General features: G+C 35.9%; 2 protein-coding genes across 4 annotated transcripts; both read left to right on the top strand.

The window, feature by feature from the left end:
- The first annotated feature begins 313 nt into the window (after positions 1-313).
- On the top strand, positions 314-27040 carry LOC138691537 (uncharacterized protein C13G5.2-like). 3 transcript variants are annotated; one of them, XM_069813579.1, is made up of 2 exons: positions 314-468; positions 22333-27040. In XM_069813579.1, the coding sequence occupies exons 1-2, from the start codon at positions 411-413 to the stop codon at positions 22938-22940; spliced, it is 666 nt and encodes a 221-aa protein (XP_069669680.1). In that variant the 5' UTR covers positions 314-410; the 3' UTR covers positions 22941-27040. The 3 variants fall into 3 exon arrangements, with proteins under 3 accessions (XP_069669680.1, XP_069669678.1, XP_069669681.1); XM_069813577.1 differs by lacking the exon at positions 314-468 and adding an exon at positions 7342-7505; XM_069813580.1 differs by lacking the exon at positions 314-468 and adding an exon at positions 12950-13649.
- An 11280-nt stretch (positions 27041-38320) lies between these two features.
- Positions 38321-54012, top strand: Dera (deoxyribose-phosphate aldolase). Its single transcript, XM_069849190.1, has 6 exons — positions 38321-38485; positions 40942-41132; positions 44590-44752; positions 46765-47058; positions 50344-50429; positions 52382-54012. The coding sequence occupies exons 1-6, from the start codon at positions 38455-38457 to the stop codon at positions 52586-52588; spliced, it is 972 nt and encodes a 323-aa protein (XP_069705291.1). The 5' UTR covers positions 38321-38454; the 3' UTR covers positions 52589-54012.
- Positions 54013-54404: the final 392 nt, after the last annotated feature.

The following is a 54404-nucleotide window of genomic DNA, read 5'->3' as shown; positions in this document are numbered from 1 at the left end:
CTTTCGGTGCAAGAACATAGGCTACAGCATTGTACTCTGAGTACCGGTATTCTATTCTATTGCATGAGTGTGAATATTTTCTTCTATTCATTGATGTATGTATAATCACATTTACTAATTTTTATGTTGCGGTTTTTCCAAATACAAATTTTAAAATGTAGGGTGGGGGGGAGGAGATTGTCTGAATTTTAGGGAGATTTTAATATGGTATAGGGGATTTTCTTGTTCCTTGGTTGGCAAACCTATATGGAATTTCCTTCCTTAGCAGTTACCGATTTTATGATGCAATCATGCTGCTCGACAAGTTGCAACAAGCTTGCCTGCAGACATTGATCAGCTTTCTGGTGGAGCAGTTGTGCATTGTCTGAGACTTGAGAAACGATACAATAGAGAAGTGCAAAAGCTTCAGAATGTCAAGAATTTTGATGATTTTGTTCAGTTGCTTTCTTTTGGTACCTGCTACAATGGGTAAGCATCTTTATTGGCAGTCTTGAATTGTGGAAATTTCAAATGAATATAAATTATTTTACTTCAATTTTAAGTTCTCTGTGTTATGTGTAACTTTTAAAAAGTGACCGAGTTCTCTGAAGTATGATTGCGTGAAACGCCTTTATTCTTGATATGTGATTTTTATGTTAGGTTAAAATGAACATAAGGATTAAATAGATAAATAGTACCACAGGGAGGATGACCACACCCTATTCAATAATTGAATCGACTTTTGCAAAAAGGACATTTGTTACATGTTTGTCAAAATAGGTTTTTTCATGGAAACTGTAACTTAATTGATAGCCACTGTAATAATAATATGAGTAAATTATAACAATATACCAGTCATATTTGTAGCTAACTTCATGTAACAAGAATATCAAGTTCCAATTTTAAGTTTCCTACTTGCTATTGTGTTTTTCTTCAATATCTCAAAACATTAAATTTGTAACATATGTCCTTTCAGCAAAAGTCGATTCAATTAGATAATTGAGGGAAACGGGCTTCGTGGAAAACTACGAAAACTTTGATTTCTGTTTTCATGGTACCGTTACCATGGTACCGTTCATGACTATATGCAGTCATTGGTGCAAAAAAAAAAAAAAAAAAAAAGTAAACCTAAAGCCTTCTTTGGTGCACGATGGCCTTTTCTTTTTAGGCTTTCATGGAGAATGTGATCATATTTACACTTTTGGGTATGTAGTTACAAAGCGTTGGAAATGTTAAGTTCAAGGACACATTGGAAAACTTAAAAGTCTAATTCTGATCTAAATTTTGTCAAAACGTTACAGTTTTCTCTCCTTTAGTTCGAATAGAGACATTTCACGTCAAAATTGAACTGATTAGCACTATACAGAACTAATAAATCGCCTATACTCTGCGTCCCCATTCATGCGTTAACGCTTATGGGATAATGCTTTCCATAGAAAAAAATTGTCACATTGAAACACATTTGAGTTTGCCCTATTTTTTTGGTACCCTCTGAATAAACGTTTTAAATCTGTCCCGTTTTTTCATTAAGATTATCAAGGGAGAACCCGGATTCTTCCCAAATCAATAGTGGGCTTGCATTATAGTTTACTAATCACACAATCAGTTAATCACAATAGTCTATTCGTAGCTGCCGTTGGTGCCTCTTCTGTACAAGGAATGACGGAAAGTTCATTCAGTAGGTATTGTGATAAAGTTTCGCAGTACCGGTATGGCATTATTAGGCCGGTTACACACTATACCGAGAGATGTGTAATGTGAAATGTGTGCCGAGAAATGCGCGAGCGAGGCGAGACAGCATTGTCCACACACAGCGCCGAGAAATGTGTAATCGAACCAAGAGTGCAGAATAGAACATAGTTGCCAGTGTCGCGCGGTAGCCAGCTTAATTTTGTGGCTGCAAACCAAAAACATGTTTTTATCATATTATACAACTCGTAGAAGCTAGTGAAACGAAAGAAATTTGTGCCTTTCTTTGGTGTAATTTTTCTGGAGAAATACCGTTATTCCCTCACTATATTAAACGGCATGTAGGAAATTGTATTTCACTTTATCGCGAAACGGAATGGTACTGTTCACTTTTTCATGACCAGGAATAGCATTCTCTTCAGTCCAATAATGCAACCCTTTCATCACGAGTAGGCCTACAATGATGAAAACTGAATCCTTAATAAATTATCGTGTTGACTAGCAATGGGATTGCCAGTGGGCAGTACCCATAAACAAGTGTCAGGTTATTTTATTTTCTTTTTTCGGTTTGTTATTCCCAACTATAATGTATTTATTTATGTACAATAAAGTTTACTTCAATTGTTTAAAAAAAATCATATCTTTTCATTGTTAAGTATTATGTGATCATGAAGTCATAATTTCATTCGTAGCCAATATTATGTTGATTGGAATTGCAAATTAGAAACCTAACCTAATTAATGTCTGATTAAATCGGTTATCTTCTTCCATATTTATTTTCTTCTTTTATTTGAAAACCTCCCCCGAATTTGGACATAACGAACAAAACTGTAAATTGATGTTTCAATAGAGAGGAAAATTATTTCAGGAGCATATTTTATTAGTGCTTTATTCACTATCACAATCATTTCACTAAAAAGGGATAAACATTTATTCAGCCATTGAGTTCAATAATTTGTTATAAATAAATGCTTTAAAATTTCTTTTCCTATCTACGATGTTACATTCCTTTTTCCGACGACGTCTTCAATTTAGTATTATTATAGTTATCGTCTCGTGCATCATACTTATTTGTATGACACCGATAAATTTCAATGGCCGTTCTGACATATTAGAACAATTTTGCTATTTTATGAATTTGAAACAGCTGAAAAATGTTTTAGCGATATCTGTGTGTAATCATAATCGTTGACAGAGGTCGAATGTGTCTTGAAAAATTCGCTGGGCTAGCGATCAGAACGAGAAATGTGTTTACCTCGCGCGAAGTGAGCGAGAAACTCGTTGTAGTGTGTGATGTTCCATTTAAAACAATGCTTTCGATCTGACACATTTCTCGGCGCACATTTCACATTACACATCTCTCGGTATAGTGTGTAACCGGCCTTAATATTGTGCGTTTGTGATAATTTTTTATTTACTAAAATTCCATAATTTTGTATTTGAAAGTTGGCAACACTCCCCATACCAGACACACTATAAGACTTCTTTTATAAGTATGACTGCTCCCTCCCCTACTGCAGCAAATAACCTTGAACCCTGGACTTGAACCAACGAGTTGCCTTGAATAAACAATCGAGCTATCGTTTGCTCTTGTTTGTTGCGAGCAACGAGTTTAGAAAGAGAGATGGCGTGATGTTTGGACTCTCCGTACAGTAGACGAAAAAGTACAAGCTTTCAACAACTTTGTTATTACATTATATGACAAACATGCCCCAATAAAAACTAGACGCATTACGAGACCTCCAGCTCCCTGGATGACTACAGAAATCCGATCATTGATGAGAGACAGAGACGAAGCTTTTCGGAAATTCAAGAGACTAAAAAGTGACATAGATTTCTTGCGGTACAAGCGACTAAGAAATATGACCACACAGACGATTAGAAATGCTAAGCTTAGACATGCTTACAGCCTCATTGAACCTGATATTAGAGCATCCGATATGTGGAGAAATGTTAGGTCAATGGGACTGGGACAATCTAAATCACAAATTGACAATACTATTTGTCTAGATGATTTAAACAATTACTTCACATCCACCACTACCCACGCACCTGACGCCGCAACGAAACAACAGACTATTAATGAATTAATCTCTACACCCGCCCCAGCACGAGACAAGTTCTTCTTTTCCTACATAACACCTTCTGACGTAAAATCAGCACTAAAGCGCATCAAGTCAAAATCACAAGGAGTAGACAGTATAAATATAGAACTTCTGAACAAAATTATGGACATAATTCTTCCGATACTAACCCATATATTCAATGCATCTATAATGACTTCACATTACCCAGACATATGGAAAAAAGGCTATTGTTCGTCCCCTTCCTAAAATTAAGTTACCTGTAACACCTAATGACTATAGGCCAATTAGTATTCTTCCTGTTCTCTCAAAAGCTTTGGAAAGAATTGTGCACAAACAACTGACAGATTACCTCAATACTCACAATATTCTTGACCCTTACCAATCAGGCTTCAGAACGGGACACAGCACATCGACTGCACTGCTTAAAGTGACTGAGGATATACGTGAAGCTTTAGACAAAGGACAGATCACAATACTAACACTTTTAGACTACTCCAAAGCCTTCGACACTGTAGATGTTGACTTACTAATTGCAAAATTAAGAGTACTGCATTTTTCTGATAATGCGTTAGCGTGGATGGACTCCTATCTTCGTGAACGCCAACAGTGCGTGTCTATTATTAATCGTTATTCCACTTGGCGTACCACGAAGACTGGCGTACCACAAGGCTCTGTCCTAGGACCTTTACTATTTTCTATTTATATTAATGATATTTCTTCTAATCTAACATCCTGCCGACACCATATTTATGCTGACGACATATAAATCTATCTGCATACTCGACCTAACTACATAAATGACGCCATAACTAAAGTTAATGATGACTTGAATTCTATATCCATATGGTCGAAAACGCACGGACTTAATTAAAATGCAAGTAAATCGCAGGCAATCTTAATAGAACATCAAAGATCGAAGTGTGACAAACAAAATTTGCCACCGATAATTGTAAATAATACTACTATTCCATACAGTACGACTGTGAAGAACCTTGGTATTTATATGGATTGTTACCTGGAATGGAATGAACAAGTGAATCACACTTCCAAAAAAATATTTTCCATTATTCGCTCATTAAAGCGACTGAAGAACTTTCTTCCTGTTAAATTAAAATTAATCCTTGTACAAACACTCGTGATGCCACACTTTGACTACTGCGATATTATATTAAGTAACCTAAATGCAAATTTGAGCAACAGGCTACAACGTGTGCATAATGCGTGCGTCCGTTATATTTGTAATATTCGTAAGTATGATCATGTTTCCCCGTCTTTCCAAACTCTGTCTTGGCTAAAGCTAAGCGATCGACGAGCCCTGCATTCTCTTGTTCTCTTATTTCAAATTCTGCGCACCGCTACCCCAATATATTTGGCTTCTCGTTTTCAAAATTTATCCGCATATCATCAGCTAAGTACAAGATCTCATTATAACAATTTACTCATTATACCCTACCACAAGACATCTTTATATTCTTCATCCTATACAGTTTCAGTTGCTAGAAATTGGAACTCGCTTCCGAGTGATATAAGGGGTTGTTGGACAATAGCTTCATTTAGGTCAAAATTACATAAATTCTTACTTAACAGATGAATTGCTGATTAATATTTGTTACTTATAATGAAACTAACATCTGTCCATTCTTATTATTATTATCTTTAATTTCTTTAAATAGATTTACAAAACCTCTAATGGCAATTACATTAATATTCTCATTATAGAAATAGAAATATATATATTCTCCCTGTAACATAGTCCTAGTAAGCTTATATTAAATTAATTTTCATCATTTTACTAACTATCTCAAATATTAAATTAATTATAATTGATTGAATTAAATTAGCTCATAAATTAAGTTACTACTTTACCTTATAGATTTATCTAAATTTAAATAAATGTGTAGTGAAGATTATTGCTGGAGAACCTTTTAAGTGTAGTGAAAATATTTGTAATGTAAATTTATGTATTGTAATGATTAAGGCTGGTTGAGTGGAAGAGAAGGCCTTATGGCCTTAACTCTGCCAGCGAAAATAAAACATTATTATTATTATTATTATTATCGTTGGATGCGAGGCGGAAGTTCGAGTTCGTTATTTCTTCGACGCTTGGTTCGAAGTCATTATCGTTATCATCATGTCCTGAACTGTCTTTTGGTTTTCAATCACAAAACTTAAAGAATTGCTCTCAGAATCAGACTTCTTCACTCTTTCACTGCCCTTTGAGAGCATTCACTACCAAACTGAGAGATCGATCAAATTATAAGTTGATTCCATGGATGAATAATTCTCTCTCCCTCCCTCCCCATCCCCTTCGTTCACCCACCCTCTCTCTCTCTCTCTTTTTTTTTTTTTTTTCAATTTGCATCTATAATGATATCTTTTATCTAATCATTGCAGTACTTTTAAGACCATGCTCAAATTTTTTATAGGCTAGTCTACTATGATTAACGATTCTCATGAAGTAAAACCTTATAGCGCGTAAATCTTCTACATCACAAATTCTGAAGTTAAGCATACTATGAAGCAAATTGTTTCGCAGTCAGGTTTTCAGGAAGTGACGTACAGAGTCTTCACCAACCGAGGCATTGGCAATAGCAGACAGTATTAGACGAAATGTAAGACAGTAATCCAAAATATGTCATTTTTATGTATTTTTATTTGAGCAATGTGATCTAAATACATTTTCATTTAAAATGAGATTTAAAGACAAACCGCGAAATATTTAATTTTATGTATTTTTGTCAAAATATGCGGTTTATGATGCAACACTCAAAATATGTATTTTTATGTGGCATAAAACTTCGGAATTACGTTCATAAACATGTGATAAATTGTCATACGAAGTTTCAGCGATGTCCAATACAGCAAAAAAAAAAAACCATGTGAAAACATAAAAATCCGGACCCTAATCAGTCTTGGTCAAGTTTGACCTTGAGTCAGCTTGTGCACGTCACGTGATCAGTATGGAAATTACCACCTTCTGCAGTTCACGATTTTATGATGCAATCCTAACCCCAGTGCGGTTAGCGTATCTATACATAGGCACTTAGGCAGACGTGGCACGTTTCTTCTTCCGAACAGGTGTGGTCGGTGTATTAGTCAATCGATACACTAGTGGATTAAGCGTAACAGCTTCAGAATGCCAAGAATTTTGATAATTTTGTTTAGTTTTTTTGTTTTGGTACGGTACATTTAGCAATTGGTATGCATCTTTATTGGCAGTCTTATTTGAAATTCCCGAAATTTCAAATTAATTTAAAATGGGCCTGTTTTAAATCATATATCCTATGTGTAACTTTAAAAAAGTGACAAGAGATATTTTATGAAGTCCCTCGGATTCCAGGAAACGTCATTACGTCGAAGTCAAGACTGATTCACTCACTCCTTTCTTTTCCACAATTTTCACCGTCCATTGAGCATTCACAATATGATATATTGTACGTATTCTATTACAGTTGCCCCTTTCATCATTTGTCAAGCTTGACCTTGAGTCAGGTCATGCTGTCATGCGCATGTGACCTGCATGGAATTCCCCTCCACTTACAGATAACGATTTTATGACGCAATCACAATGCAGTTGTTGCAACACAGCAACAAGCTTAACTTGCAGACGTGGAACATACTTCTTTCCGAGCAGGTGTGATCGGTGGACTTGTGAAACTGTACAGTAGTGGAAGAAGTTGAAAATCTTCAGAATGTCAGGAATTTTTATAATTTTATTTAGTTCATTTCTTTTGGTACCTGCAACAACGGGTAAGCATATTTATTGGCAATTTTGGGAAAATAGCATGTAAATGTTAATTATTTCATTTAAATTTTGAGTTCTCCGTGTTCTAACTTCAAATAAGTGACAGGCTCTTTATGGAGCCCCTTGAATTGCTTGAAAGTCTTTATTCTTGGTATGTAGTTTTTAGGTTAGGTCAGAATAGACATACGGTAACTAAATATAGGTACCGTAGGGTACGAACACGTTGACGATGGTAGACTAGCTGGTAGAGTAGCTGGTAGCGGTAGTGGGGGAAATGAATCGCTAGAATCATATGACACCGCACACGTTGACTCATGGATGGTCGCTTTACTGCTAGCTTTCCAGCACCCTGTAAGCTCCAAGAATGGTTTCAGTCATTCTTTCAAGCTTGCAGCGCAAGTCTCGGCGTGGAGCAGAGAGGCATTGGAGAGGTGATCTGTGGACCAGATGTCAATGATGACTTGTGTAATTAGTAGAGACGACTTTTATAAATTATTTGTGTAATTCGTGCTTTTTAATTTACACAAATTTGTATTCTATTTTAAACTACGCGCGTGTGATTTACTTTTGACGTTAATTGGCCGTAACTCGGTAACCAGTAAAGATTTTGAGGAGCGGTAACTTTTAAAACGAATTTCCATTCTTACTCAACATTTTTCTCGCTTTGACCCCCCATCTAACGTGAAAAACAAAAAAGTTTACCGCTTACCGCAAATTTTTTTCTGTGAGCAGATCACTTCAAAGTTAGTATTTTTTTTCTCACTTTTAAAAACAATATTTTGACTTCGAATTGTTTTCTATGCTTCCCTTGGACATTGACCTATCAATACAAAAAATTGCAGCGCGATTGTTTGAATATCATAGATGCTACGACGTGATAAGTTAAACGGAGCGGGAAATATCATTCTTGATTACTCCGACTATCAGCCAGCGGCCTGTCAAGCTCCGCCTTGAGCATACCGCTTGCTTCACTCGTGGCGGGAACCCTGTGTCAGTGGTTGTAAAGTTTTAAAACACTGCACGCATTGGATGTAGAAAAACGTATTGCTCGTGTGTTCGAAAGACCTGCCACGACATTAACTTTTCGTATAGATTCAAAACTGGAGGTAGAATTTAATTAATTTTTTAATTACAAACTACTAATGAATTCGGATGAAAGGACATCGTCGTTCACCAATAGGCCTGATTTGCAGTCTTCGACCTCATTTCAAGAGTTTAATCGCTTTCTTCTGTATGTGCCTTAATACCACGAAAAATAAAAAAATAAACAAATAAATAATAACTAATATCAATAAAATTATTGAGAATGTTCACTAGGCACTATTTTGTAAGAATTGTACTGTTTACCTCAGTGTGAGTATAAGCCGTTCTTCCAGCAAAATAGGATTCCCTGGCAATTTTTCCAAGTCTTCTGTATGAAATCTTTGGTTAAATAGAGAAGATAATCGAAAGTTTCGATTTCCACTCTCGGGTAGCTAATGCATTTTTCTGGAAAGTTCCGCAGATATTTAAAAAGATAATATTCACCAAACGCAACCCTTTATTATTTATAGGATGAAGGGAACACTCGAGAGAAAAGAATTCTTGTAATAATAATTACTTTGATTCTGCACTGTGTAATAAATCAAATTCGTCCTCACTACTTGAATCCCTTGAGATATCAAGTCTACACAGAGATTCCAAGGAGATGACCTAATCAGCTGTGAGTCAGCTGAGAGATTAAAGCGACCTGCAAACAAGCTCCAATTTGTGCGCACCAAGCTTCCTTGTCTTTCATAAACACTGCTAGCGGAGCCTGCTAGCTTTAAAGCTAGGCGCCAACGTGTTCGTACCCTGCATCCTATCCAATAATCAGATAATGGAACAAGACAAATCGCGTGGAAAATACGAAACACTATGGTCATCTTAGATTCCGTACGTACCATGAGTGACGTCCCTAAATCTTTCATGTTTTTTTTTTTCTCTCTCCTCCCCACGGAGAATGTGATCAGAATACATTTTTAGGTTCGGTACAGTATGTAGTTACGAAAGGTTGGAAATGGCAAGTTCCAGGATACAGTGAAAAACCCAAAAGTTTGATTCTGATCTAAATAATTTATATCGCAACGTAACAGTTCTTTATCTCCTGTAGGTCGAATATAGACGTTTCACGTCAAAAATGGAACTGGTTAGCACTATGCAGAGACTAAAATGTATTTAAGACTTTTTTTTTTAGTATGGCTACCAGTACTGCAGTAAATAACCTTGACGAAATCCAGCTTTTGTTTGCATCTTACGAGACAGTAGTTCGTAATAGGCCTAGACATCGACGCTTGAGGCGTATTAGGGATGGGAGGTTATTCCAAAATAACCGGTTATTTTCGGCTTATTATTATTATTGTTTGGAATTTTAAAGTCAGAAAATTAGGGGAAAAAAACTGATAGGTTATTTACAATGGAAATCAAATAACAATTAGCAATTAACTGTAAACCAACCGGAAGATAGTTGAAAGAATGTCATTAGACGTTGAAGATCATCAATGACGTCCGAGTACAAATATATGAGTACAAATAATAAGAGGTTATGAAATTGAATTTAGTTAATTAACTTACTTCACTTACATTAGTCATAGTAAGATAAATAAAAATATCAAAATTGCATAATAATAATAATAATAATAATAATAATAATAATAACCTTGATTAGAAACATTTTGACGGGCAATTTATTCTCCTATAACCAATAAATATTGACGTCAAAATTTCTCGCCGTTTGAAATGCTTCAATACCCGCAGATTAGTGTAAGTCAATCAGAGATGGATAGGCATACGGTCTTACTAATAAAAACTCTATATACAGACGTTTAACTGTCTTATACTTATACAATGAGTAGCTCGTTTATAAGTCTTGTGTAAATTCCTTACTAATAATCACTACATACGTCGTGTATTAACAGTATAACTGTTACACAGCTATGTCATAGTTTTGTCATTACTTGTTACGAAAGGTAATAGAATATCTGAGGTTCTCTATTGCATCCGGTAGAGCGCTCTAGTGTGGCGTGTTAAATATCGATAGTACAACTGGCTCTAATCGATTACCACACTACATTTTGGTCAAAGAGTACAAGCTACAGCAATTTTATTCTAATAATTCTATAATCTTTGGTTTGTTCTTCTATGGTTACAAGGTAACCATCACAGTCTAAGACATACAGTCACGAAACTTCAACACTTTTTCTGCCAACATTCGCGACACTAGCGCCCAAGCGGCAGGCAAGGCACTGGCCATAGTCTCGTTCAGCCGGCACGTGCTTTAAAGGGATGCGAGATGTTATAATAACGTTTTAATCATGCATCGGAATAAAGGCAATGTGTGCAATGACGAAAATTGCAGTAACAACAAGTTTAAATCTCCGAATTTGTCGTTCTTCAGATTCCCTAAAGACCATGAGAAAATCATAACTCAGGAATAACCAATAATCCACGTTGTAGGTAGCCTACGTATTGTGTTCTATAAAACATTATTATTACTTATCAGTTACCTATTTGTATGTCAGGAAGGAGAGTTTAAATAAAAACAAAGTAAATACCTGTTACAATATATTATTTTTTTGTAGAAATCATATGTGTAAATGTGTAACCATTCCGATTTTGGATAATGTATCTACAGTTTTTAATGCAAGTAATTCCGTACTTTTTGTATTCGTGTTTTTTTTTCTATATATTTTTCAAAAGTTGAACGTTATATTGCATTCAAGTAGGGATCATGGTGTTAATTTTTCAAGAATTCATGGAGTATTGTAATCCTTTTGCAAAATATTCATTTCTTGAATAAATCCAGACTGTGTCGATAGATTTCTGATGTGTTGGTGTAGATTCATGTGGCAGACGTATTAAGTTCTCAAGAGCCTTTTTAAATTTAATATAAAAAGCAATCTTTTCTGTAATAATTTGTATGACTGCTATTGGTGTTGATTTTACATTCCCAGTGATTATTTGAGCTGTTCAGAGCAGAAGTGGTGTAAGTCAAAATTAGGTAATGATGTTTAAAGTAAATATTCTGTAAAATACAGCGCAAAGTAGCAATTAATATATCCTTCGTGCTATTCACTGACAACTAATAGTTTAAATAAATTCAATATTAACTGCTACTTTGCGCTGTATTTTAAAGAATGTTTACTTTAACCCTCATTACCCATTTTGACTTACACCACTTCTGCTCTGAAAATAAAATTAGGCCTACATTTTCTGAGTTAATTGAAGTCACAATTTTTTCAACAAAATTGTGTGTTCATTTATTTGTTTTCACCTACGTCATATTAACAGTAAGGGCATGTAAATTACTTATTATATAGGTAGGATAAGTTAAAATTAGGCATTATGTGTGAAAACTGGAAATGTAATGTAAAATGCGGTAAACTTGCCATAAACATTTAAACCATAATATCAGCACTATTTGTCACTCAAAATAATAAAGGAAATACCGGTTCTTAAGAAATGAAAAATAATAAACTTCATAAATCAATGTCTGTCATATTAAGGTTTAAATCTTCCCCTTTTTTATTTTCAAGTTTACCTCAGCGGCCGAGTTTACCCCAATTTGCGGTATGGAAAATAGTTAATTTCTCAGGAAATAGGGAGAGGAGTTCACCACGCAATGTAACCTACAATTTTGAAGCTACTAATTTTGACTCTTCTCACAGGAAATATAGAGTTCTAATGATTCATAAATATATTCAGGAATGAATTTAATTAACCATCCACGTACGAACAATTATATTATTTCAAACCATGATACGTGAACAGTTCCATGATTCAGTTGTAAGGAGCAGAAAGAATTACGTTTATTCTCAGCTTCTGAAACTTGTAGATTAACTGCGTGTGAAATTCTTCTAGGATTCTAAATTAAAATTAATAAGAATCATATACACTTACTGTATAGCATAAAATATAAAACAAATTACGCAAAACCAGTTTTCTGATATGTTATCATATGTCGTGTGCACACTTTTAACTTGCCTGCCGCTAGAGGGCTACTGTCGCGCCAGCTGTCAAATGTTGGCATATTTTATACGTATGAGTTGCGTGACTGTATGTCTTAGACTGTGGTAACCATCATCAGAAAATGACAGTCGATACGAACAGCTGTTAGAGGAGCGGCCATTTTTTCGCTATATACAACACTTAAACAGGGGGTTTCGGGTATATAACTACTGCAAAGCAGTTCCCATTGTATAGTTACAGCCTGTTTATACGTCCATAGCTTATTCACGGTTTATTAGTAACGTTTTCTGTCTCAACTCTGCATAAGTCTCGTATAAAAACTATACACGGTTTATTAGTAAGACTGATAGATTATTGGTATTAAATCGAAATCTCATTTCATTTTGCCATCTATGGACAGATGAAGTAAGTAAAGCAGTAACCCATAATCATCTAGGAATGGCCTACGAGACAATTTGCATAGAGTACGAAATAATAAATGTAAACGATGTTCGACTGACATTAAATTTGAGATAGACTTAAAATATATTTGATTTAATGAATATTTTAAAAAATAATCGGTCGTCCGGTTATTGAGGAAAATAACCGGTTATTAGGTTAAACCGGCAAGCAAAAATAATCGGTAATTAACCGGTTAACCGTATAAAAATAACCAGATATTTTTGCCCATCCCTAAGGCGTATAGTAGTCATGAACATGAATCATCGTGTCCTGTAACTCTTTCTTTCTCCAAAAATTGTCCCTTCCGTTGAACATTCATAATGTGACGTAAATTATGAGTAGCCTTTCTTATTATCTGTAAATCAATACCTGAACTGAGATATGGATCAAATTAAATTGCCCCTCTTTCTTCCCTCCCGTCGTCATCCGGTCTGTTGGTCAAGCTTGACCTTCAGTCAGCTCGAGCTCATGCACTATGTCATGTGACCTGTATGGAATTCCCGGCCTTTTGCAGTTAACGATTTTATGACGCAATCATGTTGCAACAAGCTTTGCTTACAGACGTGGCACATAGGTATATACTTCCGTTCGAGTAGGTGCGGTCGACTTTTGAAATTATACACTACTATTTTTTTTACAGTGAATGAAGTGCAGGAGCTACAGAATGTCAGGAATTTTGATAATGTTGTTTAGTTCCTTTCTTGTGGTGCCTGCAACAGCAGGTAAGCATCTATATTGGCATTTTTGCTGAGGTAGTTCTCTTCGTGTTGTATACCTTGCACATACGAATCCGTGACCGGTTAGGTTAGGTTAGTTCAGGTTTTTGTTATGCCTTGCATATATGATCAATTGCATGTCCACAAAAATACCTTATAAATTCAGCTTTCACTCACGAAATCACTAGAACTACCTCGATGCTAGTTTCGCCAAAAAAAAAAAAAAAAAAAAAAAAGGGACATGAGATTTATGAAGTCCCTTGGATTACTTGAATCATCTCTATTCTTGGTATGTAGGCCCAATTTTTAAATTGGATAAGGTTCGATTTAAGGATTAAATAAATACTACCGCAGGTACGATGAATGATTAAGCCTACTCAGTATCCAATAATTACAGTATAGATAATGGAGCAAAACGGGATAATTAATGGACGAATTAAAAAAGGGAGCGAAAGGGAAGAGAGACAGTATTAAAAGGTAGGGGAGACTGTTGTTCCTTTAGCATAGTGTACCTTTGAACATTTTTTGTTTTTTTAATTTTTACTACTACCTAGAGGACTCAAACTGAAGTAGATTGTAGGAAAAGCCGCTAAATAGCTCTGGTCGTAGTTTTGGTTTGATTTATTGCAAAGTGTGAGTTCTGTAAACGAAAGAATCTTTTTTAGTACCAAAAGTAAATATTTCGTTCATTGGTATATGTTATCTAACATAAAACCAGATTATATTTACGATGAAAGAGTAATTAAAAAAAATAAATAAAAAAAATATATAAAAAAATAATAAAAAAATAATAAAAAAAATAATATATACAGATTGTATTTGTTACCATCCATTAAGTACAATGTGTTTCGTATTATCTGGTGAGTAATAACATATTTTAATTTCCATGATTTATTTGAATCTATAGTTTTGGTAGCCACATTTGTTTAAACGTGCACCCTCTTGTACCTTTGAACACAGAACATCTTGTACCACGGAACATGTTCCAAGGTACATAATACTATTGGTTTTTGTTTTTATTTTATTTTAAGGTCATGCCACGAACTAAATTTGGAATTAAGAGGTCTCCCAATTGATCCGGATGCCTTGAAGAACGTTGTTGAAGCAGTTATTGCTCCTCCAGGAAATAAAATCTCAATCAGAGCAGCCTGCTCTGGTTTATGATTGCAAATACATTTTAAATATGATTGTCAGTTCTTACAACTATATTTCCACCTATATTACATGTGTTCCAACTTACAAGAGGGTATGTTCTAAGCAGGGGCGTATTTTGCGGGCTACCGGGGCTACCGGCGGTAGCCCAAGGAAATTACAAAAGACAAAGTTTATAATATAACATAATGTAATAATTTTGTATTATTAGTTTTACCATAGTAATTAAAATTAAAGTAATTGTTAGATATATTTTGTGTAATAATAGGGTCAGCGGTAGCCCAAACCCTTTAACCAGTATACGCCACTGGTTCTAAGGTACATGAACCTGTTGTACCTTTGAACATATTACATTTTATTTTTTCCATCCTTAATAGATGTGTAGAACAATAAAATATATGCACGAAGTTGTAAAGGAATCTTTAATAATTATTTAAAGTATTTTTTAATTTAAAAAATATGATTTCCCAAAAAAAATAAATAAATAAAATGTGAAAAGTGTTTAAAGGTACAACAGTCTCCCCTACACGATCGCGCGTCCTTGGAAGACAATTTGGGGCTATGAGGGAGAATTTATGTGAGCTACAACCAAGCCTATTTGTCTTTAGAAAATTTGGAAGAGCAAAAGCTGAAAAATGAGTAACCTAACAGCTGCCCACATGAGGGAAGGATTGTTGCAAGATGAATGGAAGTAGGGCAGGGTATGCCAAAGATGTTATCTTGAGTAGAGCGGATGATCACTTGGGTCCCCTAGCTCGTGTCATGCGGGTGGCTTGCCCAAAAATATCCAAGGCGACATGCGAAATTCAAGGCTCTGTGTTGTGAAGTCTTTAACTTCGAAAATGTCGAAATTTATGTGGGGAGATGCACGTAGGCATGCTGAGAAGGGTACCAAATAATTTTTATTAGTAGAATTGTTTTGTCTCCCGTAAGGTAATGTGACCAGAGCAATGACATACAGACAATTTTCCACCCATCCCTCACTGCCTGCCGCTTGCAATACCAAGATGTGCTTGCCCCTCAATGTTAGTGTCTTCAGGATGCAATTGTAAGTTCCATCATCCTACCCTTTCTTCACAACATCATGAAAATGGAATTACGTCTCGCCTAAATACGCGATTCTCCAGCCCTTGGAACACAACTTACAGAGACGTTTCATGAATCTGTAATGCCAGACGACTATCCATGCAGATCCCATTACAGTTTGTTTCCTCTTTAAAGCGGAAACAAAATACGAGTTTTATTAGAAGCCGTCGCAGCGTATTTTTTTCATAAGGAAAATCACACACGTCTTGAAACTTTAGTTCTGCAGCAGTTGGTGGCATGCCTTTAAAAAAAAAACTTGTACATCTCACGCCTGATCAAGTCACAGCAGAAATCATACATTTTACTGAATTTAACCTTCTTGTTGCCAGGCTTTTTCGGCATCACAGAGCCTCTTTGCACGATTTTTCTAACAGTTTTCTTATCAGGTTTCATTATTTTAGCTGTCTCCGAAATATGACCCTTTCCTATATTGTTACTGGTAACATACTCATAGGCGTTACACACCAGCTCCTGGCTTTGTTTGTTCAAAGTTTTACTCACCTTCCTTTTATTCACGGAACCACTGGTGCATGATTGAAAATAACTTGCGGACACTGAACCACTGGTGCTCGGTTCAGTATCACTTGCGGACACTGAACATTGGTGCTCGGTTCAGTATCAATTGCGGACACTGAATCACTGGTCCTTGGTTCAGTATCAATTGCGGACACTGAATCGCTGGTGCTCGGTTCAGTATCACTTGCAGACACTGAATACTGGTGCTCGTTTCAGTATCACTTGCGGACACTGAACACTGGTGCTCCGTTCAGTATCACTTGCGGACACTGAACATTGGTGCTCGGTTCAGTATCATTTTCGGACACTGAACCACTGGTTGCTTGGTTCAGTATCAATTGTGGACACTGAATCACTGGTGCTCGGTTCAGTATCACGTGTGGACACTGAACACTGGTGCTCGGTTCAGTATCACTTGCGGACACTGAACACTGGTGCTCGTTTCAGTATCACTTGCGGACACTGAATCATTGGTGCTCGGTTCAGTATCACTTGCGGACACTGAATCACTGGTCCTTGGTTCAGTATCTATTGCGGACACTGAATCACTGGTGCTCGGTTCAGTATCACTTGCGGACATGAATCACTGGTCCTTGGTTCAGTATCACTTGCGGACACTGAATCATTGGTGCTCGGTTCAATATCACTTGCGGACAGTGAATCACTGGTCCTTGGTTCAGTATCACTTGCGGACACTGAATCACTGGTGCTCGGTTCAGTATCACTTGCGGATACTGAACACTGGTGCTCGGTTCAGTATCACTTGCGGACACTGAACCACTGGTGCTCGGTTCAGTATCACTTGCGGACACTGAACACTGGTGCTCGGTTCAGTATCACTTGCGGACACTGAACCACTGGTGCTCGGTTCAGTATCACTTGCGGACACTGAATCACTGGTGCTCGGTTCAGTATCACTTGCGGACACTGAATCATTGGTGCTCGGTTCAGTATCACTTGCGGATACTGAACACTGGTGCTCGGTTCAGTATCACTTGCGGACACTGAACCACTGGTGCTCGGTTCAGTATCACTTGCGGACACTGAACACTGGTGCTCGGTTCAGTATCACTTGCGGACACTGAACCACTGGTGCTCAGTTCAGTATCACTTGCGGACACTGAATCACTGGCGCTCGGTTCAGTATCAGTTGCGGACACAACCACTGGTGCTCGGTTCAGTATCACTTGCGGACACTGAACACTGGTGCTAAGTTCAGTATCACTTGCGGACACTGAACACTGGTGCTCGGTTCAGAATCACTTGCGGACACTGAACCACTGGTGCTCGGTTCAGTATCACTTGCGGACACTGAACACTGGTGCTCGGTTCAGTATCACTTGCGGACACTGAACACTGGTGCTCGGTTCAGTATCATTTTCGGACACTGAACCACTGGTGCTCGGTTCGATATCAATTGCGGACACTGAATCACTGGTGCTCGGTTCAGTATCACTTGCGGACACTGAATCACTGGTGCTCGGTTCAGTATCACTTGCGGACACTGAACACTGATGCTCGTTTCAGTATCACTTGCGGACACTGAAACACTGGTGCTCGGTTCAGTATCACTTGCGGACACTGAATCACTGGTGTTCGGTTGATTGAGGATCACTTGCGGACACCGAAGCATTTAACTCGGGGATTTCCTGCTATATGAACTTCTACGTTTAATTTCCATAGCCTCCACATTATTAAAATGGAGTTGTAAAAAAAAACTAAGTAATTTACACTATCCTACACAAAATAATGTAATAATAATTACAGCAGACTTTCAAATAGCGATGTTGGTGTTCCCTTTTATATCCACTTACCTCAAGTGGGTTGGCAAGACATAAGAGACCCAATATTGAATGCACACTTCTTCTGTGTGACATAAATTGTGGTTTTCTGTTAACGAGCAGTGACATGTATTATATAAATCGGATTTTTCAGAAGTAGCTCCCTGTAAAGCTGACTTGAATAATTTCAAGGGAAAAATTGTTCCGGGATTGGGTATCGAAACCCAGGACCTTTGAGAGTGCCAATGTTCTACCGACTGAGCTACCCTGGAACTCTACCAGACCTCAGGAAATAATTGAGCCGGGGACTGGTAGAGTTCCCAGATAGCTCAGTTGGTAGAGGATTGGCACGCTCACCAAAGATTCCAGGTTCGATACCTGACCCTGGAACAGTTTTTCCCTTTAAATTATTCAAAATATTAGTAGTAAGGAGAAGGTTATACAGGGACATCATTTTATTTTTTCTAACATTTTTAATATTAACTTGCCTATACCTCTGGATCAACGCCGTTTGCTACCCCTTTCCACGACTGGAATTCGATGATACTGGCGTAATATACAAACATCACTTTACTTGGGTATAGGAGGGAAGAAAAGTAGTTAATCCATTTACGTATACTAGGAAATATTGCACTTTTGAGTTTGATCATTTTCATTAGATTTTTAATTAAAATACAGTACAGTATTAACAATGAGTATTTTTACTCACGAACTGAGCTGTCCATGTGGACGTATTCATTATGTAGGGTATATTATACTGTCTACAGCACATTACCGTACAATATAGAGAATGAAGTTAAATGGAAAAATAATCATAATATGGATATTTAAACACATTTTTTTATGGTGGCCGTTCATTTCAGTTCTAATGTGCATATTATCGCATTATAGACTATTGTACCTGATCCCAATTACCAGTTTCGTTCTTCGTACTAGTAACTCATGTTGAAATAATTCTGTACCTACTCTATAAAAGAGTACTTTACGTACTGTAAATTCAATCTTCACTTCTGCCCAATCCGAAAAGATAAAATTACTCAGACATACTATCTACTCTCCGTCCAAGTGGTTATGTCGCAGGGTCGTAGAAAGGGAGGAAATCACGTGACAATTAATTACTTAACGAAGTCCTTTTATTTAAGTTATTTTAAACAGTTGTATAATATTACGTGGACGTCCAATTCCTAACAGAAATTAATGTTTTCAGAAAAGAGCTAAGACAGCCCAGCCACTAGCTGGCGAATAAAAGCTGAAGGGGGAAATCGGGATACAACGTAGGCAAATGGACGACAGTACCTGTGCGAAAATGATTCAATATTGAAAGCTTTTTCGTCACTGGAAAACGCGAACATATTTTTGGAACGTACTGTTTACTATGACCGTAAAGCTACTATGACTGTATATATCTGTGTGGAGGACGGTTGAACTTCATTAGTAGAAGGGGTGGGAGTGAAGTACATTCAAAAACTCAGTTACAATAAAAATTGAAGTAAAAATAAAATGATGTCCCTGTACTATAGTCCCGTCGCTCTAATTTCCGGCAGCCAATCATGTTGCAGATCGGCTACATTTAAATGTGTGCGTCTTGTGATTCGCTGATGAAGAAGTTAAGCATTTCCTAAGGTTGGATAAATACTTAATATAATCGCCCGCCATTTTGGCTCTTACGTTGGCGTTCGCAGAAAGCACACGAGGACGTTATTTGCCGCTCAATTATTTGCTGAATTACAGTGCGTTTGATTTATTATCATAGGAGCTACGAAATGATAATGTTTAACGGTGTGGCAAATAGATTCCTCATGTGGTAACTCGGCAACGAAAGAACAAAAATGGCGAACGAACGATACTACCTACCTAGATTTTATAGAGCCTTCACTTCCTAAGACGTAAGCAAAGAGGAGGAGTCACGCCGGAAATAACAGTGTCGCGACTATAAATAGTGATATGCAAATGCATATTTGTATCGGAGCTCATATCTTAATGAAACTTAGTAATTACATTTTTCATTAGGATGATTGACACATGGTTGATCGTGCACATTTATAATTTTTTTTTTTAGGTTTGTGCATATTTCGACATTAAAAGCTTATTATTTCATGGTATTTTTCATTTTTTGTAGCGAAAACTGTTTTCTGGACTTTGGTAAAACATATAATTGTTTACTTTAGCTAACAGTGCATTTTCTCGACAAAATTTTATTCAGAACTCCATGATTTGACTTGGGGAATATTAGAAAGTAAAACTGGGCGGAAAACAATAATTTTCATTTTGTCTAGTTAGTTGGTACTTACGACTTTAAGGTAAACCTACATATTTTTGGATTTGACTTCATTGTACGGTATAGTTAACAGGAAGCAATTGAAGTTAATGCGTTTGTTTTGATGTTACTTGTATAGAGGACGTTGTGATGTATTAATGACCTGGTCTGCCATTTTGCCTTGTATAAATTAATTTCCGTAGTTTATAAGTATTCCGGAAATCAAGTTGGGGAGTTCTGAATAAATATTCATGAAAGAAAATGAACTGTTTGTATCAAATTGGTTTTAATTAAATTACCTACAGCCAATAAGGCAGTAACTAAGAAATTAAAGTGATTGTGTTTATCTTTATGCCTAATAATTTGAATATTTCCCACTATATGGCTGGTATTTTGTTTTTCGTTAGATCCTATCCCTACCATGATAAGTTTGCCGGCGTTTCTGCTTTTAGTACATATTTCGACATTTTAAGTGCATATTTTAGGTTTTTTTTATAGTGCACATAATTCTCAACATTTTAATAAGCAGGGAAAGGGATTTGGAGTATTATAAAGAATGGTGAAACGTAGTATAGATATTCGTAGCTCAGTGACTGTCAAGCGAGCTGCGTCACGGCGCATGGAAGAGTACAGTCCACTTCATACAAATTTACACGCAACGTCTGTAAATATATTTCAGAATAAACAAATGGAATAGTTTAATGACATATAGTGACCTACATACATAATCTGCATTTCTTTTTGAACTACATGTGCTTTTCTTCGCAACGCACAAGACACCAATAAACAACATTACAAATATACATAATTAAATATGAGCCTCCGTATCTTCGCGTGTCAGTGGACATATTGATGTTAATAGACAGTTGTCTTCTGTATGGAACTCGCCCCTGAATATGTAGATCCAAACGAAATGGCATTTTCAATTAATGCTATGCCTTGTTATAATAAATTGTAAATATTATTTTCAAATTTTCAAAATACAACTTTGCTCTGTTGCAAGGAAGGAAATTTTGTAACATGGAAAAACTCCGCTCTACATCTGCAGAGACAATTAGAGAGTACTTGAAACAAGATACGTCAATTAAATTCACATGTTGAATGACGTCATTGGGACACGTCTTTGTTAGTACATCTGAAATCCGACTAAGAATATCGTATCCATCATTTTTAATCAAAACTTTGTTCATTTTTTCACCAACACGTTTTCCTATTTCACCTTCTACTGCACTCAGTTTATTTACAATAGTCCTCATAATATTTATTTGCTCAACTAGTTCTACTCCTGACTTTCCTAATTGAATAATGGCATCCGGTAAATATCCCAAATTTGACTTAATATCCGTGACTTCTTTCTCGATTGTTTAATCATTTAGCAGTTCCTGGCGTATTTGAATCGCAGCCGCGTCATCGGTATCGAAAGACTGGACCACTTTCTTCACAGATTGGAGGTGACGTGCGTAACAATTGCAAGCTTCTAACCATGACCCCCATCTCGTAGGAACTGGACATGGGGGAAGCGACAATTTAGGGAATTGTTTCCTGAATTTTGATACTTGATCTGGAGGTTTTACAAAATATAGTCTTTCAATACTGTATTGTTAGTTGGTTTCACTTTCGGCATTGTACCTGCACTTCACTACTCTGAACTGTAAACCTGCACGTTGAAGTTCTTATGCGACAACTGTCCCGTTCACCTGTTGTTGACGTGTAGAGACCTGCGAGTATGTCATGGAGGGGAGGACTTGGTATAAAGGGTTGTAAACAAATGACTGTGTAGATGCCAGTACTAGCTTTTACTACTCCAATTCCGTTCCCTATTAATAAGCAATTGGTTTTTTTCTTTTGGAATGAAGAATACATCGCACTGTATTGATTTTATGAATTCTTTACACAGGTTCCAGAGACACGTTGGATGAAGCAGGAACTTTGTTGCATGGTATATCTGCTTCACGACATGGAGAATACAAATTTTTGTCTGGAAAACAACTGAGTCGTTCAACACAGGCTGGAATAGGAAACAGTGCAGGAGAATGGGTAATGCGTTTTGATAAACCACATGAAAAAGTGGATTTTTCTCACATCAATTTTAATAAAAAATTCACAGGCGTGAAAGACCCTCATATTCCTGTCCCAGATTCCGTTATTACAGCTGCCTCCTCCGTGTCCAGTGCAGTACAGACAGTTGGTACTGGTCTATATTATGTCTCTGTTGTAACTGATGGGGTACGTTTAGTATCTGCTATTAATGATGACATGAGCGGTAACAAACAGAAACAAACACCAAAGGTAGTTGGCTCTATCGCTGGTAGTACTGCTGGAGGATATGCAGGAGTTGTTGCAGGAAATACCGTGGGTGCATGGGTTGGAGGAACAATCGGCTCCATCTTTGGAGGAGTTGGTGCTGCCCCTGGTGCAGTAATTGGCTCTATGATTGGAGGCTTCTTCGGGGGCATTGGAGGAAGTAGCGTAGGAAGTGCTGTTGGAGAAGAAATTATGTCTTAAATAAATTTTGTGTTAATGTTTTCACAGGCTCCAGATTTAACTCTTGTTTCGTGTGAGTTGTGTAATAATACATCTCCTATGTTTTTATACAAACATAATGTTGCATTAAGGTGAGAACCAATGTTAAATTAATCATCTTTAAAGACTTTTATTTCAGAAAATATAGATAACACGATGAAAATTTTACTACTGATTCTTTATTAAATGAGAAGTGCTGAACTCTTGTTTTTTTAATTTAAGCGAGGAAGAGCTTTAACAGCCCTCCTAGCTTTGCGACCTAACAGATCTATTGATGTTCTTAATGAACTGAATCGAACTACGGACTGGGATAGTTGATAGCTCATCAAGCTTCGGAAAATGTTTTCCAAAGATGAGAGCTCTTTTATGAGCGAGTGCATTGCATTTGCATAATAGATGAGTTATAGACTCATTTCCCTGAGAACAATGAGTACAGGCTGGATTGATATTATGTCCCATCGTATACATGTTCTTCTTGAGGACGCAATGTCCTGTAAGGAATCCATCTGGCCAGTGGAGCTGTTTCTTTTGCTCAATTTCGACAGGTCATTTGACCTGTTATTATTAAAATCTCTTAGAGGGTCTTTTAGCGTCTACAGCCCTCACTTGAGTTCCAGTGGGTATGGTGTTTTTTGAGAGCCCAGTCCCTGGAACTCTTGTTTAGAATGTGTATTTCGCGAAAATAATAAGTTATGATTTTCTTTTTAAACCAATTTTTTAAGACTACCAGTAATAAAATTACGTTAATATGCTTGCACAATAAAGTGTAAAGTTTTTGTCCAAATTACTTGAAACTAGAGGTCAGCAATCAATGTAATACTGTAGATGAGGTGTAAAAATTTCATGCTTCTAGCTATCTTAGTTTCTGAGGAAAAGGTACATATTATGTTCTGTATTTTTAACTTCCGAGGAAATGGGCGACAGAGTAAACATTAGAGAAAACTTACAATATGAGAAACACAGAATACTAAACTTATTTTGAAAATTCACAACAAATTCAACCATTACAGTCTTCAACAATTCCGCCATCTTATGAAACAAACATTCAGCTACAAAACACTCCAAACTAAAACATTTTTTGCCAACTAATATCAGAGATATTTATATATTTATGTAGTAATGCGGGATGAGAAAAAAAATAGTTTGACACGTAAAATGTATTACGTAATTAAAAACACTTGCAATTAGGATTTTTCAATAAATTACATAGTACCAAATTACGCAGAAAATTCCAAAAATTATTTGGGACAAAAAAATTTTTAATTTTTTTCTTTCAAAGTTTGACTTCAAAGAATCTCAAGTAGAGCCAATCATAGGGTTATGTAGGCCATTTTATTGTAATAAAGTGCTGTTACTCGTAAATTTTAAACTATCAGGTTACGGTATGAACTCTGTGTATTGTATTATAGTACTTACACGATTGACAAATATTTTGCATTGTAAGGCTGGTTTTCTTTAATGACAACTATATGCACTTTGTACACAAAACAGCAATAGATGAAACAATAAAAATAACTGTGACTGTTTTTGTGCAACAATTTTTTATTTTTCGTTTCAGCTTGCCTAAAACAAGTATTCCGAAGATTATTTTATGTGAAAATTTACAATAATATGACTTAGCAAATTTTAATGATACTGATTTGAAAAGAAGGGATCTTTATTTTATTCTTGCACTTGGTTATTAGATGATGAACATTCTTGCTCTTCCATTCTGTTGGGTGTATAGTCCAACACATAACTTGAACTTATGGTCCCATTTCCTCAGTTGGTTTCATTTCGTTTACTGCTTATCTCAGTCACAAACTTGTCCATTATTTCTTGCCCATTGCAAAAAAATATATAAATCATTAGCACTACTAACCCTTTCTATGATTAACTTAGAACTTAATGCAACAATCACTTGAGAAAAAAAATAGATACATCTGATAGTTGTAAACTATATGAGGTCATTGTGTATATACGCTAATATCCCAAGTCGAATTGAAATGAAATAAAATTTTTGTTTTAATATGGAGTATATTTTCATTATTTTTTGTAGCACAACCACAGTTCCATATACTGTATAGGCCAATGATAGGTTATACTTCTACTGTACTGATACTATTAATTACTGGTATTGGTCTTTTCTAAGGAACATAACAGCTAAGAGTCTATTAGAAAGAATGATATTGTTGCTATATAAGGCTAATTAATGTTTTAGAATTATATCATTGTCCGACTCAGAACATTCCAGTGCAAATGGGTAGATAAATGAAGCATCATTTTAATGTGAAAACACGACTTTAAATTTGAGTTTATTTAACCAATGTTTTATGAACTTGGGTAGGTTACATTCAGTTGAATTTCGAAGACATTAACGATTATATAGGCCTACATACATTTGTTTTTAAGTACCAACTGTGGAAGTTATTAATTAAGAACAGAAATTAGGTATCCTCTTTTCCCCATGAATTACTGAAGAAAAGAATCCGATATAGTTTATATGGTAATTAACTATCTTAGAAATATCATCTTACAAACAATCAGAATTCTTGTGTTTATAGATATCATAATCATTGTTGTTCACAAGTATACTCTTCAACGAATTTTGTTCGTCACTGTGCTGAATACGTAGTGTACGGTATGAAATCTGAAAGAATGGTAAGAACATGATGCCATTAACATTACAAAGACTTGGGCCCATTTTATTTCTGTTGTAAATTTAATATACCCTACGGTAAGTTTAGAGGTAGCCTATCAGTCGTTTGCAGTCATAAAATTGTCATAGTCTCACTGTGTAATGTAACATAATAATTACTTATTCAAATGTATTTGCATTAAGAATTACACTTAAGTTTTGTAGAGCAATGTTGTGCATTTTTTTAATATCTACAAAGACAGGTTTTTTTTTGTATAGTAGCTATATTTCTACGGAATAAATTTATGTGATGGTATATATTGTTATGAAATCTTTGCAGCCAGTCCTAACGATTTCTGTAGATCTGGTATGGTACCTGCATTAAGATAGATCTAAGTAAAAGTGGTATGATATTCACTCACATATTTGGCAAGCCACTTTTGCGAATAAATAAATTAGTATCACTTAATCCTAATAGGATGATGTAGAAATATTGCTACATAATAATATCTGTGTAAATAGGGACACAATTTTATCGCATCATCATCATTATTATTATTATTATTATTATTATTATTATTATTATTATTATTATTATTATTATTATTATTATTATTATTATTATTATTATTATTATTATTATTATTATTACAAACTTGTTACTGGTTAAATTGCAACTGCAATTTGTTCACTTTACACATTAACACCATTTTTCCTTTTAAATGTGTTTTTAAAGCAACAGCAATAATAATAATAATAATAATAATAATAATAATAATAATAATAATAATAATAGTATTAATAATAATAACACTAACAATAATTATATCGTCGATTAAATACGACAGTGGTTTAATATAAATAAACATCGACAGCAGCTTCATTCTGTGTAAAACTATAGCCTTAAAACTATGGTTCTTTTCCTTTCATACATGATCCATTCTCATTGATAACTGGATCTTGTTTTTGAAAATTCTTACCGATATGACAAAATTGGATTGCTGTGTATTGGGGAAAGCAAGACAACTTGCTATGGATTTGAAAAAGCAAGACACCATACCAAATTGTAAGTATAAAAATTTTAATTTGACATCAGTTGGAATTTCCAAAGTTAAGTAATTATCACGAAAATAAATACCTAAGTCAGTTTTGGTTTGAAGATGCTGTTCTCGTAAAAATTTGGGAGATTGTAACAAAAATAATGTATGCGAAAATTTGTGTTTCTATAAATGTTCAAAACACAGCTTTTCAATTGCCGTATTTTAAGAACTTAATTTTACGTAGTTAATAGTTAATCGGTTGTTAATTTTAAAAACCGACTTTAAATGTGCTTGAGAATTCATTGCTATCGTATAAGACCTGTGTGTTACGAGTCATATAATATGTCTGCTGTAAATTTGTACTGTGCTGATAATTGGGAATGTGTACTGTTTTTGCAGAAGTAATAAACCCAGCATACTATAAAGTTGTGATTTATTTCCCCGACATCCGGTAGTTGAGAGCGAGCCAAATGCAAGTTGTGCCTGATTTTTTTTTTTGACACATTGGGTTTCCCCCCCCTTTTTTGCTTAAACCCTGCTAAGAACATAAGACATAATGAATGAGCAATTTCATTTTTGTTTTGGTTTTCCGATAAGCTCACTATAATGTAATAAGTTTCGATTTGACCATCTATGCTTATCTTATGTTGCAATTGTGAATTTTACATTTATTGATTTTTCACATTAACATTTTCGGTACGTTGGTGTACCATCTTCAGTTGTGTATACATGATACTGGTTAAGAACCAAGCCAATAGGCATATGTATTGTGGATTTAAGTGATCTGTGTTTGTGTGCTTAATGTACATTATCCATGATGTATTACAGTGATTACGAAATAACCTTACAACACTTAATATGCTATTAGATAGTAACAAACTTTTAAATTTAAAACTAATTTGTTTAAAACAAATATTTAAAATCAATATTTAAAAACACATTGGTCGTTGCTACTGCGTCGTGTCCTTGATTACATGATATTGTTGGATGTTATGATGTTTAAATCCACAATACATATGCCTATTGGCTTGGTTCTTAACCAGTATCATGTATACACGTCTGAAGATGGTACACCAACGTACCGAAAACGTTAATGTGAAAAATCAATAAATGTAAAATTCAGAATTGCAACATAAGATAAGCACAGATGGTCAAATCGAAACTTATTACATTATAATGAATGAGGTTTTCTTATTGCTTGTTTCAATAAGTCTAGCCGTCCACTGGCACCGTGAATGGCCGAATATTTGTTAGGCCATATACGGCCGAATACCGGACGACTGGCAGAAGAGCCGAGCGATCGTCCACTGGAGCCGACGCTTCGGCCGTCAATTACCAGTTTTATGTCCTCATGCTACATGCTTATATTTAATACATACACACATACATACATACATACATACAAATGGCTTTTAAGGAATGACGAAAATTTAGGATATATCCGATGCTTAGAGAAAGGTGTCGCCTAGGTAATTTTCATCATCTACGCCTACACAGTAAACTTCTAGAGGATAGTGCTATGTTTTTCGATTACTATCGGATGAATGTTGATACATTTCAATAGCTATATTTTAAATGTAATTCGTCCATCAATCTCAAAATGGTCAAATTTCAGAGAAGTTGTACCACGTGAGAAACGTTTGTCAGTGATCTTAAGATAAGTAGTACATGAATAATAATTTGTTAAGCTTTAATTTTTTTTGTTTCACTTGTTTAACGAAAAAAAAAAAAAAAAAAAAAAAAAGAAACACACAAGAACTAATTAATTTTTCGGCGTTCATGGCGAAATTTATGGAAACAGTCATCACATGTTGCCCTGTTCGGCCGAATGAGACCGGAAAATCCCATCTGAATTGGATCGAATCGGCATTCGGCTGTCTTCGGCCGCAAACGGCTGAATAGGACGAGTGTAATGGACGCGCGCCAATGCATTCTCTTGTTGTGGGATCATTCGGTCGTGTACAACCGTAAACGGCCGAGTTGTTATTTGGCCAAATTCGGTTCCAGTGGACGGCCAGCCTAAATCTGTGCCACAATTCTGATAATGTTTTATATTGTCAATCTCAGTCAGTTGTCTGAACTGTATTGTGAAACATACATTTTTAACCATTGTTAGATACACAATACATTGAAATCTTCCTACTTAAGACGAAGAAAAAAGAAGAAGAAGAACTACGAGTTATGTTTGTGCGAGTTCGGCGGCATAAGTCCACTGTTGTCAAGTAATGTTTCAAATCCTGGTTGGGACAAGTTAACTGGTTGAGGGTTTTCCCTCAACCCATTAAGAGGAAATGCAGCACTTTCGGTCCTGGATTCATTTCATTGGCATTATCACGTTAATTGCAATGAGATGCTAGACGACCATAGCAGTTGATATAATATTCATTCATTCATAGTGTTTTGCCCAAAAGCAGGTCTTTCACTGCAAACTCAGCATTCTCCAATCTTTCCTATTTTCTGCCTTCCTCTTAGTTTCCTCATGTGGTCCATATATCTTAATGTCGTCTACATGTGGTATTCTTCTGTCCCGAACTTTTTTTTTCCCATTTACCGTTCCTTCCAATGCATCTTTCGGTAGGCAGTTTCTTCTCAGTTAGTGACCCAGCCAAATACTTTTTCTCTTTCTGACCAGTACTAGCATCATTCTTTCTTCACCCACTCTTTCCAACACAGCATCGTTTCTTATTCTGTCTGTCCATGTCACACGTTCCATTAGCAGTTGATAAAGCGTCGTAAAATCAATAAGATAAATAGGTTTTAAAAATGAGTGTAGAGTGGACGCAAAATTTCTCTGAGCCCAGACTGCGCCAGAGAGAAAGGAGGCGAGGTAAGGAGAAATAAATTATGCTTTAGTGTGTATTGTTATGCATGTATGTTAAACTAAAAACATTGATACACACTGCTATGTGGTCCCCCCCCCCCTCGTAATTGAGTCTGATTTGTAGTGAGCAGATGTTTTTAATTTCAACAGTGCGAAGAATTTTGTTTAATATTTCTAATGTCTCCACACCCACCCCTTTCTCCCACAGGTCAGCTTCCAGGAATCGAAATCATCATAATGGTCCTCAGCTCGGAGATATTCTGTGACACTGTAAGGAATTGATATATATTTTGTCTCCTCAAGCTTTCTTAATAATTGTAAATAGTAGTTTTTAGACTAGGGTAATAAAAACATGAAATAAAAGTTGCAGTAATGTTTTTTTTTATAAACATTTTACTGCATGTGCCTTTATTATATATGGTATGAAGCCCTCAATGACACGACGTTCCTAATATCTTACAGGCCTAAGCAAAACATTTTTCAGTATGTTATTTAATAATAATAATAATAATAATAATAATAATAATAATAATAATAATAATAGTAGTAGTAGTAGTAATACCGGTAGTAGTAGTAGTAATAATAATAATAATAGTAATAGTAGTAATACCGGTAATAATAATAATAATAATAATAATAATAATAATAATAGTAGTAGTAGTAGTAGTAATACCGGTAGTAGTAGTAGTAGTAATAATAATAATAATAGTAATAGTAGTAATACCGGTAATAATAATAATAATAATAATAATAATAATAATAATAATAATAATAATAATAATGAAAAGTCATACTCGTCATTAATTAGAAAAAATTAATAACAATAATAACGATAATGTATGCCTGAGAAAAGATTGCCATAATAAACTTCATTCATTGTTATCAACTGGTAATGTTCCAGCTCCCTTAAAAATGAATGCATATATAGTAGTATTTATTAGTTGTCGTTATAGCAAAAGCTAATGACATTTTCAAAGTACAAATGTGAAATTATCGTACCGGAACTAAAATGAAAAATGTTCTATTATATACTGTAGCCTTCTTACTGGCTTTTAAGGAACCCGGAGGTTCATTGCCGCCCTCACATAAGCCCGCCATTGATCCCTATCCTGAGTAAGATTAATCCAGTCTCTACCATCATATCCCACCTCCCTCAAATCCATTTTAATATTATCTTCCCATCTACGTCTCGGCCTCCCCAAAGGTCTTTTTCCCGCCGGCCTCCCAACTAACACTCTATATGCATTTCTGGATTCGCCCATACGTGCTACATGCCCTGCCCATCTCAAACGTCTGGATTTAATGTTTCTAATTATGTCAGGTGAAGAATACAAATACTGTAGCCTACACCATTAAAGATAAAAACAAACTGATCCAAAATATTCCTTAGAGTTTACAGTTGAGATTCAAGATAATAAAAAATTAAAAAATGATGCTGGTACTGGTCAGAAAGAGAAAAAGTATTTGGGTGGTTCACTAGCTGAGAAGAAACTGCCTACTGAAGGATGCACTGGAAGGAACGGTAAATGGGAAAAAAAGTTCGGGACAGAAGAATACCTCATGTAGAAAACATTGGATGAAAATTGTAACACACTGATCCCAAATAATATTCGAGACCATATTCTTTGTTTATATACAATAAAACAAGAATTAATAATTTATGAGAATTTCCTAATATATTGTGACAGCGACGTGAGATTCGAACTCACGACCAGCGTCCCGCAAGAGAGCAGATCGCGCGGGCTCCACGGAGCACTGAGGGACGGCGCGCGGCGGAGAGAAGAGAGGGGAAAGGGCCTACGCGGCGAGGGAGTGCGCGCGCGCAACTGCTGCGTGCGGAGTGAAGGGGGGGACGGACCCTCCCGACTCTTCCAGAAGCCCATCGAAGTGGAAAAATCGCGAATTCGAAGTTTCTCGGTTACGTCGCTGTGGTTATAAATTACGGACGCGAAGGAGTGTGAGTGTGATTCATGTTTAGTTCAGTGAGTAAGCCAGTGAACAGAGCAAGCCAGTCTTGTGTACCGGAGTTCGACTTGAGTGTGCGTCCGCAACTGTGTCAGCATCCGAAGGCCTGAGTTCGAGTGCAGTGGACCGCAGTTGGAGGGACCTGAGTTCGAGTACAGTGGACTGTCTCTGTGGTTCGAGATACTGTGAACTCTAGTGACTGAGCTAGAAGAACTGTGAACTGAGAACTGACAGTTCTGATTTGTAAATAGTGCTTTGTAAATATTAGTTAAGATTAACAGTTCATTGTTATTAGTAATAAAACGTCACAGTATTACAAAAATAATAATGAAACTGAGAAAGAAACCTAAAAAATCATGTATGGAGAAGGAAGGAATTCTCAATAATGAACAAAAATAAATCAACTTTATTCCATAATTCAATACAACACTAACATTGAACAAAACTTATAAAATTAAATTGGATTAAATGTTTATTGTACATGTGTGCACGAAATTCTAGATTCCACAGAGCATTCCCTCGGATCCTGTGCAGATGCCCTGCAGCAAGTGATACTGCCACAGAACTTGCAACATCCAGTTGACGTTTTGCGATAAACTTTCTAGTTGAGATGATTTAAAGTGCTTCCAAAGTGAAACACGACATTGAGATATGAGTTTTTAGGCTTTCATGTGACTGTGATTAGAATTATGCTCTTAGGTAATTCACTGTGTCCTGGAACTTGACATTTCCAACGTTCTGGAACTACATAGAGCAGGGCCGGGCATGAGAGCGTCTCCATTTAGTCTGCCAGAGCTGCTCTCGCTCCGCAAGGCACTTCAATTCCAAGCCAGAGCAGAACGCTCACGCAGTGGCGGACTCGCATTACAGCTACCTTCCCTGCATTAATATAACAAGAGCCACGGTTCTAGACATTCAGTCTGTCAGTACAGAATAGTTTATAAGGATATTACATCAATCCATTGTACATTACAGAATTTATAACACTCTTATTAATTTAATGAAATAAACTTCGCTCTATGCACACACACAAATCATTAGGCTTATTTACATAACGCATACGCACATACTGCAATCTCTTCACCACGGTTCTACGAGAAGGCGTATGGCTTCCACTTCCCTTGCTGTGGACAGAGTTCATCTGCCAATATAATTAATCATCACTTGATGAAATTATGTTCGTTGAATGTTTGCAATTCCTTTGCAATTTCGTGGCAAATTTTGTAGCTAATTCTCATAGCCGATTCACTAAGTGCATTATTGTCATTCTGTTAATATATAATATAATATAATATAATATAATATAATATAATGTAATATATATGATATGATGTGATATGATATGACCATAAATTAATACAACTTAAAGAAAATGTTTCTCAGGTACATTATATTAGAGTATTTATTCGATATTTATATTGCATTATAAGTTATTATAGCACATTTAGTAATATATAATTTTAAATTAAATAAATATGATATAGTATAGTATATTACAGTTCATGATAAAATAATATGATTATCATGAACTGTAATATACTATACTATGATATTATACTATGCTATATCATAATACTTGTATAATTTAAATGAATTAAATACTATTATAGTCACAATCATGCCATGGTATGAAAGAAAAATTTCACAACCTCGAGCGGGAATCGAACCTGCGACTTCCTGTTTTCCGGTCAGGCGCTCTACCACTGAGCTATCGAGTGCGTCTCACGCCAAAGGCTCGGAATTATCCTTTCATACTGGCGACTCTGTATTTAATTCATTAATATGTCACATCAACGGACGTATATACGCCACCCAAACATCGTAAGATGAAGATTACATTTATAATTTAAAATTATATATTACTAAATGTATAATAACCTATAATGCAATGTAAATATCGAATAGATACTCTAATATAATGTATCTGAGAAACATTTTCTTTAAGTTGTATTAATTTGTGGCGTTCATTACCAACATATTTGTCATATTCAGTAGCATGTTGTAAAGAATAATGTCGTTGGATATTGAACCTTTTAATCAGTTGGGGTGTTTTATGCCAAATTAAACACTTTGCTAATCCACTGCTCTCTACCAAAAAGAACTCCTCCTCCCATGATACATTAAATGCATTGGGAATAGCAGGACAGTTTAGTGTATGAGCGGAAGCTCCGTCTTCAAAGTTCATCATACTGCAGAGTCACCACTGCACCGACACTGAATGACGTACAGTATGCATACGTCAGAGCGCTCGCAAGACGCGCTCTTTAAAGCACACAGCGCTCATTTCTCAGAATCACGTAATGTGCCCAGCCCTGACATACAGGTTCCACCATCAGGATAAGACCAGAAAGATCGCTTACTCTGTTGGGCTAGTTACACCAGGCTAATCTGGATATAGTAGCTAGTTTGCGATGGGGGGGAAGGAACTAGACAACCTATCCAATTATCTCCTGTCTGAGTTGCCTCATAATTGGTGCCTTGGTACCACTTGTGAGGTTCAGACCTGTCTTTGGATAATTGACTGAACAACACAACAATCCGGATGACTGGGCCATCCAGATTAGCCTGGTATAACAAGCCCAATAGACTCCTGGATTAATCTGGCATAACATGCCCAGCAAAGTAGGCGACCTCTTTGATGGAACCTGTAAATATTGGATATGTCAAGTTCCAACACAGTGGAGTACTGTAAAGTCGGACATTTTATGAGGTTTTTAATTAAAAATAGATGGGCAGACATTATTGCTATCAACGGACGCTTAAAACGGGCTCTTGTTCTTGACCCTACTATCCGTTTCGAAAGAAACCTAAATCAGACCACCGAAGTTGATATTGAGAAGAAGTCCATATATGAACCTTGTCTGCCGTATCTTTCTCAAAAGTACAACGTCCCTCTTAAACAATGGTCCGTCATTGGTTTGCTGTTTGGCAGTAGAGGTTCAATCACAAAATTCACATGGAATTATCGTAAGGAACTTCACATTCCTTTTGATTATGTAATGTCTATTCTTATAAATATTATCAAGGATTCTCTTCAAATATTACATCATCATCTCTATTTCAATTAATCAACTTATATTTGCCTTCAACAATTAACTTTCTTTTTTCTTTAATGTATCACATCACATTATATTGTACATGTTTATTGTATTCAGGACCCTTGTGGTCACTCAAAATTCTTTGAGCTGATGTCTATAATTTAGAAATTTATTTTATGGGTACAGAAGTAAGAGATTTGATATACATAATTCTATATCCTTCTATTGAATGATTCTTGACGGTCAAAATTACTGTAATAATAGAAGTATCCTTTTTTCCACCTAGGAGCATGTCCGACTTTACCTCACTAGAGGGGAAAAACGACACAAGTGTGATGAAACAGACCATGTTTCAAATATCTAAGGGGTAAAGTTTGACTCTAAAATACATGTGAAATATATCACATATTCATGTATTTCATAATCAGTTTGTTGTACAGTACAGAAGTGGTTTTCATGTGTGATAGCGGGTCTAGCAATGATAAGAGCATTGCTAAATATTTGTCCTGTATATTAGATGTGTTCTGAATTCATTTATACTAGGTAGATTATTAGAATATTTAAAGAGCTGATTAGGCCGAACCTTCTTATGTTCGTGGTATATCTGACTTAACCCGAAAAATTACACTGATTCACTAAAAAGACTCTCAACAGCTGGAAATATTTTCTACAACACGAAACTTTATATACAATATCACTTAAGTCCCATGATTACAAATATGTAAAACAGATTTTCCTATCTTTATCTAAATTCTTGTTATAAGTGGGTTTTAGCTCACTTTTAAAGACAACTCAAAATTTGCTATTGTTTTATAAGTGCTCTTTCCCACAAAGAAACATGGAAGATGTAACCAGGAAGTATACAGGATCAATGGCAAAGATGTGGTCAATCAGATAATATATAAATCACTAATCAGCAGTAGCAATTATAAACATAGATGACAGGACTGCTTTACCCCATTTTATGGTACCGGTACCCAAAAGCCTAATTCTAACGACTTTGAGATGTTGCTGATTTCTCTATGTAGAGACTTAGCTACTGTCAAGAGAGTGATTGTGGAAGAATGTGAAAGAAGTCTGCAACAGAATTTAGGTTCCGCATAGAAACAGTATAAATAATCTGGTTAAAATTTTAGGGAAACTGGTTCTGTAGTGAATAAAAGTACCAAGAAAAAACCACGGGTACTTTATTGAGAAAAAAACTCCATGAAATAGACTAAAGATTGGAACATGTACGACAGAAATCTCTCCATAGGTTTCCAGAAGAAACATGTATTTCTGAAACCATAGCGTTGGAGAGGATCACAAAACAGGGAACATGAGCATGTGAACGCAAATTTTAAGAGATGTCAAGAATATGTGACAGCAAAGGACATCATTTCCAGCACCTTTTATAATCAAGGTAAGTTCAGTGATAGAACAATTTATTACAAGTTAGGTAGGCTATTATTATCACTATTTTGCAGAATTTGAGTAACTTAAGTAATTTCAACTTTCCATTGGAGTCTGTTACAGTCTATAGTAACATATCTAAGCGCAGAGAAACCAAATGCTCCTACCAGTCATATTGGAGTGGCAGCTGCGTCATTTGGCTTGAGTCTATGGAAAAGTGCTGATCTGATTCTGCTAAATAAAGTTTACTGTAAACTGTATATAGCAGCGTTTCTCAAACTTTTTTGAAGTGGGGACCACTTTTTAAAGTCAGAACAGTTCCGCGAACCACCTTATTCTTGTTCCCTTCGAAAGCAAATTTATCATTTTCTTAGCATATTTTAATACCAGTATACAGTAGCGTGCAAATTAATCCGAACACGACATATTTTTACATTTTCTGTCATTTTTGGACTCACAGCTGCTCATACCGCTTTAATTGACATCTGTAGTATGTGTAATTCCATTTTGAAGGTCTGTCATTATTTTTTTTTATAATTGTGACATTTTGCCTGTCGTTTTGTACTTATAAGCATTTCAGTTGTATTGAAGACTTAATACTGGAATCCTGTATACATTCTGTCGTCTTCACAAATGGATACAACTCCACGAAAACGGTCTAAAATTATAACATTAGCAGAGCATTCTTCTATGACACAGAGGCAAATTGCTGCAGAATGTCACATCGGTTTGGCTACTGTTAATTCGATCATAAAACGATACAGGGAGACTGGATCCATCACACCCCAGAAAAAAGGAAACTGTGGCCGGAAAAGGAAGACTTCACCTGCAGATGATCGTTTAATTGTCAGGAAAAGTAAATTAAATCCTAGACTAACTGCTGTCGACTTAACCCGCGAGTTAATGGCTACCACTGGGGCGAATATTCACGTCACAACAGTGCGGCGTAGGATTTTGGAAGCTGGATGAAGGGCTTGTAAGCCTATTAAGAAGCAACTGCTAACCCCGGTTATGTGCAAAAAAAAAAACGCTTAATGTGGACAAAATTACATCAACATTGGACTGGAAGAATGTACTTTTCTCCGATGAGTCTCATTTCGAGGTCCACGGCCACCGTGTTTCTTACGTACGGAAAGGATCCGAAAAAGTAACAGCAGCTCATCTCCAACAAGCACCCAAATACCCCCCTAAAGTAATGTTTTGGGGTTGTTTTACACATGAAGGGCCTGGAGCATTAATACCTATCAAGGGAATGATGAATTCTGACAAATATATTCACTTATTGGAAACCAGAATCGTACCCCAGCTGCAAAAATCATTTCCGGATGGCAGAGGTGTGTTCCAACAAGACCTGGCACCATGCCATACGTCTCGAAAAACTACAGAATTCTTCAACAAGAAGAACATTCAGGTACTCCCCTGGCCAGGCAACTCACCCGACATCAACCCCATTGAGAACTTGTGGTCAATTTGCAAAAGAAGAATGCAAAAAATGGATTGTTCTACAAAGGAGAAGATGATTTCTGCCCTCATTGGTGTATGGCTTCGCGATGAAGAAATGAAGAATATTTGTGGGAAATTAGTGGAATCCATGCCAAATCGTCTCAGAGCTGTTATTAGGAACAAGGGAGGCCACATAGATTACTGAGGTATGTCTTAGATACTTTTTTTTTATCCCGTTCGAGTGTTTTTGCATAAGTAATTACGTTGTTCGGATTAATTTGCACGCTACTGTACCTGGATTACAGGCGCTGCGCCAGATGCGCAGGGAAAAGATGTCGAGAAACACTATGTGTATAGTGCTTTAAATCCCTCTTTTGTTGCTGTAGATGGGTAGGATAATAAATTTCATAAAATGTCAGTACTGGGAGAAAAAGTGAAATTCTATTGTCATGTGTCATTTCCAGACTGAGATTTTAAGCTATAGTGTGATACGCAGTTCGTTTGAATTTTATTTTTTCTTCTGTCTTTTTTTGAAGAACCACAAGGACAGACCTCGAGGACCACAGGTGGTCCGCGGACCATAGTTTGAGAAACGTTGTAAATATCATTGTTCTATTCCTATTATGCTAGCGTATTTTAGAGCAGTTTTAAAGTGTAAATGGCCTGTTTCTCATCAGTAGTTTAGAGTCCAGATTTAGCCCTATATGTATTCAAAGTTAAGAACATATGGTATATTTGAATGGATGTGGTGTCAGATAGGAGCCTGGCTCAAAAGAATGTTGCTGCCATACTTTTATTATTATTATTATTATGAAAGGTAAACTCATAGACCGCGGGTAAACTTGTGGCAGTATAACCAATACAGCTGTTTTCACACTAGATCTGGTGTTTTGGCGTATTAGTTTAGTAGGTCAAATTTATTAAATGTGTAATTGCTGAAATAAGGTTTTAGCGGGGTTTCTTAACAGTTATAGAGACAAAAAAAAGTTTTACATTGATAATATAATAAGTTGGCTGCATCTGCACTGTTGTGTAGTGAGTTTTTAAGAATCGAGTTGGCAAGAAGATTCAAGAGTATCATGGTACCGGTATGCCATGTGACTGGATTCTGTGGGAGTCTGCATAGAATTTAAAATTTTTTTATTTGTGTGTTTATACTTTTTGTACATGTTCATTCATTATGGGCGATAGGAATCCTGGTTGTGAATTAGGTAAATATAACTAAATTATTTTCTTCCAAGTTTTTACTTTGTCATGAATCCAAATACTGGATAGGAATGTACTGACAGAAGGATTACGGTACCACAGTTCACTCATTCGAAAAAACAATTTAATGTTGGCCTGCTGTACATAGATATTAGGTAATTGATAAGCACAGGTTAGGTTAATGGTCATTTCGTACCGTCATTTTTATAAGTAGGCCTAATTGTCAGTAAAGTATTCCCCCATATTAATGGAATTACCTGCGATAAACGTGCAATACCTATTTACTTGGAAACAGGGGTAATGGATGTGATATTCACATATGCCACTTCTGCTCGAAGAACTTGTCACTAATTATCTCCTCATCAAATCTCTAATCATTGACAGTGAGGCTACTTTTAACTAATCTAGTTTCCTATCAAACACTACATAACCTTATTACTGACAGCAAAACTACTTGTTACTAATGCATCTACTTATCAAACCTTACGTAAGCTTGTCACTGACAGGCTACGTATAACTGAGAAGGAGAGAGGGGGATAGAGAAGAAAACCAAATTTTTCTGGATGAGAACCGTACAAGTGAACTTTAGGTCCATAATCATTCTTTGCGTCTAATTTATGATATTCATAGATGTTACATCAGAATTGCAACTTTGAGATGTACAAAAATATAGGCCTTACTTACAAATGGCTTTTAAGGAACCCGGAGGTTCATTGCCGCCCTCACATAAGCCCGCCATCGGTCCCTATCTTGAACAAGATTAATAAAAATGGATTTGTAAATGCTACCATTGCCCTGGCTGGACAATGACTTTTCACAAAAAAAAGTCTTTGGACTATGGTTTTATGAAAATCACTGACATTAATTTTCACTTCTAGATCTTGGGCCTATGGTATTTTTTCCACTGACAATTAATTCAATACATGAGTGCTACAATATCTTCACCATATGCTTAATATCTCAAATTTGCATTTTTTGAACTATGGTTCTTTTTTCAAAAAACCCTTCAAATGTTTTCCACATGAATAATAGCATAGCTCTAAAGAAAATGCTTGAAATATAGTCCACACCTGTGGAGTAACAGCGCATCTAACCACAAAACTTGGTGGCCTGGGTTCGAATCTCGGTCGGGACAAGTTACCTGGTTGAGATTTTTCCAGGATTTTCCCTCAACCCAATACAAGCAAATAATTTACTGGGTAATTTTCGGTGCTGGACCCCGAACTCATTTCACCGGCATTATCACCATTTCATTCAGACACTAAATAACCTGAGATGTTCATACAGCTTTGTAAAATAACCCAATTAAAAAAATAGACAAATATAGAAAGCCCATCATGAAACTGAAACAAGGTCTAATACTCGGTTAGATAATGGGATGTTAGTAATGTCTTGTATTTCGAAAGCTCACATGTTGAATGGTGGCCAAGACACTTTTGCGTCCTTAGTATTTGTGATTATTATTATTATTATTATTATTATTATTATTATTATTATTATTATTATTATTATTATCATTATTATCCAAATATTGGACACAACTATCAACAATATACCTCTACTAGAAACATCAACAACCAAATTTCTTGGTTTGCATATTAATAATACAATAAATTGGAAAAATCATATCAAAGAAATAACCCCCAAACTTAGCTCAGCATGCTTCGCAATTAGGTCGTTACAACAATTTCTAAACAGCAGTATCTTAAAGACAATATATTTTGCCTATTTTCATTCCTTTATGTCCTACGGAATAATATTTTGGGGAAATTCTGCAGATAGTAAAAATATATTCTTATTACAAAAAAGAGCCATTAGAATAATAGTTGGAGCAAAGGCTAGAGAATCATGTAGATTATTTTTTAAAAAATTAGAGATTCTAACCTTAACAAATCAATACACATACTCTACAATCAATTTCCTCTTATGTAATAAAGAAAATTTTCCAACTAACTCAGCCATACATAGTATAAATACCCGCAGAAGGAATGATTTTCATACGCCATCATCAAATTTATCATGCTTTCAAAGGGGAGTACGTTACATGGTGATAAAAATGTTCAATAGTCTTCCTGAAGACATTAAGAATCATAGCCAAAACCCTGCATTATTTAAGGTAAAACTAAAAAATTACTTAATATCTCACACTTTCCATTCTGTAGATGAATTCTTGACATTTCACAGTACTGTGTAAATATTATAATACTATTAAATGGTAAACATACTTCATTGTATAAAATATTACTGTTATTAAGGTATTAATTCTGTACTTATTTCATATTTCCATTTTATATGTATTGCATCTTATTGTTAAACGTAAGAATTGGACATGTTCTTTATTCTATGCTATAAAGCAAATGTAAGAATATTATGGAACGAATAAATCTATCTACCTATCTGTCTGTCTGTAACCCTATTTTACCCGTTGGCATGAGTATTTGTGATTGGTTTTCTTGTTTAGATTTGGGATGGTTGAACAATGTACATATAAATTTACCTGCTGTCAAACTGCGTGCTACCCAACTCCAGTCTCGCCTTTCTGTTAAGAAGGAATGGCAAGCTGCTTGGCTTCTACGAGCAGTGACTTGCATTGATCTCACGACACTTGGTGGTGATGACACCACTAGCAATGTGACACGGTTGTGCTTTAAGGTAATACTCACGCTATCCATTTAGCTTAGCAGGACTGTGACCCATTTTCTAGTAAACCGAGAAATGTTAAATGCCATAATACAATAATGGCTGCCATTTTTATATGAAGGCAAATAAAAATAAACTAATACTAATTTCTATCTACTTACAGATAGAAGTCATTTCTATTAAAAAATAAAACATTTGAAAATGGTCGAGCTACCATTTCATATATTTCTGGATCGTTTGTTATGGATTGACCTTCCATTTAAATTGGAAGCAAGCAGGAAGCAATGCAGTGTATGTGTTAAAATAGTACATTATGCAACGAGCCTATAATGATAGTAATTAAGAAGCGAGTATGGATGTTTATGAAATGAGCGCAAGCGAGTTTCATAATTTTCATATGAGCTTCTTAATTATCATTATAGGCGAGTTTCATACGACTTTTTATACTCGATCATATTTCTAACTTGAAATTATTCATATGTATACATTTTATTTGTATCTGACAAGATCGGAAGTGACCTTGTTCTAGGTCGTGAATTGTAAGATGTGCGCAGACGCGAAAGTATTGATTTTTTTCCGAGGAACAATAATGTCATTGACCTTGATGTAATCCCGTTAAACTTGGTATAACCTTGATTATTGAATTCGACATTGAAAAACGAGATGACAAATTGAATTTATTTTAATATTATTTACAATTAACGCTAATTATTATAGTAACAGAACATAACCTTCTGCGACAGTATTGGATTTCCAGCCTCCATGACTTTTCGCTAATTCTCTTTCGATTGCATATCCGAGAATAATCGATACTTGCGGTTTTATAACGGTACAAAGCTGACTCGTTATTGGCTGAACACCTGTAAGCTGAGTTGTCATTGGCTGAAAACACCTGTACTTTAATGAGTAGGTGTACTTTAATGACATGCATTAAAGGACTGCTACGAGGTATATAATTACTACATTTCAGCATGGTCGAGCATAAATGTATAAAAACTACAAGCACGATTTTATCATCATCTGTTAGAGAAGAGAGCTGTATTAAAAAATGTGGTAATTCTGAAGGATGACCACTCCATGATTTTCGAACTTTTTTTTTTTTTTCCGCAAACAGCGATTTTAAGTGATGTATGTCTATTAGTTTGATGGAAAAAAAAAAAAAAAATATATATATATATATAATCATCAATGGCCAAAATATAAATGGTAATTGTAATATTTGGATTGAATCCTTAAGAATATTCAACAAAATTTTTTGAATTTCAAAAAATCGGAGTCCGAGTGCTTTTAAAATATCACATGTGAATTTAGGAAGTGTGCCACGTGCACGAAACAAAAGACCATAAACATTCCACTGACTAGTGGGAATGTTATATTTCTCACTTAGATAAGGGACGCAGGACTCGTAAATGGATTTCTTCTCCTCATCAACGTGTTGTGCCTGCAGGGCATCCCTCTCAAACCGGATTGTAGGATCAAGAACTAGTCCCTTAGATTGAGTCCTGTGGATGGCTACAATATCTGCTCTTCTGTTCGAATCTAAGGATGAAACGCAGTGAATCTCCTCGTATACTTCCCATCCACGATGCTTGAGGACATCAGCAATACCGGTCCTGGCCTTATGGTGTCGATTGTTGCGCAGCAGCTCCGTTTTTCGACAGAATCCCAACACGTGACCAAGAGTTTCCATCTCGTTGCAGTCGGCGACAACTGGTTGTGTTGAAACTTCTGCCGGGCACAGATCTAACCGCAGATAGATTGCTGGCCATTTTAATTGCATTAATATATTCTGAAATTGATAAATTTGCTTTTGACGACATCCAGGAATTTGCCTTGAGGCACTCAGAATATAGGATAACACCTTTGCCCTTATGAGGTAATTTACACCATGATTCAAAACTTGTTCCGCAAGATCTCCCTCAATTGTCGACCTTTAGTGTTGGGAGCAATAGAAGACTTATTGATGTTTAGTGTACATAGAATCAGTTGCTGTTCAAGGTGTAGGTTCCTTACAAAGTTAAGATGCATATCATTAATACGGCGAAGACAATTACAGATGTTGTAATGTTGAATGCTGGCCTCCCACTCTGCACAAAGAATTCCCAAACCTCGGACTTTTTTTACTTGCATATAACATTGAATAAAATCAACATTATTTTAAAAAATCAGATTTTTTTTACAACTTGTATTTCGTGATAAATCTGCGTCAGTTTACTTAAGGTTCGTTCCAACAACACTCAGGAACCGTCCGTAACCATCGTGAGCATGCGCAGTACAGAAAAAGCGTTCCAACACAATCCGAACCAGTCCTGAACCGGAAACATGTACTGCAGTCGGGCGTTCCAACAAGCTTTTGACACGGGTTCGGAACGGTCAAAAATAGTCCATGGATTGAGGCATGTACGGAAGAGTACGCAAGACGCGCATGCGCATAAGCTCACCAACGTCTCCTGGATACTGAAGAAAGACATGACCGACCGTTCACATCATTGAGGTTAAAGATGAAAAGTGACAGTGCAGACGAATAATAAAACTAGAGATTTAATTTAAATTTTCGCCAAAAAGAAAGGGAATGGAAATTATACGGGTATTGAAACAGTGAATTACAATTTCAACGTGCAGCTTTGATTAAAAATATAATAAATAACGTACATACATTAATAATTAAAAAAAGAACTATTTTTAGATGAGAGTCCCCCAGTATAAGACGTTGAATTATCGGAATTCTTGCCTTCCACATTTTTTGTCATCTTTTTATAGAAAATGATCGAAATTCTATTTTCTGCAATTAGAATTAGCTGCGAAACGATAATAATTAAGCATCCCGTTCTTAGCAAAGATGATCACAGTTATAGCATCTCTGGATTTAGTACATAACAATCCGCGAAAGCGTTCCAACAGCGTCCAGTCCAGTTTCAATCCCATAGCAGATGCTCAACTAGCGCATGCGCATAAGATGGTACAGGAACCGTACATGAACTGATCCATGAACCGCTTGTTGGAACGAACCTTTAGAAACCTTGTGTCTTTATCCTGCAAAAGTTTCAGTATATTATCTGCAGTAGTCCTTGAATAGCCAAACTTAACTTTAGCGGTATAGGGCAGTTAATCTCCCCTTTAGTCTTCACTAACGTCATGCATATTGGCAAATAGCTTACTGCCTACTTTTCTTTGACGATTATGATGAAGAATTCTGTTCTGAAGTTGGTGCGCCCATTAGGACAAGTTCTCTTCACCCCATATGATAGGATGACATGAGTGTGGAAGTAGGCAGGTTGGATGAAGATGAAGGTGATGATGACAGTGAAATGAACCCAGGATCTGGCACCGAAAATTAACTCAACCAGGCAACTTGTCCCAACCAGGATTCGATTCCAGTTTCGTTAGTCAGACATGCTGACCACTACAGCATCCGAAGCAGTGGACTCTTTCAAAGTAAAATTGCTGGTTTGAATTGAAATGTTCGCAGGCTGCACACCCACTGCCTCCGGATCTTTCATCAGCTCTTGGTTTCAATGAAGATGACAATAGGCTGATGACTGCTGCTGTCTGTGTTTACCCTGCTCGCGTGAAAGATGCTGTCAATGCACTTAAGAAAATGGAAGTGGCCGACAAGATTACTGTTGCATCAGGTACAAATGTTACACATCTTATGAATATCATTTCATTGTAGTAGCATTGCCAGTGACAAACATCAATAACTTTTTTGCAAATCAAGCTTTCAGATATAACTCCCTGTAAAGTTGATTTCAATAATTTCGAGGGAAAAATTGTTCTGGGGCCGGGTATCGAACCCGGGACCTTTGGTTAAATGTACCAATGCTCTCACAACTGAGCTACCCGGGAACTCTACCAGACATGGATCCAATTTTTCCCTCTATATCCACAGACCTCAAAGTGGGCTGACAACCGTCAAGCAATCAACATTGAGTGCACACTAACTCTGTGTGACTTAAATTGTGGTTTTCTGTTAACGAACAGTGACGTGTATTATGCAAATTAAGCAAATCGATACCCGGCCCCGGAACAATTTTTGCCTCGAAATTATTCAATAATTTTTTTCTTAGGTTTGTCGCCATTTCATTGTTTTCCTATTGTTTACTATATCAACAGGTTGAATAACAGCAGAATCCCAAAAATGATCTTCTGTTATAGATCGCCAGGGAAAAGATCAATAGGACAGACATCCTGTGAAAGTCCGTTAACAGGCCACATGGCCTAATACACGTTTAGATGATGATGATGATTATTGTCGTGATATTGTTTCAAAGATTTTACAGAACGTATATTTCCTGTACTAATTTATCCGCATCGATCTCCATTATGAATAACATGCACTACACAACAATAGTATTCGTAGATAGTGAAAGCGTGAAATCATAGCCACTACTAATGCATGTGCTAAACCAAACCCTTTAACTCTATTAAATATAGAATATAACCTAAATTTAACAGAAGAAATACTGAAATCAGAAGTAAGCACTGAAATAATGAAACAATTGTCTTTAGAGACAATTAATATTAGGTACCCTCCACAAAACTGGCTTCATTTATATACCGACAGATCCTTGATCTCCAGAGAACAAGGTGCCGGTGCAGGTGTTACGTGCTGCCTCTTCTCACTTTATAGATCTCTTGGATATGGAACAAGTTTTGATGGAGAAGTCTCAGGAATCTTCTATTTCATATCAATAAATTTAAAAATGCAGTTGTATTGTCAGACTCCAAAGCAGCTATTCTATCAATCGTCTCTAAACACACATCTTCATCTCAAACAGCAGAAATAACTAAAATGCTCTCTCAATTAATATCACTCAATAAAAGAATTGTATTCCAATGGATACTATCCCATTGTGGAATCCTGGGAAACGAGAATGCGAATGCATTATTAGCAAAGAAGGGCAGCACTGCTACTTACAGACCTGTTACTAAATCTACATATTACTCTTGGAAAAGATTTATTAAATCTACATACTTAGACTTCAACAAACAAAATTTGATAAGACAATCCCAAGGGAAAAAATGGAACTCTCTGCATCATAATCCACAGTTAATTCCCGATTTACCACGAAAATCGTCTGTAGCTGCATTTAGATTGGCAACAGGCCATGATTGTTTGGCCAAACACCTGCATAGAATTGGAATATATCAGTCCCCTAACTGCCCATTGCGCAACTCAAACCAAGAAATGGATTCGGAACACCTCAAAATCTGTGCTTCAGTGGCTGACCATGATAATATCTTTGAAAAATATTGGAGTGCAAGAGGTCAAATGACTTTATTGTCAAACGCTTGGCATTAGAAAACAACAACAACTAACACATGTGCAGTACGCTGCAGCTATCAGACAGTCTCCTCGTGACGAACTTCAAGCAGTCATTCGCTGTTGTCTCTCCGTGTCTCTTTGTGTCTGCTCACGCGCCACATCTGATTCTGTGTGCACCCAGCCTTATACTCTACATATACAAATGCAGTACTTAGTTGATTAGCTACAATTATTTGTGTCCCTCAGTTATTGTATAGAGCCCCCTGATTCTGATCATTAGGTTATGTATTTTTACTTACAATTGGATGACAATTAGGAATGTCAGGTGTGTAATAGGAAGCTTGCTAAAACATGTTTTTTTTTTTTATTTTCACTCAGTTGCAACAGGTTTTCCAAGTGGTCAGTACTTACTGAAGACACGATTAGAAGAAATAAAAATGGCTGTGGCAGATGGTGCATCTGAGATTGACGTTGTTCTGGATCGAAGTCTGGTTTTAACCCACCAATGGGAAAAACTCTATCAAGAGATTCAGCAGATGAAGGAAGCTTGTGGTCCCAAGGCACACATGAAAACCATTTTAGCAGTAGGAGAACTTGGTTCATTGGCAAATGTATACAAAGCTTCACTTGTCGCCATGATGGCTGGCTCAGACTTCATTAAGACTTCCACAGGTCTGTAAATATTATTCTATTAAATTTTTTTAACACGATGTGTGTAGTAAAAATTTCACTAAATATCGTATGGGCATGGTATGAAATATATAATAAAGTATGTATGTAACACTGTAAGCAGATACAGAAATTAAATTTGTTAACAACCATTTTGTTTTACAAGTGACGTGTTAAGAATCCGTGCCTGTTTTCCCTTCTGTCTAACATACTGTCACTAGTGGTGTATGCAAGATTTTTCTTTTTGGGGGGAGAGAGTGGGAGTGGGAAGTATTAATCAGGTTTTTCTGTTTAATTATGATTATATATAGGTTCTCAATATATTTAAAAAATCCAAACAAAGATCTTAAACTTCTTATTTTTGCATTGATTCCTCTACTAGGCTTCAACTTCCGTATTTTTTATTAACAATGTTTATAAAGCAAAATATGTTATGTTATGCTATGCTAGGCTATGCTATGCTGCCCTCACATAAGCCCTCAATCGGTCCCTATCCTGAGCAAGATTAATCTAGTCTCACCATCATATCCCACCTTCCTCAAATCCATTGTTATATTATCCTGCCATCTATGCCTCAGCCTCTCCAAAGGTCTTTTTCCCTTCGCCTCCCAACTAACACACTATGCATTTCTGGATTCGCCCATACGTGCTGTATGCCCTGCCCATTTCAAACGTCTGAATTTAATGTCCCTAATTATGTCAGGTGAAGAATACAATGCCTGCACTTCTACGTTGTGTAACTTTCTCCATTCTCCTGTAACTTCATCCCTCTTAGCCTCAAATATTTTTCTAAGCACCTTATTCTCGAACACTCTTAATGTCTGTTCCTCTCTCAAAAGTGAGAGTCTAAGTTTCACAACCATACAGAACAACCGGTAATATAACTGTTTTATAAATTCTGACTTTCAGATTTTTTTTAAAGCAAACAGGAAACTTCTCAACAGAATAATAACAGACATTTCCCATATTTATTCTGCCTTTATGTGACTACACATTTTAATTAATTCAATTTGCAATACAACTGATTTTATTCGTTTTATATATTTCAACTAATTATATAGGGCATAAACTTTTATTCCTTTTTTTTTTTTTAAAGTAGGCTATTTTATTATGCTTTATCAACATCTCAGATTATTTAGTGTCTGAATGAAATGAAGGTGATAATGCTGGTGAAATGAGTCCAGGGTCCAGCACCGAAAGTTACCCAGCATTTGCTTGTATTGGGTTGAGGGAAAACCCCGAAAAAAACCTCAACCAGGAATCGAACCCGGGCTACCTGGTTTCGCGGCCAGACACGCTAGCCATTACTCCATAGATGCGGACTTTTATTTCTTGTGTACATTTTTGCTAGATTATGAAATTTCCTTTGAATTATTGATGAAAATAATGTCATATTACAGCCTCTTCTAATATAGAAAAAATGAATGATACAGTGTTTAAATTCTATCAATAATAAATCAACTTCCAAAAAGAGTAAAAAAATTAAGATACTGTGTAATGCCTAATAGGCCTACATACTATGTAGTACGATATTGTACAGTATTATCGTTTTTGTTTCAGTACAGCTTGATAAGAGGTGGCAGACAGTGTTGACGACATTGAATGTAGGTTGGGCAGGGTATTGAAAAAAAAATTAGTAAGGAATTTTTCAATTATTTTGTAGAAATGAGAAAAAATTGTATTTTTCGAATGTGTTTGACATTCCGGGACAAATATAACTCAATCCAGGACACGCCATTAAAATGAAAAACACTCCTGGGAAATCCAGGATGTCTGGCAACCCTGGCTGCTATGGGTTTAATTTCCTGAAATTCCTCGGAAGTCAGCCTGTGTTTCCCGTGATAACAATACCTGATTTGGTTCAGACCTGGGCAATCCAGCAAAATAAGACATGATGACTCAATCTCCAGCCCACATTTCCTACAAGTTGGTCATCACTGAGGACCAGTATATGTAGATGCTTGTTCAAATTGCAATATCCAATTAAAAGTCTGGTTACCCATACTCCGGGAGATAAGTAAAAAATGTCATTTATTCGTTCTAAATCAATTTTGTTCGAAATTAGGTTTGTCATGAAAATGTATGAACACTAAAATGTAGTATGTGATTGCGTCACTGATGAAGATGACCATACAGATAGGATATTGCCATTGTTGTCTGGAAAGGAAGCAATAAATTGCAGGATACAGTGCAAGGATAATCATGTATAAGAATCCTGATGTGTGGCTAACCTTTATTTATTAGACTGATCAGCAAGGAAGATTTCTTTACTTACTTACTGGCTTTTAAGGAACCCGGAGGTTCATTGCCACCCTCACATAAGCCCGCCATTGGTCCCTATCCTGAGCAAGATTAATCCAGTCTCTACCATCATATCCTACCTCCCTCAAATCCATTTTAATATTATCTTCCCATCTACGTCTCGGCCTCCCCAAAGGTCTTTTGCCCTCCGGCCTCCCAACTAACACTCTATATGCACTTCTGGATTCGCCCATACGTGCTACATGTCCTGTCCATCTCAAATGTCTGGATTTTATGGTCCTAATTATGTCAGGTGAAGTATACAATGCGTGCAGCTCTGTGTTGTGTAACTTTCTCCATTCTCCTGTAACTTCATCCCTCTTAGTCCCAAATATTTTCCTAAGAACCTTATTCTCAAACACCCTTAATCTCTGTTCCTCTCTCAAAGTGAGAGTCCAAGTTTCACAGCCATACAGAACAACCGATAATATAACTGTTTTATAAATTCTAACTTTCAGATTTTTTGACAGAAGGCTAGATGACAAAAGCTTCTCAACCGAATAATAACAGGCATTTCCCATATTTATTCTGTGTTTAATTTCCTCCCGAGTATCATTTATATTTGTTGCTGTTGCTCCCAAATATTTGAACTTCTCCACCTCTTCAAAAGATAAATTTCCAATTTTTATATTTCCATTTCGTACAATATTCTCGTCACGAGACATAATCATATACTTTGTCTTTTTGGCATTTACTTCCAAACCTATCTCTTTACTTGCTTCCAGTAAAATTCTTCTTTACCTCCGATAAATATACTGTACTTTCTATGGTTAGAATTACATGCTATGAAGGGTATAATAATTAACTAGTGAAATAAACTTCAACACTTCACTTTCATGTCTTGCTAAAACCATACATGATTTATTATTTATTCAGATTTTCATATTTGGGTGTTTATTAATGGATTTTACATGCTAATGTTCCAGTTACTCATAGCACACTTTTAATATAATATGTATATTTTTTCTTTCCTTCATATCCTCATAGGAAAAGAAGCAGTAAATGCAACATTACCAATTGGAATCGTTATGTGTCGAGCAATTCGGAATTACTATGAACGAGTTGGTTACAAAGTAAGTTTTCAACTTCAAGTTTTAAGAAAAAGACACCCTGAAAGCAATGTACACATCATATTTATATATATATATATATATATATATATATATATATATATATATATATATTTCGGACATATTAACTTAAATTCTTAAAATTACATTTCTCTCAGTATATGCCTGCATAATCCTATAGAATCGCTCTTACCGGCACCGAAGAGACGAGGCTAGTTCCGGATACGAGATTTTGCCAGATAATTTAATAAATATAAAAAAAATATCTGTTCGTATTTTATGATGTCAGCTATTGAAAATACAGCCATGTGAATCTTATTTCTAAATCACTTCATTGTAACTCAATAACATAAAAACTGTGTGGATTTTCTTTATTAAATCACATCACAAAACGCAAATAATACTCCAATTTAAGGTTCGAATATTCACTGAACATGAAAGTTCGTGTGAACTTTCTAATGTGGCAACACTGATAACCCAGGCTGTGGCAACGCAGCAGATTTTTGACCCCAGCAAAAGTGCTGTTGCTTTGATATTGCCGTTATGATTGATTTTACTATACTGTGTTATTGAAGTGAAACAGGAGTACCTGCAGGTTTTCATCTCAATAGGAATAAAACACTTCCCAGATACCTTTGGTACCGTCAAGTGGGTGACCACAGTATCGGGGTTTACTGGGTCATAAACACAAAAATAAGTTTCCTTACCAGAAAAAGGCCACAATTTTATAAGATTGTCAGAGTGTATATTTTTTTTTCACATGTATACACTTTTCACTGACTTTTTTTTATATAAACCATAGCTTAACATTTCGGGACTATTTTTATTTAACAGATTTATTTTATGTATGACTTGAGGCTTTCCCGGCGTTTGATGTAGAATAACTCTTCTCGGGTTCTCAGCCAGGTGAGTTGGAGATTAGCTTCCAAGCTTTCGATGGCTAGCTCTGCCATCTTCGTCACTTCGTCCCTGAAGAAGATGGCAGAGCTAGCCGTCGAAAGCTTGGAAGCTAATCTCCAACTCACCTGGCTGAGAACCCGAGAAGAGTTATTCTAGATTTATTTTAGTTTTTCATGTAGCAGGAAATATCTGGGATTACAGGTAAAAATGCTGAGTGTGTAGGGTGCAGAAACTATTTTGTATGGCCTGCAATTCCGGATATTTCTGTAGTAAATAAAGATCTCATAGTTCAAATATTGCCACAGCCAGTACACAACAGACATGGAAAACTTTCTTTCTTAGATTTACTGGTTTTAGTTTATGTTAAAACTTATTTACTCATGTAATATTCTACGATTACATTGATTCTGCCTTTATTAGTCTTGCAAAATGTTAAAGTGAAGTTTCAGTTGAAAATTTTGTGAAAATTTGACTTCTTTACTGTTAAAAATGAAGCTAAAATAGAGATTAATATAACATTTTTGCTAAAAAAAAATTCTCTTTATTACCAATGTTACCTCATACCTCTTTCTAACGTTTGAAGTGTTTTACATTGTGACCATAGTATCCCCAGATTGGCGGATGACTATGATCACAATGTAGAATTATTTTGTAGTCAGTTACTACATTAAAAAAAAATTTGAAACATCCATCTCATTAGAACTATGTATCCAAATTTTTTCAATTAAACATGTAAGAAAATACGAGGTGTATTTTTAAAGAACACCAAAAAGTGACCATAGCAACCCCACTTTACTGTATTCATTTTTAAGAGTAACATTCTATGCCGATTATCTACCCTGTGTTGTATTGTAACGAAAGCAACATGCATGAAAAATATATATAGTTGTGAGTATAATTGTTTAAAAAAATCTGCATACCCCTACTAGCTTCCTCACCTCCCTGCAGGTATCCCTGAAATGAAATGAAATCAGTGTTGAGTTTCTATTATACTTCATATTCTTTATTAAAAAGTATAACATTTAACATAAGACTTCATTGTACTTATATACTAGGTTGGATTTAAGCCTGCTGGAGGAATTCGGACAGCCAAAGATTCTATTAGTTGGTTAATCCTAATGAAAGAGGAACTTGGCACACCTTGGCAGTACCCTGACCTGTTCCGCATCGGAGCTTCTGGTCTCCTGGGAGATATAGAAAGACAGTTATATCACTATGTTACAGGAAGATATGCAGCAATTCATGAGTTTTCAATAGCTTGATTTGTAGCTTGTGCTTGTAAAGTATAGATTGTATATTACTTTCTCATGTGAAGCACGAAGATGTAATTGTGGCAATTGTGATTTTTCAAGAGATCGGTATCTAAACTTTTACATTATTCCTGTGTTTGTCCATGGTCTGGAATTTAGGTTAAGTTTAGATTTAAGACCTCTCCTGGCACCACATTATCATAATCATCCTATCACATCATCGGGGTAATGTAACTCCGCCTTCCAGGCGCCCCAACCTCAGAAGTGGGTTACAATTAAGCCACGGGCAGGAGAGAAGACCAGAAATGTCGAAAAGACAACCTGGTGGCATTGGATTAAAAAAAAAACACATAAAAATTACGTTTTCAGTGTTCTTCATACGAAAATAGATGGGTGAGGAGTAGATGGAATGTCATTTTTCTCTCTGGGTATGGTCTTTTCTTCTAAGCCATTTGAACGGATTTTGAATCACCAAATGTACGTTCAGGTTTACGTGCCTGTTGAAACAGTGCACACTTTATCATCATCACCATCATCACCATCATCATCATCATCATCATCATCATCCAAGGAGTTGGGCCACATATTGGCCCATTCCAGTCACATATTAGAGATTTCAGTAGTCTTCCAGGATTTCTTGTACCTGCCGAGGTGTAATTTTTTAGTAATCTAGGATATATATTGCGGGGCATCCTATTGACATGTTGTATCCACTTCGATAATTTAAAACTTGTTCAAAGACTGATGTCATTCTCAATTCTTCCAAAATTTCTGTATTTATTTTGTAGTCCCATTTATAACCTGCTGTTCTTAAATATTTCATTTCTGCCGCATTTATTCTTGATTTTTTTTTTGCCTTGATTGTCCAGTTTTCAAAACCGTATTGTGAAGTCGAAAGAGCCAATACGTTATGCAATCTTATCCAGGTTTTAGTTAAAGTTTGCTTTGATTTAAACACATTGTTAATGACACCAGTAACCTTCATTAAATTGTTTAATTTATGATTAATATCAAATTCAGTTCTATATGAAACACTATTACCTAAATATTTGAACTGATTTACCTGTTTGATAATTTAGTACAGACCAATTATTTAGTCCTGACAGCTCGACGACGTGAAATAGGGAAAGTAATAGGAGTAGTGGGGAGAGCTCCGGAGTAGAGATGAGGGCGAGCAGTCGCTAAAGGAATGCAGTACAGCTTAACTGTAACAGACTAACTCAAACACCCCTTGGCATAATTAAATGGACTCGCCTGACCGAGGCGCACATCGTCGGCGACTGTTCGGACTAAATAATCGTACTGTAATTTATGGCAATTTTGCTTTTTATCGGTGACTGATCTTTAAATGCCATTGACTTTGTTTTCTGTATAGATAATATTGTTAAATTGTATTATTGTATTATTTTTGTAAGTGTAAAACTTTTTGTAGTTTATCTTATGAATATTGGATTTTGCACACTACACCACTCATTGTACTACCTCAATCAATTCTGAAGGCTTTTCTGTGTCGATTCGACCATGTTTCTCTTTCCTTTGGTGTTCTCTTAAATTCTTCATAGTTGTCATACTTCATTCTGTTCAGCATATTTGCGTTGTATTTTTTCTCGGTCTTCCTCATCTTTTGGTGGAATAAAATGGGTGATTTCGGTGTTAAAGCTGCTACTATTTCTGTGGGTATTTCATGAAATAAGTGGTCGGTTTCGGTGGGTATTTCGTAAAATAAGTTGTTGGTTGAATGTATTGTGTTACATTTGATATAAACCTTTTTGTTGTCGTTTTTTTTTGTTTACACATGACATATTAGCATCGCAAAAATATAAACTAA

The sequence above is a fragment of the Periplaneta americana genome, chromosome 16 (assembly GCF_040183065.1).
Source record: "Periplaneta americana isolate PAMFEO1 chromosome 16, P.americana_PAMFEO1_priV1, whole genome shotgun sequence".
NCBI classification, from domain to species: Eukaryota; Metazoa; Arthropoda; class Insecta; order Blattodea; family Blattidae; genus Periplaneta; species Periplaneta americana.
The sequence above is the reverse complement of the archived record's forward strand: the minus strand, read 5'-3'. Positions and strand labels throughout refer to the sequence as shown.

Bases quoted from the DNA above. Each gene is read 5' to 3' on its own strand.
- LOC138691537 (XM_069813580.1), top strand. From the start codon at position 13,571: ATGAAGTGCAGGAGCTACAGAATGTCAGGAATTTTGATAATGTTGTTT. The intron at 13,650-22,332 runs GTAAGCATCTAT...TTCTTTACACAG, and splicing joins TGTGGTGCCTGCAACAGCAG to GTTCCAGAGACACGTTGGAT.
- Dera (XM_069849190.1), top strand. From the start codon at position 38,455: ATGGGCGATAGGAATCCTGGTTGTGAATTAG. The intron at 38,486-40,941 runs GTAAATATAACT...TTTCTTGTTTAG, and splicing joins GAATCCTGGTTGTGAATTAG to ATTTGGGATGGTTGAACAAT. The intron at 44,753-46,764 runs GTACAAATGTTA...ATTTTCACTCAG, and splicing joins CAAGATTACTGTTGCATCAG to TTGCAACAGGTTTTCCAAGT.